Raw genomic sequence first — 67,812 nt, 5'->3', positions numbered from 1 at the left:
TGTCTGTTGTTTAAGCCAACCTAATTGTGGTTGAGTTATGGCAATAACTTGTTATGGCAGCCCTAGAAAAATAATACACTTGTCTTAAAGAAATCAGCAGCCACCAATTCTACAGTCATAGGGAAATAAATTCTTTCACCAATCCGGAGAGAACTTGAAAATAGATTCTTCCCTAGTTGAGCCTTCAGATAAGAACACAGCCCAGACCACACCTGGATTCCCTCCTTGGGAGATCCTGAGAAGAGAATGCAGCTAAGCTACACTCAGACTTCTGACCCACAGAGAATGTGTTATACTAAATGTTGTGGTGAGCCACTAAGTTTGTGGTCATTTGTCATGCCACAGAAAGACCTAATTCATCTGTAATAACCCAGCTTAGGAAGTCACGGCACCATTTCTGTTGCATCTTATTTGGTTACACATGAGCCACAAGCCCACCCAGATTTAAGCACTGGAATGGGAGGTGTTGCTGGGGCCAAATTTGGAAAATATAGCCTGTGACACCTGCATAATTGAATTTTAATTTGTAGCTCATATTTGAAACTGCAGCTGGCTTTCTGCATCTACATCAGCTTAATCAACTTGGCATATTTTCTCCAACTGGTCTTCACGTGGGCTTCAGATCCTCTCTGAAGGATGTCTGCCTCTGCCTGTCACTTTGAGGAGCCCCAAAAGTGCACAATACCAGCACAGAGTATAAAACAGGCTTTTTCTAACATTCCCTCTGTGTTTGGTGACTATTCATTCAGGCATTTTTACATGACGCTTTAATAGATAGAAACATTTGTTTATTTGTATAGGTTTTTCTTCCCCCAACCTTTGCACCTAATGGCTGGTTCCAGGTTCCAACCCAGGAAAGCATAAGCATGACTAGCCAACTGGAAGTGTGTATCTCAGCACCTTGTGGTGTGGCCCCTGAAACAGGGGCATTCAGGCTCTTCTCAAGGCTGTACCTGCACTTAGAAGCCCCTAGACTGGATCTTCACTATTCCTGGGGGTAATAGAAAAACCAGAGTTCGGAGTCGTGTCCCAGGCTGGAAAGCCAGAAGCACCTTCGGTGCTCCGTAAGTCATGACACCGGCTCATGTGCCCTCAGCTAGGAAGAACCTTGGAGGACATTTAGGCCAAACAGACATCTGCTACTCAGTTCCCTTCTACAACAGCCCCACCTAGTGGATCTGCCAGAGTGCTTCTCCAGTGGGGATGATGATTCCCAGTTGCCCCAGGGAAGGAAAGGGCAGGTTCTATCCAGAAGAAAGAGGTCATTAATCAGCTGGAGTTGCCAGGCTGCCTTCCTTGACCTCTTTAACAAGACTTGATAGCTGGGCGCTACATTAGAGCTTAGTGGCCTAGATCATAGAGTTTTACTGTAAGACAGAACAGGAAGAAGCCATGATATGACAAGGAAATGAGAAGTCTATTTCTTCCAGTCTGAGAATTTGTTAGAGGAAGAGGAGCCAGTCAGAGGAAGGAGAGAAAGAATGGCCAAGGCTCTGGATGTGGAGAGAAAGGAAGGAGAGAAAGAATGACCAAGGCTCATGTCTCCAGAAACTCTGTAGCGCGGAGACATGCTTCCCTGTGAGTTCCAAATGGACATGCAGAATGTCCAGGAGAAGCCCACCAAGCGGCCTCTTCCAACATGACACAATGTAGGGCCGACAACTATGGCAGATGCAGCATTTGTGGCCCCAATGGGATCTCATTTTCATGCCCTTCTAAGGAGACCTGGAGGGGCTGAGAGGGCTGGAAGGGGGTCCTGCAGGGAACAGAGAGTCCACTGCTGGTCACTTCCTAAGACGGGAGCAAATGGCCAAGATCCAGTGATGGGTCCTGGCCAAAAGCAATGATATTGACCTGTATTGAATGCTTATTAAATGTGAGGATTGTCTAAGTGTTCTCTGTTTATTATCTCATATTTAATCCTTGAGTTAGCCTTGGGAGGTAGGCACTATTATGATCCCTATTTTTCCAGATAAGAAGTTACTGCCCAAGGTTACTCAGCAAGATTAGATAGGATCAACCAGACTCAGTGGTCCTGAGGTCAGAGACCAAACCAGAATAGGGCATGTGACAGAGCGTGTCCAGAAGATTCTATACGCACGTGAAGACCCTTCCCCACTCCACTCCATCCCCACTGCCACCAGGACCCTAAAAGTTATCTTGCACGGGAAGTTGAAGTGGGTGGAAATCTGAAAAACTGAGCATTTAACTCCTAACAGTCTGAATGGTCTAATAGGACTACTGAAATTGTTAGATTAGATTAACATTAGTGGGTTGGTCTATGCATGGTTTACTTACTATCCAGTGCTAGGGGGTCCAGTAAAAAATTAGGTCAATTAGACAAAAAAATACAGCAGCTTAATTTTTTGCATGTTTGAGTGGAGTGTGACTAAATGTATGGCTTGACTTCATTTCTTAGCCTGGTGTATTTAAGACACTATTTGCTCTGAATAGGAAAGTCCAACAGTTCTGGGTTTGAAGCCAGCTGAGCTACTCGCTATTTGACTCTTACTTCCTTAACCTTTGAGGGCTTCATTCTCTTCGCATGAAAAATGAAAATAAGTTTTATATTGTTTAGAAGAGAGGCCAGCAAATATTTTCTGTGAAAAGCTAGAGAATAAATATTTTAGGACTTGGAGTCATAGAATCTCTATTGCTCCTGCTCAACTCTGCCACTGAAGCACAAAAGCAGCCACAGACAATACATAAGTGGATGTGTGAGGCCGAATTCCAATAAAACTTTATTTATAAAGGCATACAGAGAAACAGATTTGGCCTTTATGTGCCATCCTTTGGGTTGAATATAGACTACATAATAACAAAGAGACCCAGAATATATTGCCTTAAATAAGACAGAAGTATATTTCTCTCTCCTGTTAACGGTCTAGAGGTGACCGTCCAGGCTGGTGGGGCAGCTCTGCTCCATGTGGTCATTCAGGATCCAGGTTCTTTTCCTCTTTCATCTTTTGTTCTTCTATGCCTAAGGAACATTCAAGGAATAGCAAGGACAAGGCTGGAGTGGCTACAGCCAAGCAAGCAAAGGAAATAGTTTAGGAGATGAGGTCAGAGAGGGTGTGTGTGTGTGTGTGTGTGTGTGTGTGTGTGTGTGTGTCAGAGAAACAAAGACAGAAAGAGTAGTTTAGGTTTTTGTACACTATTACAGAAATTTGGCTCTGGCTCTGTGAGTGATGGAAAGACCTGACTTTTCCTGAGCCACCTGATCTGCCTTACACTTTAAAAGGATCCCTCCAACCAGTAAGTGGAAAGCAGACGAGGAGGAGTCGGGGAGGCAGCAGGGGGCCCGGTGTGGAAGCCTTGACGGTAATCAAGGTGGGAAACCATGGTGACACGGGCCAGAGTGGACGTGGTCAGAATCTAGACATATTTATAAATGCAAATACACTTTTAATTCTTTCTGCTAAGACAGTTCATGACTTTGTTTGGCTTATAAAAAGTTGGTCCTCCAAAACCTTACAAGTCACTGTGTAGGCCAGTCACATTTAGATATGACCAAAGGCTTTAAGGAACCACTTAATGTCTGAGTGTCATGGTAGGTAGCGTCCCATGAGCAGGAACTGTGTCTTCTTTTAAAACACTGACTACCCACTGCTTGGCACCATGTGTAACATATAGCCAGATGTTAACAAATATCTGTGGAAGGCAGGAAAGGAGGGGAGGAAGAGATTTCTCCAACAAAATACAAAAATGCAAGAAAGCGCATGTAGAGCAATTAACACAGAGTCTGCCATAAACGCAACCTTTGTGTCACCTTCCTAAGGTGCACAGCTCTCACGTTAGTGTTTCTACTGTGTAGAGAACAGGAGCCCCAAGGGAAGATGGAGGTGTTGAAACAGGCTGGCCCATCCCCATTCAAGAAGCCGCAGCCTCACAGGTCTCCTAGTTGTGCTTCTGTAAATCACAAGGTCATGGGCTTTTACAATTTTGATTACTTGAAACTCAGATGGTTCAAGCTGCAGATTCCAAGGTGGTACCATGTCCATCATCTTCCACTGTGAAGACAAAGCACAAGCAGGAAAGTGCTAGCTCTGCCTCCCTTAGGCAAGACATGTCATCTTTGGGCCTCCGCCTCCTACCTAGAACACGAGGGGGTTGGAGTGAGAGGCTCCAAAGGATTTCAGGCTCCTGAACTATTCCCAGACTCAGATCTGATCTCACCCCTCCATGTCTTAAGCTCCAGATAGAGTGGCTGGCAGGTGCCACAGGAGAGGGCTCCATCCACATCAGTGACTACTGGCTGCTCATGGATAAGCGGGTGGTCAGCAGAAAAGGCTGGGCTTAGGGAGCCCTTCATGAAGAATGGCCTATCCAGCTTCTCATATGACTGACCCATGCAGCAAAAAAGACCCCCTCCCCCTTCTTGTGGTCCCTCATCCCTCACCCCACTGCCACATGCTCATGCTCTCCTTGGAGTGGGATTACAGAACAAAACGTGGACTCTGGAGTCAAACACATTTGGATCAGCACTTGGCACTTACAAAGCTGAGGGTTTTTGCATATTTATGGATTAAAAAGGGAGGGGAGCCCGGTGGTTAAGGGTATACCCTCTGGTGGCAGATTTTCCTGGTTTAAACCCAAGCTCCTCTTCCTGCTGGCTGTGTGACTCCAGACAAGTTCCTTAACTTCTCTGTGCTTCTGTTGATTCATTTATAAAATGGGGATAATGATCGGATCTGTCTCACAGAATCTGTGAGGACCAACTGAGATAATAGCTATAAAGCCTTTAGAACAGCACCTGGCTCTGGGCTAGGGCTGCAGAAGGGTTAGCTATGATTATTGTTTTCTCTGTTTCGGTCTTATTGGCTGTGCAAACTTGAGGGAGTTGCCTAACCATCCTGGGCCCTGTTTTCCTGGCTTCGCCACTCTTAGGCTGTGTGACCCGGGGAAGCTCTCAACTTCTTTATGCCTCCATTACCACCTCTGTCAAATGGGGATATGAAAGTGCTACTTTGTGAAGAGTCCTGAGAGTAAATGAGATAAGGTGTGTAACACTTTCCTGGTGCCAGGCACTCTGCAAATGCCAACCAATCATTCAATCAGTATCCTTTTAGCAAATATTAATTGAGGTACACTTTGGGGCTAGACATTCTGGGGAGAGTGGTGACCCCACAGATAGAGCCTCTGAAATGAGAGCTTCCTCTGCCTTGCCTCCCACCCCAACCCATGACTTCAGTTGTCAAAGAAAATTTCATTTTAATTTCACATCTTTGGTTTCCTAAGAGCTCAGCGAGCATTTGTTTGAACTCACTGACTTTTCCTTTACAAATGTCCAGTTTTTTTCCTTCCTCTGGGCCAGCATGACTATAAATCGTCGCCTATGATTCCATGCTTAGAAAGAGCCAGGCTAGAACCTACCATTGGAGGGTTTTACTGGGTTATTTATTGCTACAGAAAATGCAAATGCATTGGCAGTAAACATAAGGAGGAAAAAGCTACTTCAGCAGTATGTGCAGAACGTAAATGCAGATGGAAACAGGGGGTGGAGTGTCATTTTTAGTAAGTAGAGCAGATACTCTACTTTGCTGAAAATATGAAACACCAGAAAATTCTCCTGACTTTCTATGTTAATGAAAGAAATGTAAAGTTGACCTGCTTCTTTTTTCAGGGCCCCAGAATGACATTATATTTCACTATAGTCAGTGCTATTCAATGTGAAAAGCTGATAAAATACCAAATAAAAAACCTAAAAGGGAGTGTATGGAGAACAGAGCTTTGCTGAACGACACCAAGTCCTTTCTCATCACCTGCACTGCAGAACAATCCTCTCTCGGTGCTGCCAAATTTCCTTTTTCTGGTCTGTTTCATACCAGAAAGATCTTTTCCAAGTGGTTAAAAATATATTCTCTTGGTCTCTATGCATAACTTGCAAACAGAGTTAGGGACCGAGGAGCCTGAGCTCCCCAGATCCTCTCAAGAATAAGAAGCATTGCCTTGTCCTGAGTAGCTGATGTTGGAGAAAAGGCTTGAGTCCTACTCCTGATGTCTCCTTCCCTGTGGAGGGAAGCCAGGAGCACAGTACTCCTGGCGCTAGTCTGCAGGCCTCGCTCTCCAGCCTCAATGAGATGCACTATCCTAAGAAGATTGGTGAATTAGGACCAGAAACTGCATACGCTAAAACCAATCTCACCCTCTCCCTCTGGTTGCCTTCCAAGCACAAACATTCATCTGCTCCTCCACACTGCAAATATGTGACCAGATATGTCAAAACGTGTGTTTCAGGGGTCAGTGTTAGGAAACCCATCTGCACGCAGATAACAAGTTGCAGTTTCCAGTGTAAACTTATCCATCATAAAGGGTGCTATTCTGGTATGTTTCCTACTTCTCAAGGGCTGCAGTATTCAGGCAGAGAATCAGGGCTTGTGACAGGGCTATCCCAAACCCAAGCAGGTGACAAAGATGTCTCTGAGGTATCATGGATAGTCTTCGGAGCATTGTCATCTTCCTCCTGGTCAGCCATAACCCACCAAACACTGCCTAGGAGACCTTGTTGTCACTAATAAGTGTTTTTGGCTGTAATTAAGGAAGTTAAGGTTACAACATTCTTCTTCAACATTCAATCCCCATTCAAGACTCTGCTGAAATCCCTTCAAGAAATCTCCCTTGATTTTTCAGCTAAATTGATTGTTTCTTCTTTTTAATTTCAATACAATTGTTTACTCACCTGGGTGCATAAATTATTTGTGGAAATGACTTCTCTCCCTTAAACATTGTGTGTGTGTGTGTGAGTGTGTGTGTGTGTGTGTGTGTGTGTGTGTGTGTGAGATGCCATGTCATAGTGTGGTATGTGGATGTGTTAGTTCTTTATCAAATTAATAGACCCATTTGGCAGCAACCTCATTCCTACAAGCCAGGAAAAGTGGTGGTGTGTCACTCATTACTACAAAACAAATTACTCCATGACTCAGCAGGCTCAAACAATAAATGCTTATTGTCTCACATACTTTCTATGGATCAAGAATCCAGGAGTGGCGTAAGTTTCTCAGGAAGTTGTACTCAAGACATTGGCCAGATATGCAATCATCCGAAGGCTTGACCAGGGCCGACAGATCACCTCCAAGTTGGTTCACTCCCATGGTGCAGACTGTTGGCAGAAGAGCTCAGTGCCTCCCACGTGGGCCTCTCAATAGGCTGCTTGAGTATGTTCACAGCATTGTGGCTGGCCTCCCTCCAAGTGAGCAGTCCAAGACCTATTCTGGGACGTCATACGCCAACACTTCTGCCACATTCTACTCCTTAGAAGCAAGTCACTAAGCAAAGCTCACACTCCAGGAGAGGGAAACCGGGCTCCACCTCTTGAAGGGAGGGGCACCAAATAATTTGCAAGTATATTTCAAAACTACGGCAGGTCACATGGTGCAGAAAGAGAGAAGCAGAGCCGAAGAATATTAAAACCTATTGAATTTATAATAGCAAGAATGAAATATATGAATGTTGGAACACATGGAGTTCCTTTCTCTCTATGATCTGCCCAGGAAAACTGATGTGAAGAAATGTGGAAGACAGCCAGCCAGTGGATGGGAGGGTGACGTAAAGGTGAGCTTGTGGAAGAGTGGAGAAAGAGATTGGCGCTGAAGTGGGCAGTGGGAGAGCAAGTGGTTTGGTGGAGACTGGATTTCAGAGGCAGCGTTTGGATGGATGTGAACAGGCTTTCCTCTTCTTTCAAGGGCATGGTAAAAATCAGAATTAAATGTATGACTATTTGTTGGAGTGTGTTTTGTTAAGTGTTATGCTGTGGAGAGACTGGATCACATGGGTCATACTATTCAGGTTACCTTCACACTCTTTGTGAATTTCCATCTTATGCAAACTGGCAAGAAAGCACTATATTAAAAGATTCTTGAACACTTTTGTATCTTAAGACCTTTGCTTTCTCAGTACTAGTACAGCACTGTTCACATAATAGGTAGTCAAAATTAGCGGGAAAGACTCAAGCACAAAGTCTTTATTTGGATTTCCTTGTGATTTATAAGCCAAGATGCTGTAATCCAAAGAGGCAGGAAAATGATGTAAACTAGAAATAAAACTATTTTTAAGTGACAATGTGTCCAGAACTCTTGGACAGTGTAAGAGAAACAAAAGCAGGAGACAAGAAGAGAGTCACACCGGGGTGAGCAGAGTTGAGCCCATGCCCAAACAAATATCAAGAGTGTCACTTCCTCTGAGGTCCCATCCCTACTTCCACAGGCTCTGCAGCCTACACTACTTTTGAAAGAAAACAGAGAGATGGCAGAACGGATGGGCTGGCAGCACCACCTCGAATCTCTTAGCTCCAAAACAGGAGGTGCTCGTCAGAGCCCTGCATCATTTCTTTGGGTGATGAATGGTGTGAGATAAGGCGCAGAGATCCAGACTTGTTTCTCCTTCCCTAACAATTGTTTCTTGGAAGTGAAAGATAACTTAGCTGGATTTTCTCTCTTCGTTTGTGTGGATTTCTGGGGTAGAAACCTGGAGGTGTGTGCAGAAGCATGCTCTTTGGGGCCCACACACAGATTCCAGCAGGTGCCAGAGACTCTGGGGTAGCCTTTCCATGACTACTGGCCTCCTTTCCCCTGTATTCCTTTGGTGTGCTGTCTGGTTAACGGCAGGAGTGGGAGAAACTCATGTTCTGCAAGAGGCTGCCTGGAGCAGAGGCCAAGAGCGTAAGGTTTGTCCCAGGCCTTCCGTTCCAGCTTTGCTACCAATTTGTCAGAAAAAAATCATTTGTGCCAATTAGACTCTGGTTAGGAAAGTGTTATTTTGTCTGGGAGGCAGGTACAGAAGTCAAGGACAAGAGATCAATGAAAGTGACACATTACTTATGCCTCCAATTCTTCTCAGCCCTCAATTTACTCTCCAAGACACAGAGAAAATAAGCGTACTTGCCTCACTAGTGGGTACATGGTCAGCTCTGCGCAATTTGCACAGAGCACTTTAGTTCCAAGATGAAATGCACTGAGATATTAGGATGAATCTCTGCTTTGATGAGTTTCTGACTTGCAGGTCTGAAAATCTTTAGTTCTTTTCTGTACTTCTCCACAAACACAAAACAATGATTCAATGGTAAAACAACAATGGAAAGAAACCAGGCCGTTCTCTTCCAAATGGTTAGAAGGGTACTTCTCCTGACCTAACATAACCTTTCCTCACATGAATTTATTGCCTGTATTCGCACTCAGATTCCACTGGAATGCCTTGGGTCCAGGTGGATGGTGCTTACGGTTGGTATCTATTCTGAGCAGGGAGGCATTCGCACTGTTTGGTTGTGCCTGTGGTGGACACACCTTCCGGTGACTTCTTGCACCCCTGAATCACATTCTTGTATAATCTCCTCTCTTTGAAGACACAAACTCTGACCTGCTTCAAACCAGTAGAATAGAGAAAAGGTGGTGAGCTCTTTGGTTATTACAGCTAACTGTTCCATTCATTGCATAATTAGTCACACACTGTTTTGTGATTTTTGTGATGGAGATTTTTCTTTTTTACAGATCAGGGTCTTATTCTGTCATCCAGGTTGGAGTGCAGTGACATGATCAGAGCTCACTACAGCCTCAAACTCCTGAGCTCAAGGGGTCCTCCTGCCTCAGCTTCCTGAGTAGCTGGGACTAGAGATGCATGCCACCACATCCAGCTATTTTCTATTTTTTTTTTTTGTAGCGATGGAGTCTCTTTGTGGCCCAAGCTAGTCTCCAACTCCTGAGCTCAAGTGATCCTCCCACCTTGGCCTCTCAAACTGCTGGGGTAACAGGTGTGAGTCACTGTGCCTGGACTGTGATACAGGATATCACCTAAACCTTGTATTGCTGACTATAGCATCATGATTTATTATTTTCCCTCTTTACTAGATTGTAAGTCGCTTGATGGCAAGAACTTTGTTCTTGAAGATTTTCAAAAGCCCCATGGCATATGGAAGTACTTGACACACAGTGAGTACACAGTCATATGTGATTTGGGTTTCCGAGGCTTCATTTGTCCAACTAAACGAGATGGGTCTTAGATGAAGATATATGTGGCAAACACTGCATGCCTACTGTGTGCCGGGGTAGACATGCAGAAGACAAGACAAAAGCTCTGTCCTCAGGTGTTTATGACGGTTCAACCCAACCAATGAAGTCTTACAATCTCACTTCCTCCTCACCTGGCAGAATTGGAAGATATCCAAAGGTTCCTAGAATTCTTTGTCAACCTATTAGGATTATAATTCCACAGATCAGGCAGTGTGTAACCTGAAGCTCTTCAGTGAATCTGTAGTGACTTTTGAGTGGTTTTTAAGTTTCCAAGCAGAAGAAGCAAAAGACCCTTGTAGTGGTAACCTCCCATCTAAACAGAGAGTGAGCTGCAGAGATACTGCTGTCCCTCAGTGGCCTAGGGGTGTCCCTGCCAATCTGCGACTCAAGTGGACATATTCATATCAAGCAGCCCAGAGAAGAAAACCATATTAGGCATGAACCACTTTTTATTCATAGACGTACCGAATATATTGCATTAAGAGGCATATCGTTTGCACACTCTATTTACCAAAAAGAGCTAAATATATATACAGCCTAAAATACATCCATTGCAGCCTGCATACTGTAAACTTGCTTCTTTACACGTAGAAACTATACTTATTTTATCTAGGTTATACATTTAAAATACATAAAAATGGTACCAAATAGCACATTGGCCTATTTTATCACAATTCTTAGACCCTCCTGATAGTCAAAGGGATTGATAGGGAATGTTTCCTACTAGAAAATAATAGGTTTTGCTACAGGCGATGGAATACGGTAAGGACAATAATGACTTGCTTTAGATCTCAGTAGCTTTACAATATACTTCTTATTTGAATGAGCATTACAGTTCTTCTCTTCATTAATAACTGAAATGCTGTTAATTTTCCCGGTCATTCTACCCTCTGCTTGCCCAGCTGAGGCAAAGGAAATCGTTATCCTTTTTCCCCTTTCTTCTAGTTTGTTTTTACTTTCCCAAGTTTCCTCCAGAGCCATCTGCCCCACTTTGCCATTCCCTTTCCATTGCCACCCAAATCTGGACCACTGTCTCACTGCGTCATTGCATACAACTAGATTATTCTTTCCACTCCAGGAAGCTGTTGAACAGAATCTTTGGCCACTGCCTAATTAAAGAGCTTCCTTCTGCAGCTGTGAAGGAGAGGCTGATACCTCCGTGGAAGAATCGGAAAGCCAGCTAAGAATTTTCTTTAGGTGGCATGCAAACGTCCCCTCCTGCAGAACTTCATCTTCCCTTCATTATACCCCAAGCTGGAGAAATTTCCATCACGAGTGCTCCTGGCCGCCAAACCTCCGGCATCCCACGCTGATTTCTTTCCTAAAAATACACAGCCTCTCACTCCATGGGGAAGAAAAATGCAACTCTGCCATTTTCAGTGTGCTCCCCGAAGGGTGATGATGGCTGAGAGCAATCCATCACTGCTCATGCGTTCAGGGTTTGAATTTTTCCTACACAGATCTCTTCTTGTTTATCTGGTGGGCACTGTGACAAGAACCAGATGTGCTTCAACCTCAACATCTCATGGCTATGCAGGGAGAGAAACAACCAGACCAGCTAGAAATCCTCCTTAGAACAACAGAAAACTATCCAAAATTTCTGGAAGACTTTCAAGAGTGGGGCCTTGCCTGTAACAGCATGTTTGTTCATTGTTAAATGGATGGGTTGATTGAATGGTGTCTATTCAGCATGATTTTCCTTCTGGATATGCATATTTTACTTCACTTTTTACTTTATCTCAAGGTGCTGCCAAATTCAAAATCGTGGTAGAAACGAAGGTCTTTCTTTGGGAGAGTATAGCAGGGTGTCTTAGAAACAAAATTCAACGTCTGCTGATCAGAGGAAAAGTTCTAGCTTTGCCAGTCCCGATTGGATAACCATGGGCAGGCAATTTATATAGTTTTCATGTCTATTTCCTTCTCTCTGAAATTAGAATAACATCTGCCCTGCAATAAACTGCAGAACTATTTATGAACAAATGAGGTGAATATCAACGTGCATGGGAAAAATATAAAGCTTTGCTAAGATGTAAGGCGGCCTCATTATTCACTGTCCAAGAACACAGTGCTCTTCACATCTAAGGTTAATTCCTAGAGTCTTGGTAACAGACTCATTCCTGACTCTGTGGAGTATGGGGACAAGTCCCCCCTTTGAGGAAAGGCCTGAAAGCCACATAGCTCCATAGAGCGATCAGTCCAGGAGCCTAGCCACAGAGCTCATGAAGAAGCAAGCTGAGCAGACGACCACCCAATGGATGATGGGAGGGAAGGCAGAAGAAAGATCTGCCCCCTCCTTCAAGCTTCGTTCCCCACGAGCTTCCCTATTGCCTGTATCAGATCTTCAAGCTGATCTCCACTGGGGACAGTCCACATGTTTCTCTGCTTTGCACTTTTGCTGTTGCTTGGTTGGGTTTTTTATTTTACGTTATTACTGGAAGAATGCTTCTTGCAGAAATTGTTGAAAACTTCAGAGATTCTTGGGACAGAGCAGTAAGATTAACGAAGCAAAGTTTTCGCCACCCTGTGCCAAGAGTATCTATGCTCCTTTAGTAAGTTGGCCAGAACAAATATCTCCTCCCACAGAAATAGATGCTCTGTAGATTGGTGGCTTTAGTTTTGCATAAAATAAAATTATAAAAAAGGAAAACCTGACTGCAGTTGAGTGGGTCCCCCTCTTCTCAGTCCTCGCCCATCACCTGTTTAGATTATTCTTTCACCCCCTCATTCCCCATCTGGACTCAACAACTCTCCCCATCCTAAGCCCGGTGCCCTGTGTTTCCTGGTTTCCCAGAATCTGGCAACATGTTCAGAATAGTGAGGGCAGGAAGTCAGTGGCCAATTTCCCCTCAGAGGTACAGGTGGGAATGTGATACCTCTCTGCAGTGGCAACACTGTGAAAAGATGCCACCTTGCCATCCCTACAGGTGGCTGGATTTGGGAACATCGCTTTGATCTGAGACAGTTGCTACGACTGTCTAAATATCTCCTACAGTTTGCCAAGTACCCATTTTTCCACCCAGGTTTGTCTGAGGGGTTCCATGCAACAGAAGGAAGAGCTTGCCATCTTTAGGGCTGGAGAAATGGCAGGGCTTTTCCCCTTTCAGCCTCCAAGGTGGAGACCTGGGCATTTGTAGCCTGTTCAAATAATCCAAGAAGGCAGAAAAAAAAACTTTTTAAGGCAGAAGAAAGTAATTTGCACTTAAATATGAAAACAAACCACTTTTCTCCTGTTTGCTTGGTATTTTGCAGACGTTTCAAGTAACAACACTACTATGTGTGGGTGAGTTTGTTCATTAAAATCCGTGGTTTCTGAGGCTGGAAGCCTCAGCCTACAGTAGTCCCAGAACGTACCCAAGAGTGCTGAAGTAACATCAATGCCTCATTCTCTGAGTGCTATTTATTGCCTCCGTCTGCATTGCTTGAAGTCAGGAAACAACAAACACATTCATATTTGTGGCAAAACATCTACCTACTCACGACATGGCAAATAATCATTTTTAAATAACGATACAGTACAATATGATCGTGCTACTTTCATGGCTAGGAGAGAAGTTGTTGGGTTTCTCTTCCAGAGCTACCCCAAAGGCATTCACTTTAGATTCTCTGAAGAGAACCAGCTAACCAGGCAGAACATCCACTAAGAACCTTCCACACAATTGTTCCCCACGAGCTTCCCTATTGCCTGTATCAGAGAGGCCCATTTGGAAATACACCATCTGGTTTCTTGAGCACAGACTCAGAGTATGGGATTCAGCTTGGCTGGCTCCAAAGCTGGTCCCTATGATGAGCCTGAGACCCACCCAGCTTGCACAGGCTGATTCCACAGCCAACACATGGCCCCCTGTGGCATTTCCTTTGGTAAAGTACTGGGAGAGGGAGGAGCATTCCTATCTGAGTGTCTTGGGTTGTGGTTTGGTGTGGGCTGCGCCGGCAGCAGCAATAGCAGCAACTCAGCACAACGGGACTGTCACACAAGTGTGGAGGAAGGCAGGTGGGCTGGCAGGGAAGTTGCTATTCGATGACTTGAAATATTAAGTCGCCCAGAGGGCAAGGACACGCACAAATCAAAGGGCCACCTCTAGGTTTCAAAGCATGTCGAGATCTGTGTAAAGTCCCCTTTGACTTCATAAAATCTCACTTCAAAAATGCTACCAAATGCTCATCAGATGGAAATAACTGTTTCATCCCTCTAAAGGACAAAATGAAAAGCACCATTCAGTCTTTGGCCTGTCTGCTGGTTACCCACAGACTCAAAGGGCGGGTTCAGAGAAGCAGATGAGCCATGAAGAGCATCACACAAACCTTACTGCTCCGGCCACCACTAGGGTCAGCTTTGAATGGTAGGAAAGAGGGAAAAACTCCTTTGTCTCGCTCCTGGGCCTACAGCCTGGGCTGGGTCTAGACATGTGTCACCAGAATATTTTCTTTGTGGCAGAGGAAGCAATGTCAAACATTAAATTGTTAACATACCCATGATAAGCATCCATATGAGCCTACAAAGTCACCAACGTTCTGCTATTAAGGAGGACTCAGGAAGAACGGGCAATACTTTCAAGAAACTGCGATGACCCAAAATAGCACTGCTGAGTGTTACAAGATTTTTACACTAATAATCAGCAAATCTTTCCAGCTGACTTTTGGCTTTAAGAGTTCTTACCAAAAACATTATTAAAGTGGAATGAGAGGGGCTCAAAGTTTGTTTTTTTATTTCATTATAAGAGCTGTCCCATCTTACCAATTTTCTCCTTCCTCATTAAAAAGGGAAAGAAAAGCATATTACATTTCTAGATGGTAAGAGTAAATGCTGTACTCTTTTCTCAGAAATTACAGGCTTTAAGATGTTTTGTTTAAATGGTAGAATGGGCATGTCATGCAGTTAGCCAGTAAATGCAATCCCTGATTAAAATGTGAGTTCTAAAAGTTTGAAAACATCTATTTCAGTGCTTTTTAATTTCAGAGCTCAGGGCCTGGCTTTGACTGGCTTGTTGATTTCTCTTGGTCCTCTCTTGAGAGAGCTAATGCTACATGTCTTTTAATTTCACCCACAACACCTTCACAAACTTAAGTCAACAATGATATGTTCAAAAATCTTTGTTTTCCCTTTGAAACTGGACGCAAAAAAGAAATCTCTCCTGTCGGTGGAGACAGCTGTGAAAGATCGAGGCGCCTGCACATAAATCTCCTTAAACTTTTTGAACAACTGCTTCTCTTTATCCCACTGGTATATCTGAGAGAACGTATAGTCACTCCCCAGGGCCAGGTAGTGATTATCTTTAAAAGAAAAGGGCTGCAGGGTCATGGCTCCCCGGGATGGAAGAGCTTGGATCTCCACGAACTGCTTACTGTTCCACCTCATGACCCGGGAGTCCCCGATGAAGCGGGTGAGGGAAAGGTAGAGAGTGTTGTGCATGCGGAAGCTCTTCACGGCCAGTACATCCTCCATGTTGGGGATGTCACCATGGGGGACAAACTTCTTAGAGCTTTTATTCCACTGGAGGATGATGGGGACTTGGGACCGGCTGGACAGGATGAGATGAGATTTTCCATCGATGTCAACAAACTCCGCATCCGTGTCCCTGAACCACTCGTGCAGAGACTGGTAAGAGTAGAATCCTTTGCTGTTCCATTTATAAACTGTGGACAGACCAGCCTTTGAGCTGTCTGCGATGACAAAGAACGTCTCGTCGTCAATCTGAAACAGCTCGATGTCATTGGGCTTGGAAATGCGAGAGACCTCGATGTCTTGGAATTTGACAAATTTGGTCCAGCTCTCGTCGTATTTGTAAATGTGAGAGCCGCCGAAGAGCTGGGCTACCACCACAAAGACCTGATCATCGATGAGAATGGCCTTGCAGCCCACGATGGACTGACCTGTGCTCCAAAATAAAGGACATGAGATTAGTGCAACACCAGCTAAAAAGGCACCTCCGCTGGTCCTCCTGTACACTGCTGCTGGGAGTGTGAAATGGCACAGCCACTATGGAAAACAGTACGGTGCTTCCTTGAAAAATTAAACATGGGATTACCCTATAAGCCAGCAATTCCACTTCTTGGTATATACCCAAAATAATTGACAGCAGTGACTCCAAGAAATTATCTGTACACCTAATGCTATAGACCAAATGTCTGTGCTCTCTCCAAAAACATGATGAAAACTCATCTCCAATGTGACGGTATTTGGAGGTGGGGCCTTTGGGAAGTTGTTAGGTCATGGGAGCAGAATCCTCAGGAGAGGGATTTGTGCCCTTCCAACTCCCCCTGCCCTTCTACCACATAAAGACGCAGGAAAAGATGGCCAGCTACACAGTGGGTTCTTGCCACACACGAAATCTACCAGCGTCTTGATCTTGGACTTCTCAGCCCCAGAACTATAAGAAATAAATTTCTGTGGCTTATAAGCCCTCAGTCTATGGTATTCTGTTGCAGCAGCCCAAACAGACTAAGACACCCATAACGTCATCCTTCACAATAGCCAAAAGGCAGAAGCAACCCAGGTTGCTTCAGTGGATGAATGGATAGACAAAATGTGGCATATACATAAAACGGAATATTATTCAGCCCTAAAAAGGAAGACTGTTCTGACATATAGCTACAACATGGATGGACTTTGAGAACATTAGGCTAAATAAAATAGCCAGTCACAAAAAGACAAATCCTATATGATTCCACTTATATGAGGTACCTAGAGTAGTCAGATGCATAGAGACAGAAAGTAAAGGAGTGGATTTCAGGGGCTGTGGGATGGGGGAGATGAGGAGTTGTGATTTAATGGCACAGAGTTTCAGTTTTTGAAGGTGAAAAGCATCTGGAGTTGGTTGTACAGCAATGTGAATGGACCTAACACACTGAATAGTATAATTAGCCATTTAAGATAATTAGCCATTTTTTGCTAAGTGTATTTTGCCACAATTAAAAAAAAATTTCAATTGTTCAAAAATGTGCTTTCATAAAAATGGCTAAGTGAGGTCATCAGGGCCTCTGGAGTCTTTAGAGGCAGACATACAATTCAGGAAACTCACTAATGCACCAAAGGAATTATCGTCATACTTTTGAATAAAGCTGCATTAATTAGCTTGATTAGGCATTCCACCATGTAGACATATTTCAAAGCCACATGTTATACACAAACAAATATATACAATTTTTATTTGTCAGTTAAAAAAATGTGTATCCTTGAAAAATAAAAGTATTTCCTGACTCCATATGGCAGGAGGCAGTTAAACATGCTGCTTCTCCTGGGGGTTGGGGGGTAAGGGAGGGTAAAAAGGTAGGGGTGAGGTCTCAGAGGCAGGAGAAAAAAAGATTTCTGAGTGTTCATGAAGATATTTGGACTCTTGATTTCCAGAGCTAAAGGAAGCCAAGTGGAGGCAGAAAGAGTGGGGTTACACCTTATGATACAGATCAGGTGGTCTAGGGTTCAAAACCCAGCCCTGCCCCTTGTAAGCTTTCTGACCCTGTGCCAGTTAGCCCAACGCTCTGTGCTTCAGTTCCTCATTCATAAAATGAGATTAAAGATGCTACCAGCTCTGATCTTACACGTGACTATAATGATGACATGAGGCCATTCATGGCAAGTGTATTTAGCACAGCGCACCAGCACACAGGAGGTGGTGGGTCATTCGTGGCTATCATTATTGAACAAATGAAGCAAATGTCATGATAATCACAAGACCTTGCCCTTAGTGCTTGCCCATAGGGCACTGCGTAAATATCTAGAGAAGGAGCAATCATCTGAATGACCTAGCTCAGGTGTCATAAAACTAAGACTGCAGAGACGGGACCATTTTCTGTGGTGACTCTCCTCTCTGGCTCACCTCCCACCATGTGCCCAGATGCCCCCCAGACCTCCCCATTCCAGAAGACCAACCACTAAGCAAGGGACAACCTACAAGACCACTGATCCTCCATCTAGATCATTCCATTAAAGGTCATTTCTTTCCTTTAATTTTCTAGGTAATTTGGACCAAAGTGAATTTGACCAGAATCCTAAATTCTATAGATAATTTTATTCCTAAGGATTGGCTTTAAAGGCAGACACTGGGTGGTTTTCAGATCCTCTTTCATCATTCAGGTCTTCCTGCAAGGACCTAATCCCTTTTCCTTGTTTAAAACTATTGCACTGTTTTTTTTCCCTGAGGGTACGTGTGTTAAATGTTGACCAAAGCAAATATTGAAAATAACAAGAGGTAAAACTTAAAATGTGTGTAGGTATGACCAGGCACTGCTCTAAGCACTTTACATGCATTTACGTAGTTAATCCTTAGAACTACTATATGAGGCATGTACTATTCTTATCATCATCATCATCATCATCATCCCCATTTTACAAATGGTAAAACTGAGGCACAGAGGAGTTAGGTAATTTATAAAAAGTCACACAGCTAATACACGGTAGAGCCTGAGATTTCAATCCAGATAGTTTGGCCTCAGTCTATACTCTACCACCCAGGAATCAAAAGCACAGAGAAGAACATACAAACCAGTTGTACTACAAAGGTGAAATCACACTTAATAGCTTGATACACAGTTTAATTTTTAATCTATGCACATATCCAAATATTCTTTTTTAAAAAATTGGGACTTACGCTATCCATATATTATTTATTTATTATTTTATTTTTTTGAGAATTTCACACTGTTTCGAGGGTGGAGTACAATGACAAGATCTCAGCTCACTACAACCTCAGCCTCCCAGGTTCAAGCGATTCTCCTGCCTCAGCCTCCTGAGTAGCTGGGACTAAAAGCATGCGCCACCACGCCCAGCTAATTTTTGTATTTTTAGTAGAGACGGGGTTTCACCATGTTGGCCAGAATGGTCTCAATCTCTTGACCTTGTGATCCATCTGCCTCAGCCTCCCAAAGTGCTGGGATTACAGGCGTGGGTCACCACGCCCAGCCCATGGATTTTTTTTTTTTTTTTTTTTGAGACGGAGTTTCGCTCTTGTTACCCAGGCTGGAGTGCAATGGCGCAATCTCGGCTCACCGCAACCTCCGCCTCCTGGGTTCAGGGAATTCTCCTGCCCCAGCCTCCCGAGTAGCTGGGATTACAGGCACGCGCCACCATGCCCAGCTAAATTTTTGTATTTTTAGTAGAGACGGGGTTTCACCATGTTGACCAGGATGGTCTCGATCTCTTGACCTCGTGATCCACCCGCCTCGGCCTCCCAAAGTGCTGGGATTATAGACTTGAGCCACCGCACCCGGCCCCCATGGATAGTTTGTAATCTACGTTTTTCACTTGACGCCCATGTTGTGAACATTGCCTCATGTTGTTGATTCTTTGACAACTTGGCATGTTTGTCACTACACAGTATTCCATTGCATGGATGCACCGTAGTTTGTTTAATTAATGCCCTACTGTTGGACATTGCAGTTCTTTCTAGCTTTTCCTTATTGTAAAATAACATTTCCTTTAAAATATTGTTAAATAACATGTTTTGATACCATCTGGCAGTGTTCTCCAGTGTAAGAATTGCTGGGGCAAATGTTGTGCATATTTTTAAGCTTTTGGGTTTTAATTGCCAAACTGCTCTTCAAAGCGGCGTTAATTTCCATCCTACCAACACTAATTGAGAGTGCAGGCTCCTCGTCCCCTTCCTGTGCACCCGGCTATGGAGGGCACCGCTCTCCAGAAGCATCCTAGAGGTCTGCCTGTCACAGCCAAAGGACCACGTGAAACGGAAGGAATACCTTTCCTGGAGGTGCTCTGTGACACACTTTGTCCAGGTAGACACTTTTAGACTATGGACTTGTCAGTAGCAGACAGAGCATTGTGTGTGTGTGTGTGTGTGTGTGTGTGTGTGTGTGTAGAGAGATTACAGGTTGGAACATACTTAGCCTGCAGAAATCAAAAGGTGAACAAATAAACCAAAATTGAGAAAGCTGAGATGAGGTGTAGAGAGAACAAGGGGAATGAGCCTCAGGGTGAAAGTGACCACGGGTTTCTCTCTCTCCCTTGGGGGCACATGGGCAGCTGGAGCCGTCCCTTTTGCAACATGGTCACCAGGGCTGCAAAGGAGGAAGTACATGGATTGAGAAAATCCTGCCCTGCCCTTGCCAACTCTAGGGCCACCTATGGCCAAACAAGATGTCAAATGAGGTATCCATGGCCCAGGGAGAGAGAGTGGTCCATATTTACCTCGTTCTTCTTCAAGGCTGGTGGCGCCCAGGGCAGTGTCCTGGCCTACCTGTGTGTGCTATAGGGCTTTCCCTCATGCCAAGCTCAATGCCAGCTACCGAAAGACAGCTCCTCTCCTTCCTCCATGGAGCAATCCCCCTTCCTTCTGTAGCATAGCCTTCTACCTCCCTCGGGGCAGTCTGCTGGTCTCTGGATTCCCCCGCTCATGCAAGTTGTGGAACAGTTTTAATGGAGATCAAAAAGGTAGCGCCTGTGGGGGTGGAAAAGAGGGTTGTTCCCATTTTACCCACATTAGATCATTATAGTATTGGCCAGACATGTTGGCTAGCACCTGTAATCTCAACACTTTGGGAGGCCAAGGAGGGTGGATCACCTGAGGTCAGGAGTTCGAGACCAGCCTGGCCAACATGGTGAAACCCCACCTCTACTAAAACTACAAAAATTATCCAGGCATGGTGATTCATACCTGTAACACCAGCTACTCGGGAGGCTGAGGCAGGAAAATCACTTGAATCTGGGAGGTGGAGGTTGCAGTGAGCTGAGATGGCAACACTGCGCTTCAACCTGGGCAACAAGAGTGAGACTCTGTCTCAAAAAAAAAAGAAATCCTTATAGTATTTCCCCAAGTTCAATACTATGCTGATCTCATTTTACAGATGAAATGGAAATTCCCCAAATCCTCACTTTACAGATGAAAGGGGCTCATGCCCATTAAATCATTTGACCACCGCCACCAGCTAGTAAGAGCTGGAGCTGGATGATCAAAAGCCAGTCTGATGTTGGAACTCATTTCTTGGGCTTGATGGTAAAAACAGGAGCTGGGTGGGCTTCATGTCATGGCCACCGAGCTGCGGGATGATTCAGACTTGGAGACTGAGAGGCTGAGGAATCCTTGGAAATTAACGAGGTCCAGCAGGGCTCTGGCCCCAACCACACCCACTCGGATCACACTGACTTCCTTCCCACCAGCTCTGTGGCCTCCGTTGGGTCCGGGCCATGTTCGCTTGCCTGGGTTCCAGACTCTTGCCATAACCTCTTAGCCAGTCACTGTGCTTCCACCTTTGTGTCCTCACTCCAGAAGGCTATGTTTGACCCGGTAGCTAGACACAATCCAGCCTCTGAGCCAGGTGCCTGCATCTTCCTGCCTCTGCACACAAACACTCAGAGGAAAAGCCAATTCCTTCCTAGAACCTATAAGACTCTGTGTTCCGCCCTCCTGACTTCCGACTCATCAACTGCAACTCCCCCCGGCTCATTTGCTCATGCCAAACCGTCCTCCTGATGTTCTTCAAACAGGAAAGATGCTCTCCTGCCTCTCGACCTGTGCACCTGCTTTTCCCTCTGCCTGGAATGTTCTTCCCCCTGCTCTCCATGGTGGGGACCAATCCCCCCGATCCCACAGGTCTTATTCAAGTAGCACCTTCTTGATGAGGCCTCTCCTGGACACTCTACCCAAGCCTTCGAATCCTCCCACACACAGTACTCCACATCTTCCTTCTTCACTTCGTTTTCCCTCCTTACCACGTTTCTGTCTGATGTGCTTTTTAAATACTACAATTATTTTTGCAATAATTATTACAATACCAATATCCTTTCTTATTGTCTCTTTCTCCCATTAGAATGGAAACTCCTGAGGGCAGAGTTTTATCTGGTTTATCACTGTTGTGGCCTCAGCACCAGGAATATGCCTGGCTCAGAGTAAGTGTTCAAGAAATCTTCGTGAATGAATGAATGAATTTAAGAACATCACCAGCTTCAGTATGTCAGAAGGGTAGGTGAAAGACAGGGCTGTCTGACCAAGGTCAACCTGGGAGAGAAAACCAGTGAGAAACCCCGTGCTCTGCCCTGAATAAACAGTGGGTGACTGGACACACCTGAGTCTTGACCTCATCACTTGTAAGGTTGTGAAAAGGATGGCGGCTTTGAGAAGCGCCTGCTCTGGGCACTCAGCAAATCCCCACAACATCCATATGAGGCTCTTCTACTCCCCATTTCCCAGATAACAAAACCAAGCCTCCAAAGCGCACGTACTTGCTAGTCCACGGCAGAGTTGGGAATACAATCTGTGTTCATCGGTTTTCAAAACCTGAGCTCTTTCTAGTCTGTACGCCTCCTCTCTCTGGAGAAGAGAGCTTTTGTCCTCTAACATAGGGGCAGGTATAACTTCAAGGGCTGTTGTGAGCTTCTTCCAATGCGATAAACTAGGGCCTGGTACCTCACAGGCTCACAGCCAACATCGGCATTGGAACTCCTTGTCCAAGAGCAAAACCCAGCCGGGCACAGTGGCTCATGCCTGTTATCCCAACACTTTGGGAAGCTGAGGCAAGAGAATCCCTTGAGCTCAAGAGTTTGAGGCCAGTCTGGGCATCATAGTGAGACCCTGTCTCTACAAAAAATAAAAAATCAGCTGAGTGCATTGGTGTGTGCCTGTAGTCCTAGCTACTTGGGAGGCTGGGGCAGGAGGATCCCTTGAGCCCAGGAGTTCCAGGATGTGATGAGCTAAGATTGCATCACTGCATTCTGGCCTGGGTAATAGAGTAAGAGGCTATCTCAAAAACAAAACAAAAAAACCACAAACCTTCACTCTGCTCTCATCTCCGACCCTAGAAAGGGGGAGAAAAGGCAGAGAGGCCGACCATCCTTCCCTGCCCTACCTTCCATGTCAGGACGAAGAGAGAGGCACAAAAACATGTGGACATGGGCTCACTGCCTCATCTCCCTTGTTCTTGGCTTCCACGGCAGGTTCGCCTGTGCCACACTGTGCTGAGTCTGCACTTCCAAGAGGGCTACTCTCCGGAAGGTGAGCTCAGCACTGGGAGGCCAGATGGCCCGACGGTGGCCAGCTCATCTGAAATGGCATCCTCGGAGCATCCGATGTACATCCCACACTGAGATACATGGTGAGATAAGGCTCATTAGCAGCTCTCCCTGCCTCCTCACATCCCTGTACCTGCTGTGAAGCCACTTGGTGCCTAAGAGACTCTTAGGAGCCTCCCAACCCAGAAATTCTACATGAATATGCTTCTTGCTGCAACTGCCCTAAGGCCGCATCAGGAACCACGAAAGGAAACCCTCTTTGGGGTGATAATTATTGTCAGATTGCACTTTGATAAATGTTAGAAGTCTTTCAAAAATTATTTCAAAAGCAAGTAGACAGTCCGTATTTAGTAGGGCTAAGGCACTGGCATTCCATGATGGCACTGAAAGAAGCATTAACCAATTCATATCCCACATGCCTCATTTAGGGATCCATTTATTCTTATTTTGTATGTACTTTTTTTTTTTTGAGACGGAGTCTTGCTCTGTCACCAGGTTGGAGTGCAGTGGCGCGATCTCAGCTCACTGCAACTTCCACCTCCTGGGTTCAAGTGATTTTCCTGCCTCAGCCTCCTGAGTAGCTGGAACTTCAAGCACACACCACCACGCCCAGCTAATGTTTGTATTTTTAGGAGAGATGGGGTTTCACTATATGTTGGCCAGGATGATCTCGATCTCTTGACTTCGTGATCTGCCCTCCTCGGCCTTTCAAAGTGCTGGGATTACAGACTTGAGCCACTGCACCCCGCCTTGTATGTACTTATTAAAAGAAAGCAGTGATCACCAGGACTTAGCAAAGGGCACTAGGAACAAGCTACAGTGTGTGTGTGTGTGTGTGTGTGTGTGTGTGTGTGTGTGTGTGTTAGCATATTAGTTAACAATCAGCTTAATGGAAGTCAAAGCAACATTTAGCTGCTACAAAGCTGGTGCAGTCTTGGTCTGCCATACAGCTCAGGACAAGGGATTCTCAGTCTGACTTCTCATCACTACTAGGAAACGCCTCCCACCACAGGCCACCCGTCACTCTCTCCGTTTCCAAAATGATCGTCAGTAATAAGCAGCATCACGACCTGAGGTTTCCACTCTCCCAGTAACTGACCACGCCAAGAAAAAAACTGGAGAGACCAAGAGGGTAGGCTGCGACGTGCTCCCCAGCTCAACCAAGCTACAGAGCCAGCTCGCCCTCGATACACAGGGTATTCCTTCTCTCACTGGCTTGCGGCAATGCTGAAATCAGGTCAACACGTCCAATCAAAGCCACAACACACCTGTAATGTTGTCATAGCTCCGGAAATTCATTTCGATGTGGTCCCACTCCAGCACCATGCAGTTCTCCATGCTGGGCTGCGCGATGGCCACGTACACATCGTTCTTGGAGTTGAACGTATCCACTGAAACCGACTGGTAGGGCAAAGTCTGATGAACGACAAAATCTGGGAACGGGTGTTTAAAAAGAAAACGGTTCATAAAATCTCTTACAGGAATGACCAAGTACCATCACCTTTCCATCATGACACTAGTTCTGGAAAGGACGGGGGAGAAGAAGGAGGCGGCAGGAGGGAAGCCGCACAAACATCACAGCGTATTTGACTCTGGAACATTCCAGAAAAAGTTCTGGCTTGCACAGTACTATCAGATGGAATGCACAGCTTCTAGTACAGCTTCCTGTGGAGAAAGAGCTTCCCAAGTTTGGTTAAAGGATCTCAAAGTTGGAAACATATTTGATGAGGCCTGGCGTTCAAAGTGAGAAGATGGACCGATGCCACACAGCAATGTGCTCAAAACCGCCGTGCAAATCGCTCTGTGACAAAGGGGTGCTATGGTCCAGTGAGTTTGGAAAACGCTGTACTTCCAGCCCTCTCAGAACAGCCCCTGTAGGGAAGACGTCTGTTTCGTTTTGTTTGATGTGGTGCTTTTCAAACTTACCTGAACCTTTATCTCCAGTTCTTATAACCCCTAGCTTGAGATTACCCATTGCAAGAAAATGCCACTGCATGTTCAGAATAAATGGTACACTCCCCAAATGGCACACTGAACACTGGAAACCAAACTAGACCCTCTGCTCTGGTTTCAGGGGTTTACAAAGTCCACTGCGGAAGGTAGTTAACCTAGGTCTGCTTACTGGTTACTGGAAAGTTGCCAGTAAATGCAGTGGTAACAGCCATGCAGCACTCTGCAGCTCCGCAAGCGATTACAACAGACCTATGGCATCTGAAGCAATACCAATCCCCTCCTATTTTAGCACACATGCCACGCTTGCATTTAGTGATAAGTCAGAGCTCTTCATCCACATTGCTCTCCTAAGCTACAACTGACTCACTATTACATCTTGGTAGGGAATGGAGAATTTCCAAGAAACAGAGTGAGCATGGCCTCTGGAAGCATGTCGGGTAACTAGAGAAATCCAGCAAAAAAAAAAAAAAGCCTCTACAAAAAGTGCACACACACGTAAATAAAGTTTAAGGTTTTTTTGAGACAGAGTCTCTCTCCGTCTCCCAGGCTGGAGTGCAATGGCGCAATCTCAGCTCACCGCAACCTCCGCGTCCTGGGTTCAAGTGATTCTCCCGCCTCAGCCTCCCGAGTAGCTGGGATCACAGGCACGCACCACCACACCAGCTAATTTTGTATTTTTAGTAGAGACGGAGTTTCTCCTTGTTGGTCAGGCTGGTCTCGAACTCCCAACCCTGGTGATCCGCCCACCTCAGCCTCCCAAAGTGCTGGGATTACAGGTATGAGTCACTGCGCCAGGCCTGGTTCAAGTTATTTCTTTGGCCAGAGGTGCTTCAATGTGCACTGCTTCTTGGTAGGCTAAACACACCCATGGTAAAACATGGCGTCATGGTAGACGCCTGGATAAGGAAAGTCACTTTTATGAGAAAATCCTGGTTCTGCCCATCTCCACTCCTAGTCCTTATCCTATTCCACTCAAGTCTCTGAAAAGCCTCCCCTGACAAGTCCAATCCACAGGACACTTTCCTAACTCCCTGGACTCATAGGTAGGCACTATTGCTTAAATCTTATTATTGATGATGAAGCCAGATAATAACATCAGAATTCGATTGGGAGATACTAGAGGGATCTGAGATCCTAGAGCCATTTTTCAGAGCCTAGAGAGGGTGAGCATCTGGCTATGGCCAGGCAGCCAGCGTGACGTGTCTCCCAGACCAAGGGCTCCCTGAGGCAGGGCCTGGATCCCACACTCTCCAAGCCTCCCACAGCTCAAGCTCATGGCAGCCTCTCAGGAGGCAACCACTGATTTGGAAGCCTCATCAAAGATGTCAAATGAGAATGTCAATGAAGGGCCCTTCAGTAGTGAGTACAGGGGATAATGCAAGAGGAACAGAGGAAGGAGAGGAGGAAGAGGGGCTGAGACCGTGTCAAAAAGGGAAGTGTGGAAGAGAAATGGGAGGAGCAGGTGACAGTCAGGTGGCAGGACAACAGGGTGGTCTTGAGGGCAGGAGGGCAGCAGGGGGCCCAGGATGAGCCCTGTGCCTGGAGGCCAACAGCTGAGGCCACTTCCCCACACTTGAGACCCCGGGATGGTCACCTCTCCTCACAAGGGCTCAGTTTATGTATTCACTCTATGAAGGCAGTGACACTTACTTCCCCAAGCTTGACGGCAAGGACAGATCAGATAATGGTGGAAATACCAAACGCCCACCTCAGGGCTCAACACATTATAAAGATGGAACTGAGGCTGAGTGCAGTGGCTCATGCCTGTAATCCCAGCACTTTCGGAGGTTGAGGTGAGTGGATGACTTGAGATCAGGAGTTCAAGACCAGCCTGGCCAACATGGCTGTTGGCCACCTCTACTAAAAATACAAAAATTAGCCGAGTGTGGTGGCAGGCACCTGTAATCCCAGCTACTCAGGAGGCTGAGGCAGGAGACTCACTTGAACCCAGAAGATGGAGGTTGCAGTGAGCTGAGGTCACGCCTTTGCATTACAGTCTCGGTGACAGAGTTAAGATTCTATCTTCAAAAAAGATGGAACAAGGTCCGAGAAAGGACAGTTCACCTCCTCTGTCCTAGCTACCACTGGGCCTGTCTTTCAGGAAGTGACTATTTTAATGGCATCTAAGATAAGATGCAGGAGCTGAGCCACCACCTTCCTGGGCAAATGACTTAACCTCTCTCTGCCTTAGTTTCTGCATTGTTTATTATGGTTCCTACTCACTTAGCTTAGCACAAAGTGAGTGCTCAACACAAGTTACCTTTTAGAGGTGCCCCTCCCTTCACTCTGGGGCAGATGTGGAAAAATGGAGGAGAAAGGAACAGGCTGCCCCTGCCGCCCAGCAGGCAGGAGGTGACGGAGGAGAGTGTGGACAAGTGACTCTCGTGGACGGGGAAACTTCTCATCCCCAAGTCAAGAGCAGAACATCCTGGGGAAGGGCTGGGGCTGGGAGATAAGACACACTGGGCTTCCAATTCTTGCCCTGCCACTTTTAGCTATGTGACCTTTGGCAAGACAATTGAGCCTCAGCTTCTTCCTTCATCTGCAAAATGAGGGTGATGTCTATTTCCTAAGCTTGCCGTAAGGACTAAATGCAAGAGTACATGTAAGTACATACTGCAGTGCCAGGGTGATCACTCCATTGTTCATGTATGCAACAATGATAGTATTCAGTTGCCTGCTTGAAGACTTATCGGAGAGTCACAGCTCCCCCCGATGCCCCCCACCACCGAAATAACAGTTGCTTGGTCAAAGATAAATAATTAAACAGAAAAAAGTGAACCTGTATTCACTTTTCTGGCACTGGCAGAACCAGTGTAGAAGCCAGAAAGCACGTGTTCACTGCACAAGACTTTGCTGGTTTCTGTGTTTCCATGTAGACAGAGGAAGGGGAAATGGCAGCAGTCATCACGTGCTCCCTTTTCTGGGGATATAAAGGACTTGGAGAGCACAACTGCGTTCTTTTAATTACAACCAAGACGGCTATAAACTCCTCTCCTACATCTCCAGTTGCGTTCGACTAATCTGAGTCTGTCAAAGGTTCTAAGCACTCCCGCGACGCCCATAACTCACTCATCTCCTCCTTCCCATTCGCCTCCCTACTGCCCTCTGCATTCTCGGAAACACGAGCATTCACTTAAAAAGGCAGACTGTTTAAAGCGTAGACTAGAAAGTTTCTGTTTTTATTGAAGAATCCCAGGATGAAAAAGAGCTGTCACAGTAGAGAGCATTTTACAAATCTAGCCTTTCGTGGCCCTATTTTAATCTATTTTTCCCAGATAGTGGTTTCATAATATATTCTATATACTGACTATCTAACATAATACAGATTGTTAAATCATTTGAATTACAAATCTAACTCTTAATAGAAGAACCCACTCCCCACTCCCCACTCCCCCCAAAAAAGGAGGAGGAGGAAGAAGAGGAAGAGAAGGAAGAAAGAAGAATGGGGCCAGGCAAGATGGCCAAGATAGCTTGTGCCTGTAATCCTGGCAGCATGGGAGGCTGAGGTAGGAGGACTGCTTGAGGCCAGGAATTTGAGACCAGCCTAGCTAACATACCAAGACCTTCTCTTTACTAAAAATTTTAAAAATTAATGGGGCGCAGTGGTGCATGTCTGTAGTCATAGCCACTCTGGAGGCCAAAGTGGAAGGATCGATTGTGCCCAGGAGGCTGAGGTTGCAGTGAGCTATGACTGTGCCACTGCACTCTTGCCTGAATGACAGAGGAAGACCTTGTCTCAAAACACACAAAAAAAGAGAGAAAGAATGAAAAGAAAATGATTAATGCATATATGTTTGTGGGTATCAGAGAAGAGGATCAGAGGAATTTAAATATCTTCTCCTACCCCCACCTAAATTTACTTCTCACAAAGAGCAAAAACACATTCTTGTGGAAAGATCTCAGAAATATACATATTGATATGACATCAACTTACTAGTATTAAAATATTAATGGCACTCCGCAAAAAGAGCTGCCACTTCCATTCACACTGGATTAAGTTCATGATGTCAGTGGAACTCTCACAATTTAGGCCTTTCTCCCAGTGGAATCAACAGATTTTTACATAGCTATTTATAGCACTTGCAGAAAATAAATTATACATGATGCCGATTCTGCTGGGAGAGAAACTGCACATTAATGCATTATTTCTCTTTGCATTTTCATCAGCCCTGAAAAGGGGAAGCTAACAGGACAGTTAGGATGCAAAATTCACTTCCTCTAAGGAATTTAGCGAATTACTCACCAAACACAGGGAATCATCGGTAGGTAACAGGGACTTTTGAGGTGGTTAAAAATAGACTTGAAGGGGAGGGTTACAAAAGAGACTATTAATCTAAAGACCTGAAGCAGCCCAATGGTGGCTCTGCGGTACAAATTAAACCCCTTGGCCAAGGAATGGAATGGTAACAGGGCCTTCCTCTCTCTGGGAAAAAACCGAGTGAGACACAAGAAAACTTATCCCTTTTCTGAAAATCTGAGTTGAGAGGAAAACAACCGTACTCAGAAAATGTGCTTTTTTCCAAACCTGTAGAAAGAATACGGTAACTGTACCATAAACTCTCGAATTTGGCCTTCCGTTTTCCATCTAGCTTCATTCATTCCCCCCGCCACAAGCCCCTACTCCCCATTTAGCTTTTAATGAAGACACAGAGGCTGGGGTTTGATCTGAACAGAAGATATGAACCCCGAACACACAACTTGTTGACCTAGTTCTTACAAGGCAGGGGCTATATTTAGGGGTGGGTCACAACTTTGTTGTACCATTTTTTTCCCGATGGAAGAAACTGTCAGCAAGAGTCTCATCTGTTCATGAGTCTTAAAGGGATAAAACCATAGCAAAGACAGAATTATCATGTCCCTCTCACTAGAAAGCCTTGTGCTGACTTTGTAAAGTTTAGTAGAAGGCTTGTTCGTGAAGACAAATACTGCATAAGACAGAGAAGACCCTCAAACGTGTTAAGGCCTCTCTTGTGGCTCCGTGGATTCTGGGATGAGAACAGGTTGCCTTAGACCCAAGCTACCTCCATTCCAATAACAATTCTCAGAGCCTAGATCATTTTTATAATCATCCCCAGGGCCCTAAATTCAGAAAATATATTTTCTTGTAGAAATTATATTCCATTCCCATGGTCCTCTAGCCCATTACTTCTATCAGAGATTGGCAAAGTTTCCACACACTATGGCCAGGTGTGAAGAGAACAATGGAAAATCGGCAAATTTCACCGTGGCATTTCTAGAACTCTCCAGAAAAAAAAAAAAAAAAAAGAAAAGGTAGAGAGAAGTCTCAGTGAGCTCTGGTTTAGCTGTGGTTTAATTAAATTTAATTCCACTTAGCATTTAACACCAGAGTCTTGAATGCCACCTTTTGGTGCAAATATTATTGACTACCACCTCTGATTTATTGCTCTGGCTCTAAAATACAATAAATTAACCTCCTAGTGGCCTCAGCTGACTATGAGGCACCTGCCAATTATACAGCTGAATAAGCCCCTATTGGATGATGAAAGAAAAAGTCATTTCCGTGAGATTTCAGGTTGTTTATCAGAAAAGAACAGAACTTGTAGGTTCCCTTATTTACAAACAAAGATACCTAGAAATGATTTTTACTTTGTGGGCTTTTGCTTATTTGTTGGAAGGTGGTAGCAGGACTGGCCTAAATGGGATATTTTGTTCTTGGAGTTTTGGTGTCTTTTGAGTTCCTGTAACTATTTTCTGTTTCTCATTCCTGCTGCTTCTCCTGGCTTGAGGCTTTGTAGATATCAGCTCTCAGCCTGAATGTGTATTTTTATAAATCAGGTAAGCAGGTTTCATACAGTGGCCTGATCCTCTCTCTGGCTCTAGAAGCCTTAAAAACCCCACCTAAGCCTTTCCAGTGGAGAGACTCACTAATACCATGGGCCTCATGTTGTGACAGTGGAGGCAGTTAGTGTTTTTATTTTATCTTATAACCTGAAAAATGTATAAACTGAAAGCTTGTGTCAGGTCCTGGAAAACAAAATAAAACTTCTTTACGTTTTTCCATCAACGTGAGTTGTTTTCTTTTGATAACTAGTTTTTAATTTTTATTTTCTATTTTGCCATTGGTTATAATTTACCTAGTTATCTCTTCTTACATGGGACTCTGAAAGTCATTCATAGGTTTAAAAGTCTGGTGTTTGCTGGGCACGGTGGCTTACACCTGTAATTCCAGCCCTTTGGGAGGCCGAGGCAGGCAGATTGCCTGAGGTCAGGAGTTTAAGACCAGCCTGGCCAACATGGTGAAACCCCATTTCTACTAAAAATACAAAAATTTTCTGGGCATAGTGGCGGGTGCCTGTAACCCCAGCTACTTGGGAGGCTGAGGCAAGAGAATTGCTTGAACCCAAAAGGCGGAAGCTGCAGTGAGCCGAGATCATGCCATTGCACTCGAGCCTGGGCAACAAGAGTGAAATTCCATCTCAAAAAAAAAAAGAGTGTAAAAGTCTGATGTTTGTTAGTTAAATGTCCCGTGAACTTCATCTTACTAAAGCAAGAAAACAGTCTCAACCGAGTAACTGAGGCATCCCTGTGCTGGCCTTCTATGAAACCTAGATTGATTTGACAATGTTCTCATGCCAAACCCACAAGTTTATACTTTGACTTAAGAAAATGAAACCCTTAGAGAAATTTGAATTTTGTAAAGAAGGAAAATTGAAGCCAGGGCAGTTAACAAAAAATTCTTCCTAACTTTTGAGGTATTTTCCCTACCGTGTTGAGTAATTTCTTTAGAATGCTTAAAATTTTTCTAAAACAATTTTGGTAAACAATTCTATATTCACTTTTCCCCACTCTCTGTTGACAGCCTAAAAGAAAGACAAAGAGGTTATTTGAAATATCCATGTCTGATGAGGTTCTGAATACCTGTAGTTGTGCATTCATAGTCAAAGCTGGTCACATCATTGAGCTTCTTTTCCTGATATTCTGGTGGACCAATACACAGCACATCGGAAACGGTGGAATTTGTCATCTTCAACCACAGGTACAGCCACTTGGCTTTGCAGTCACATTCAAATTTATTACCCCTTAAATCTCTAAAAATCAAAACAAAACACAAACATATACACAGAGAAATAGACGTGTCTGACATGTAACACGTAACTCCAGAATTATTAACATTTTGATATATTTGAGACCCCCTAAAAATGGAGTTTAAAAAATTTTGTATTTAATGCCTCCTGTTTCTCATATCTATCATTGACTTTATTGAATGTTCCTTAGTACTGAGAATTTAACTCTATAATGTCCGGAGAGCTCTCAGCGAGGACATATCATCATCTCTCCAAATGCTCTTGAAGCTGTCTCCTCACCATGCTGGAAATGGGAGACAGATGACAGAAGAACATCCCCCAACAAAGGTTCTCATAAACATAAAGAAGAGGTTGTAAAAAGACGGGTTTCACAAACACAATTGAAACTTCAAGCTCTTGTTAAAACTATGTCCTGTAGGCCAGGCATGGCGGCTCACGCCTGTAACCCCAGCACTTTGGGAGGCCAAGGCAGGCAAATCACCTGAGGTTAAGAGTTCAAGACCAGCCTGGCAAACATGGCGAAACCCCATCACTACTAAAAATACAAAAATCAGCTGGGCATAATGGCAGGCGCTTGTAATCCTAGCTACTCAGGAGGATGAGGCAGGAGAATCGCTTGAACCTGGGAGGCAGAGGTTGCAGTTAGCCAAGATCAGGCCACTGCACTCCACCTGGGCTACACAGCGAGACTCGGTCTGAAAAAACAAACAAACAAACAAAAAACACTACGTCCAGTAAGAAGCAACAAACGCTAGAAGATAAAGCAGGTGAATGCACTATCTCAGGGAGGGGACCTCCCCCCCAGGAAGTGTAATTTACCACTGGCCTCATGAGCGTTAAGCATAAAATGGCAAAATCCAACACAACTCAAACTGTATGCTGTTTCCCAGGATGCACTACTTTATTATAGGTTTTTGGCCACAGCATAAAATAAACACATAAAAGAAAGGCGAGAGGGGATTGAAAGACATGATTAACTGGGGCACAATGACCGGCACGCATAAACTTAATTTCATTACTTACAGTTCAATCAGAGAGTCTAAATCACTGAAGACATCCCTTGGTAGTGCTTTTATGTGGTTATTGGCCAAAGAGCTAGAACAAGAAAGTCACATTGCAATGTGGTTATTACCTCACACCCTGTCACTCTCAATTCCCTTCCAGTAAAGAAACTGACTTCAAGTGCAGCTTTGCTCATCAATACTGAGATAGAGAAATGAACTTAGTTATGCAAAGATAACATCAGAGATGCTGGATTCTACTTTTTTTTTTAATACAAGCACTTTTTAAGCTCTTTATGTATATTTGCTCAACCTCAGATGGCTTCCCATGTTTCTTGGAATCAAAGCCAAAATTCCTTAAGGGGCGAAAGACTTTTATTGCCTGATAACCTCCACTCTTGCTCACCTAGGAGACCACATGTTTTCGGTCTCCAACTCCTCAGTGGGTCTCTGATCCAGCCACACTGGCCTCCTTGCTATTCCTCCAACAGGTGAGGCGTGCTCCTACCTCCAGGCCTCTGAACTTGGTCATCCACCTGGAATGCTCTTCCCCCAGATATCCATTTAGCATTCCATTGCCTCTTTTGGGTCTGCCCTCAAGTATCATCACCTTCTCAGGCCTCTCCACATCTCCCTTCCCTGCACCGCCATCAGTTGGCACGCTACATATTTTAATTATCTGTTTGTTTACTGGCTGTGTATCCTCCCTCTACATAAGCCACATGAGGACAGAGTTCACTGTCTGTCCACTGCTGTATCTCCAGTTCCTAGAACAGTGCCTGGCACACAGCAGGCACTCAGTATATGGCTACTGAATTAATGTATTAAGCACCAAAGTGAGAGTAATAAAAGAAGATTTACAGTCTTGTCCCAAGAAGTTCCCTAATGGTCCATCTAAGTGAATTCTATTACTTGTGACTCTAAGAAAGGACTCAGTAACAACCCCTTTATGCAAAGACACTCAGCTCAACCTTTAAGAATAACATAATAAAACCTCAGTGAATCAGAATGTGTAGGGAATGATTGACTATGATCAATTTCATTTTCACATTAATGAAGGTTGACCTGAAACCATTTTGCATTTTTGTTCTTAGTGTTGAAGATTATTCTAAGATGTCCTAGTCCATTTCCCCACCTCCAGGAAATAGACTAGAATGCACAGCATCAACTCTTTCTCCGATGATTCAGGATTTTGCAGTGCCCTGTCATCAGCCTGTGAAGATGAATGTCCATGGTGCAGGGCTGTTGATGTAGAAAGACGCGGAGTGTTGAAATGATGTACCTCGAGTCTGTGATTTCCCCAGGCGCTGCACTCTAATGTGAGTCAGCCAAGAAGCCGATGCCTACTTTTGTTTCCTTTTACACATATGAATGCCAGCAGCAAAACATATAAATGATAAACATGTAAGCAATTCAGCACCAATCTATTTAAGATATATATGAAATGTATCTTTTGTATCATCCTAACCACCCAGCCCAGAAAGGTGAATTAAAGAAATGGGTGTTCCCGCCTAGAGCCGGATAGCTGGGCAGAGTAGAAAGCTTGGATCCCCAATACTCTTCCTTTAAGACGTCAGCTGGATGTGGGAAGACCCATAGTTTCTCAGTTGTGCCCCTTTCTATCTAGGTAAACACACATGAATTTAAATAAAATTTCGTGTACTCTTTTACCTCCCTTTTCTAAATGATGTATTTGTTTATTTTTAACTGTGTTGGAAAATAGGCTGAATATGTAATTGGACTGAAGCGACACTGAAAGTGCTTTTGGAAATTTAGAGAAGGGGGTGTTTGTTTAGATATTTTTTTCCTGGTTAATGGTTACTTTTTCTGGAAAGTAAAGTACAAAAATGTTTTAGCTAATTAACATTGTTAGCAAAAAACTTCAGCTAATTGAAAGTTATTGTATTGAAATGCTAAGTATACATGGAATGATCAAAGCCAAAAAAACAAAAAACAAAAAACAGCAGAGTGTTTAGCAACGTTCCAAGTGTTCAATTTAGATTTCAGAAAGCAGAATTATTTAGATGGGTTACTCACCGCACTCACACTAAGTGCTTAACACCTGCCTTTCCACTTCATTTTGCCGCAAATCATGGCACTTAACTTTATTTCTAAAACTATTTAATAGCTCCACGTCCCTTGGGCTTCATGGAACGGCTGGAAACAAATGTTCTAGATTTTAGTTACAGATTGGCAGAGCTCCTTCAATGCTTTGAAACCTGATCTGCGTCTCTTTTCCTATGCATGTGAGTCTGTAAGCATAAAAGATAAAATTCAGCTGCTTAACTTAAGCAAATTCCAAGCAGGAAATTTTATAAGCAAAGGAGTGAACTTTAGAGACTTGGTATCTTCTCTTCGCTTAGGGTTTTTAAAAAGGGAGGGAGCTGAATTGGTTCATTCTTTAAACAATATATTTAATGCTTGAATTACTAAATACATCTCCAACCTAGAATAGTCAACTTTAAAAGTTGCCTGACAGCTGAATGCAGTGGCTCATGCCTGTAATCCCAGCACTTTGGGAGGCCAAGATGGGTGAATCATGAGGTCAGGAGATTGAGCTCATCCTGGCTAACACAGTGAAACCCCATCTCTACTAAAAATACAAAAAAAAGTAGCCAGGCATGGTGGCACACACCTGTAGTCTCAGCTACTCGGGAGGCTGAGGCAGGAGAATCGCTTGAACCCAGGAGGCAGAGATTGCAGTAAGCTGAGATCACACCACTGCACTCCAGCCTGGGTGACAAAGCAAGACTCCATCTCAAAAAAAAAAAAAAAATCTTGCCTGACTTGCCCAGAAGTAGAGCACATATGGATAATCCAACCCCATTAAGAAGCCATCCATCAATTAGCAAATCAGAAAGTACATCCTGCTGGCTTAGCCTCGCGCTAGACACTGAGGGAAGAACAGAGCTAAGGGAAGATCACTAAAAGTCCTGTCTTCCTAGAGCTTCCAACATGCTGGAAGATAAAACTAACAGCCAGGCTGCAGCACCAACCAGTATGGCCATTGTAGACTGTAAAGTGCTGGCTGCGTGAAGCCAATGGCAGGAGTGAAGAAGGAGATGGAAATGGCTTAACGAGGGAGACTGAACTTAATCTGGACTTTGAAAGAAAAGAGATTCCAAGAGAACATGGGCAGGAGAAACAGCATCCTGGGCAAAGGAAAATGTGAGGAAAAGCAGTGGGATGAGGTGGGTGAGCATGGGGAAGCACCGAGAGCTTGATGTTCTGAGGACACTCAAGAGAGATGAGGATAGAGAGCTGAGAAGAGGCTTCACTTGTGGGCTTGACTGCAGGGTCGTCCTACTCACTGAGATGAGCTGGTTCTTCTCTAACGCGTTTGTGCTCTGCGGGCCCAAGGGCAGGACTCCCTCACTCCCTCTGTGTTTGTGTTCTCTGTGCATACCACAGAAAAGGAGGTGCCTCTTGCACATGCATACACATGAGAACACATGAAACAAATGCATAAGCATGCACACATGGACACGGCTATGTACACTCATGTATATAAGGCCATGCATCCAAGGACACTTTGTACACCTGCACAAAGACATGCAAATGTCCGTACATGATACCTGCTTGCTCACACTCTGCTGCTGACGAGAACTGCAGCATCTGGGCAAATGAAAGTTGTCAGCTGGGCTAACTCAGCCCGTCACACGGGATTTGCTTTAGGTTTATAATCTGCCCAGAGCTTTTGCTCAAATGCAAAGCCCCTAATTCCTGACTTCTGGGAACCAGACTCATCTGGCCACAGCTGTTCCCCTTCAGACACTCACAGCTGTCTTCTTAGCAGACCCTGTCTGGCCACCCAAACTGCTACTGCCAAAGACATTTGACAGAATATGAAGGAAATGGGGACTTCTTAATGCGTGGAGGAAAGGAAGGATGTTGACGATGATGATGATGATGATGATGCCAGCTATGCCTTGAGCGTTTACCATGAATAATGGGCTAATGCTTTGCAAGCAAGCATTAACCCTTTATGTACAGCAATCCCATGGAATCGGTATAGTTATTCCTATTTTAAGTTGAAGGAAACCGAGTCTCAGCAAAGTTAAGCAATATTAAAAAATCATGGCCTTGAGATTTGAACCCGAGCCTATACAACACCAAGCCCACGACTGTAGCCTCTATAGGAATCTGGGGATCTGACACTTAGCTTGAATCTGAAAAACAATCAAGTCCTTTTTAGGAAGAAATTAAGACCTCGGACATTCTCCAGTACCCACTATGCTGACACGGATGTTTGGGCCTCCCACGTCTGTTCCCTCCTTTACCCCATAAGCTTTAACTCAGGCAGAGTGTCTGCTTGTGGGCATTCCAGAATAAAGCTCTTGCTAGGCCTATTGACAGAACCCTTTGCAAATATCAGGGCTTGATGTGAATGGCTACCTCATTAGATGACTATGTCCACACGGTACCAGTCATAGTTACACACGCTGAAGGTACTACCATCCCTGCCTGACACTTCCCTTCGAAATCCTCCAAGTCTCCCCACTATCCTCAGGGCAGGCAGGCTGATTACAGAGATGAGACATGTTACGTTACTCAAACGCAGGATGTTCATCACACAAAGGAGACCTGGTTCCTGGCTAACGAATTACTCCTATCAAGACAATGAGTATTTTTACATTTTCATAAACACAGCCACTATTTTTTCTAGTTTTGTAAATTTTATAAATTTTCTAAGTGTGTCTATTTGCTTCATTCTGATAAGCCAATTTCAAATCGATTTGTTTAATTTTATCTCCAGAAAGCCCTTAAAGAACCAGAGAGCTTAGCTGAAACCACAGATTACCCCAACATAAAAGAAAAGGTGATTTGCATTCAAATGAGAAGAGCCATGAAAATGTGTCTATTGCACTTTGTCCTAAGTCTGATCCAATATTCCACTTAGTCATCTAAGCCTTGATTCCAAAATCTGTAAAATGGGAACTCACAGATGATTACGAAAGCTGAAGAAGAGAAGGCTCACTAAGCACCCAGCCCTGTGCCTGGTGCCCAGCAGGTGTAAGACCCACATTAATTTCCTTCCTGGCCGGGTGCAGTGGCTCATGCCTGTAATCCCAGCACTTTGGGAGGCCGAGGCAGGTGGATCACTTGAGATCAGGAGTTTGAGACCAGCCTGACCAACACAGTGAGACCCCCATCTCTAATAAAAATACAAAAATTAGCCGGGCGTGGTAGCAGACATCTGTAATCCCAGCTACTTGGGAGGCTGAGGCATAAAAATGTCTTGAACCCGGGAAGTGGAGGCTGCAGTGAGCTGAGATCGTGCCATTGCACTTTAGCCTAGGCTAAAAAAAAAAAGTAATGGCCTTCCCATCTCCTCCATCAAGTGATGCAAGCCCCTCACACCCCAGGATCCTTAATTCACACACAGTCACGTGGTCTGTCACTGCGATTCAGGTTGCTGGGGATGACACTAAAGACAAGTATGTGAGTCACAACGAGCCAGTGTCTGATTGACAACATAGAAACCGCTTGGGTCATCCAGAAATTCATTTCCTGCAAGGACTATTAGAATATGGAAATAACAGTCGAGAAACAGGGAGGCCCCAGGAAATGAATCTTACTGCACACGTTAAGGGACTTAACAATACTTTTCATAAGACTTACAGGTGAGTCAGGTCACGGAGGCCACGAAAGGCATTTCTTGAAATGGTTTCTATTTTGTTCCCTTCAATGAACCTAAGATGAAAAGTCGTATAATTAGAATGATTTTTTTCTCCCTAGTATCTCTTAAAAAACTATATTAATAAGCTTTCAGAATAAAATCTGAAAGTATTCCTGAATTATAAGAATTTATCTCTGAAGACTAGGTCAGCTACACCAAATTCCACGTGGTAGCAGGATGTGTGCAAACAGGCATGCACGTGAGTGTGTGGTGTGCACTCCTTCCAGAAGCGGCATGGAAGTCTTCAAATTCTGAGCTGGCAAGATGAGTAAAAACATTTTGGGGGTGCCGGGTGCGGTGGCTCACACCTGTAATCCTAACACTTTGGGAGGCCAAGGCAGGCATACTGCCTGAGCTCAAGAGTTTGAGACCAGCCTGGGCAACATGGTGAAACCCCATGTCTACTTAAAATGCAAAAATTAGTCAGGCGTGGTGGCATGCGCCTATAGGCCCAGCTACTCTGGAGGCTGAGGCAGAAGAGTCACTTGAACCCGGGAGATGGAAGTTGCAGTGAGCCAAGATCTCGCCAGTGCCCTCGAGCCTGGGCAACAGAGCAAGTCACCGTCTCAAAAAAAAAAAAAAATCTTGGAGGGAAATAAAGAAGAAAACAGCATACCAAGGCAAGAAATTCTCATATCTCTGCAAGACTGGAGTGCTTCCAGACATTTTCCCCCCGCATTGCACAGTGTCTGGCTATTCATACTTCTGTTAGTAGCTGTGTCCCTTGAGAGGGTTCCTTGTTTTCCATCTCCTTATTAAAGTTTTTGGCAGAGGGAGAGTTCCATCAAGCTTGGTTTTCAGCAACTTTGAGTTTATATTGTGTCCTCCATCATCTAATCACCAAACAAATGGGTGACAAGGCAGGGAAAAGCTCAAGCTCTTAGCCACGAGGAAGTAGGAAGGGTAATGAAGTTGAGTAGGGACGAAACTTCTTTCTCTGTACTAAAGCTCCATAGGGCTTGCACGTGGGATCTTGCAATAATAGCATTGGCCATGCTTTAAGGTCTTTGTGGGAAAGAATCGATGTGAATTCACTATGACTATTCTCTAGGCCCAGGGAGAACTAAATTTTAATTGATAGCATCACATGAAGTCAAACGTAAGAGGGTCTTGGATGAGATGCTCCATGGGTGGGGCTTTATAACACAACACCATCAGTGAATTAGTTCTTGATTCCTGCAAAGAGAACTCGCTGATGGTTTTTAAAAGTGAGGTGTCTCTTCAGCAATAGACTTCCACCTAAACTGATGAGCTAACTTCCTCTCCAGTAACCGTGACCATAAGAGGAACTACCTGTGAGAGAAAACTCGTAGCTTTACAACCACGACCTCCATTGGCTATGTATGGGCTTTCAGAGACCCTAGCCAGATTTAGCATTGCAGTCGTGCTCCACTTTCCACACTATGTATACGATCATATCAGAGCATTATGAGAATACACATGTTATGTATACACCAGAGAAAAAATTCCTCAGGGACATCTTTCCTCAAGACACAAAGTCAGCAGAGACCTTTCTTATACCTGAGATGTGTCTAGAATTCCAATACTACCTGTTGAACTCAGACAGGAAAATGAGACGAGGCTTTAAAAATCTCTCTGAATGCTAAGTGAGGAAATCCCATCTGATAGCAGGATTAACATTATTACAAAGTTACCGAAGGCAAGGATGAAAGAACTTCAAGGGGAAAAAAAGACATGAAAGGAAGAAAAGGCAGAAATCAGAACACAGGCAAAGCTCACCGTGAGGGGAAAGACCTGCACATCACAAAATGGAAAAATAACCTTTTTTTTTTAAGGAAAACAATAAAATAAAATTAACCCTCAGTAGCAAGTCATAGGAGGTATCACAAAAGAGATGTAGGCCAGTGAATGAACAACATGAAGTTGTACCCCCCAAATAGGGAGGCTTTATTGAAAATCAGTAACCCTCAAAACCCCACAGCTCTATTTCTGGCTGGTCAGCAAATCCGTGCTTAGTCATGAGAGGTAAAAATATCCAATGCAATTTCCAATTGTGCTTACTACATGACAAATTAAATGTGAGCAGAGAATGAATGAATCTCTCTCCTTCTTTGTTTCGTCTCTCCCTCTTTGTCTCCAGCCTCCTCCTGCCCCAGCGTGTTCGTAAGCAAGTCAACTATAAAAGGTCAGTGCTGAAAACAGAATGGGGTGTTCTCCACTTTCTCCACCCCTAGACCCTTGCAGATGCTGTTCCAGCATAGAAACCAATCCAGAAATTCTACCAAGATACCAGATGTTCAGCAAACAGACAAAGCACAAAACTTACAGATACTCAAGATGAAAAAGTCCAGCGAAAGCGTCGTCCCGGATGACCGTGAATGAGTTTGAATTCAGCAATCTGAAAGTAAGAGACAGATTCCAATGCAGAGATGTAAAACTTGAGTCACATGCAGGGCCATTTCTATTTCTTTTGCTACGTTTTGATCTGTGGCTAAACATGAACTCTTGTTAGCCTAAGAAGAATCCATTTGGTTATCAGAAACCTGACTCTCACAGCATGATCTTATAGACAGTGGCAAGTGGATTCCCTTTGACCAGATTTTCTTGTCATCTCCAGAACTCTGCTCCTTTCTTCCCTGTGTGTTTCAGTAAATATGACCTGATGCCTGTTGTTTTAAAATGTTATAATACTCAGCACAACTAAAGGGCCAGTGAATGCCCTGCAGTATACAAGCAATCAGAAAACTAGAGATCTAAAAAGATCTCATCCAAATCTGTTTTGAGGAAAATGTAAGCCCAGAGAAGTTAAGTGACTTGACCAAAGTCACACAGCTGGGACCAAGAAAAAACCAAAAAACAGAAAAACCTTTTCTACTACATTATACACTCGCATAAGAAATAGTTAAAAAAAAAAAAAAAAAGAAACTTTCAGAAGACTGTCACTATATAGTTTTCTATTTGAGTCATCACCAACTCAATTGGCAAAAGAATACCTAAATTATATTTCTATTATATGGAGAGTGTATTTTAATAGCACTGCAATTCCTAAGAGACCTCAGATTTTAAAATGTTAAGCATAATGTTAAAAGTAGACATGTAATATTTCAAGGACAAAAGTATCAAGACTATGTTTATTTAGGATGAATAGTGATCTCCTATATTCCATTTATCCAAGTTTTTTTTTTTTTTGAGACAGAGTCTCTTTCTGTCTCCCAGGCTGGAGTGCAGTGGCGCGATCTTGGCTCACTGCAGCCTCCGCCTCCCGGTTTCAAGCGATTCTCCTGCCTCAGCCTCCCGAGTAGCTGGGACTACAGGCGCATGCCACCACACCCAGCTAATTTTTGTATTTTAACTAGAAATGGGGTTTCACCATGTTGGCTAGGATAGTCTCAATCTCCTGACCTCATGATCAGCCTGCCTTGGCCTCCCAAAATGCTGGGGTTAGAGGCATGAGCCACTGCGCCTGGCCCATTTCTCAAAATTTTCTATAGCTTGTTTTAATTTCAATCTCATCTCAAATTTAAGAAACCAACATAGATAAAGAGAATGAGGTGTGTACTCATACTTTGCCTGTCACTGATTTGCTTTTGAAAACTGCTTTTTGGATATTTCTTTTCACCAGTAAACATTACCCAGCCTGGGTTACAGGGCATGCCATGGGCATCACCACAGTGCCTTGGGCATTGCTCACAGAGAGTAGCTGGGATGAGGAATAGGTATGAGTGAGAGCTTTTGGTCCTGGACTAGAATCATGGCTCTGATTTGGGGCAAGTGACTTAACTTCCCTGAGCCTCGGTTTCCTTATCTATCAAAAGGGATTATCAACATGCCTTCATCGTGGGAATGGCGTGATAAAATTATGCACGTAAGTTCATAGTATGCTGCCTGACTGGTTTCAGTTCTCAGTAAACTAGAAACACTCCTATTTCCAGAATAACATTAAGATTTTTAAATGAAGTTTTCTTTTAAACTGAGGTGTTTGGGAAACAGTGCATTTAGGTGATGTTCAGGTCATGAGTCAAAGCAATCACCTCCCCATTTACTAGATCTACATGCTGGGGTCTATAATAAAGTCTTTGAAGAAAACTAATATCAAACTAAGGAAAGAAAACTGAGCAGGGAGCCTCAGTGCTTTGCTGGGGGCACCATAGGGTAAATTAACACCAAGAGGCAGCCACGGTCTACTCACAGAGCTGGGGTACTTTGGGAAGGGCTCATACCAAAGAGACAGAGACCACCCTTCAAGGATGGCACCTCAGGGCCCCCCACTGTGCAGAGGGATCTTCCCATACTCACAGCAGCTGCAGGGAAGGAAGATGGGAAAACATTCGGTCCTTGATTTCTGAAAACGTCCCATTTACCAGGCTCCTATACGCAAAAGATGGGTAAAAGTAGGCATAGGTTTCTATCAGGAAGTCAGGCAGGGTGGGCAATCAACCTCTGTCTGCTCCTGTATTTCAAACTCTGACTCACAGTTGGCCAGGATCTTTCCCAGGGTAGGAAGGAGAAGAGACAAACCACTTCCCAATGAATCAGATCAATATGAAAACTAGCCTGAATAACAGCAACCTTTACCATCAGCTCCTCCCACAGACATTATCTCAGTCGTTTTCAATCAATCCCCTCACTTCCTTTTCTTAACTACAGGAGGGCCCTGCCTGAAAATGGATAATTGCTTCATCTCCGCCCCTGATTCTGTTTGTGTAGACATAGCATTACTGTTGGTCTACGAAACCTGGAGTAGGATTAAGCATTCCTCTCCAGAGCCCATCTCTGAAAGACAGTCGGAGCACTTCTGATTAAATGCACCATGAAGGCCCTGGGGAAAAACTCACAAACACCTGAACTCCCCTATGTGGGAAGAGGCAGTGCCATCTGCCAGATAAAATGGTCAACTAGCTAGCAAGACTGCTTGGCTTTCTTTCTGCCCCAGGCCCCTATCCTTTCTGGCCACAGCAGGATCTGAATACATTCTTTCAGAAATCCTTTCAGTTCACATGCAGATCTCTTAAGCAGCTGCTGGTCTGAAAGATTTAATAAGGGGAACTCTAATTTCTGGAATCCTCCATGTCACCCAACTTGGCAATATTAAGACTCCAAAAGGTCCTCTGTTCCCACCAGCCAAACTCTTCTGACTTCCTATCAATGCAAACGGGAACCCCCTCACTCCTAGGTCCAGGCCCCTACAATTTGCCTTGGGTGGATGGTGGGGGAGCACTGGACACAGGAAACTATCTTGAGTGCAAGCAACGTCACCCCGGGAATTCCCTGCCTCCACCGCTGAATGGGCAACCAGGCACCTTGGCCTGGAACAGTAGAGTGGTTTTAGCAGGAAATGTCCTAGCAGTAAAGATCCAGCCCACCAGCCCCTTCCACCGCCCTTATGAGAGCTGGTCATTTGGCGTGAGTGGCCAGGTGAGGGCAGGGTGAAAGCACCTCTCGGAGGTGGATAAATCATGTAAAGCCCTTTCCTGTGGGTTCCTCCTGCTGAAAACGCCGCCAACACAACTGTGTGATAGGGAAAGGGGGCAAGCAGCCCTCCTGACCTCAGGGCAAGAAGTCAGGCTGGCTTCAAAGCACTTGGCCACTGGGCTAGGAGCCCAACATGCCGTAAACCTCTGCCAAGCCTTCTGCGACCCCCTCTTCCAGGCCACGTGGGTCGGGCCCTCAGCTCCCAGAGCCTGCCTGCCTTGACCTCGGCTTTGTGCAACCTGTGATGTGGAGAAGTTAGGAGGAGGCCACCGGTGAACGTTCTCCCCAGACCTGACGTGGGGCGGTGAGGCCTCACTCTTCCCAGTTTGCACTCAATCAGGTCGTATTCAGTTGCTCCTACACAATCACACAATCCAACCCGCAAACACACATACACACACACACACCCTCTCAAACTTTAATGCACCCCTGAGTCGCCCGGGGACGTCAGATGCACTCTCCAGGGCTGCGCTCCAAAGACAGCTTCAGAGCAGCCGGATTCTGCATTGGCACAAGCTTCCCCAGGTGAGTCTGATGCAGGTGGCCCGCGGGCCACATTGTGAGAAATACTGTCCAGGGACCTGTCTGGGTTCCCAGATTGTGGGGCTCAGGTTCTCACCATCCTCCCTGGTGCCAACACTCCACCCACGTCCCCCACCCAACGCAAAGAACGGCCCTGGGGAGTGGGTCAGGGTCGCGCTGCCTCAGCGCTAGAGGCAACTCCCTCGCGGCGGCCGGCGCAGGGTGGGGCGGGGCAGGGTGGGGGCTGGAGGGGTCCCACTCACAGGGAGCTGATGTCGCCCGGCACGATCCTGGGCACCCAGGAAGAGCCCACGCAGATGATGGACTCCTTGGTACAGCTGCAAGTGGCGGGGCAGCGCGCCAGCCGCCTCACCTGCGCGCTCCGCGGGATCAGGCACGCGGCGCCCAGCATCAGTAGCAGCAGCCCGAGCGCCCCGCCGCCGCCTCTCCGCAGCGCCATGCCGGGTCCCCGCTCCCCGCCCGGGCCCCGACCCCCGCCTCAGCGCCGCGCGCTCGGACCCGGCGCCGCTGCAGACGCGGGCGCCGCTCGCTGCTCCGTCGCCGCCGCTGCTGGCGAGGACGAGGGCGCCGCGGGTGTGGGAGGCCGAGCCGCAGCCGAGCAGCATGCTGGCCGCCACCCCCACTCGGCGCCCCCCCACCCGAGCCCGGGCTGCTGGGCGGCCGCCGCCGCTGCGCCCGCCGCACTCGCGCCTGCCTGACATCAGCACTCGCGCCCGCAGCCCGGCTCTGGCCAATGAATAATGCATGGCGGGGCCCGCCCCGAGGGGGAGGGGGCCAGCGCCGCCCCTAGGGCGCCCCACCCGGTCCCCATCCCGCCACCCCCTCCCTCCCCGGCCCGGGCTCGGGGACTGAGGGAAAAGTTGGGTGACCTTGGGGGAGGGGTTGAGCCTGGCGGAGACCCCCTGGGGGCCTGGCGAGCGGTGGAGGATCCGATGCCTGCAGTCCCTCCAGGGGTATAACCCCCGGGGAGGGCACTGGGCTCCTTTCTGGCTGATAATAAATAAAGTCGCAGGGTTGGGGGTGTGGAGAACAGGGTTGATTACGCCGGGGAAGGCAGCCCTGAGTGCTTTGAAGAGGAGAGACTTTTGAGCAGCCTTTGTTAATGTTGAAGTGCATGCAGCAGGGTTGGGGGGTGCCTTTGCTCGTCTTCTGCGGTGGGGCAGTGAGGTCTGGCTCCCGTTCCCACAGCACCAGGGGTTACTGAAGCCAGCCAGCCTTCCCAATGGGAGGAACGTGGGGAAGCAAAGCCGCTGCAGCCTGCACGCCCGGTGCTCTGGGCCCTGCCTGCTGCCTGCTAAAGAGCTGGAAAGCCCGGGAAAGTTTCCCCTCGCTCAGCTGCTCATGGGCCACCCCACTGCCCCAGTCAGACGAGGGTTAGTAGAGACTGAGGGTGTGATACCTTCTAGCCACTGTGCTCTTCATGTTTTTACCCTTTGAAGCAGGTCCCATCCATACCCTTAATTTACTGATGAGGCCGCTGAAGCCCAGAAAGCATCCTGACTGGCCGGCGGTCCAGCAGCTCCTGGCTGGGTAGGATGGGGATCCGACCCTTGAAGGCTAGCTAACCAGGCCCTCCTGAGCCGCTATTCAACTCCTTAAGTTTGAAGCAATGAGCTGGAATCTTAACACAGGTAGTGTGAGGCTGGGGAAATCAAAGAAAATGACCAGAGCAGAAGCAAAGTAACGGCTAATAGCTGAACTTCTCAAAGAAGGGAATCACAGCACCACTGCTCCGCTGCAAACCGAGGAAAAGCATTGCAGATGCTAAAACCTACCCTGAAAAGGCAGTATCCAATGCAAAAATAGGAATCACACTATTGCGTCTTCAGCAATTACTGTTGGTGATCCATTGACAGGATCCATGAGAACACTATCAGGCTGGCCGCTGTGGGAGGGAACAAAGGAACAGCCCCCCCCCCCCCCCCCCGTCCTCAGGTAGCTTATAGTCTAACTGGACAGACAACCCTAAAAGAGTAACTCCACTGGATACATGGGGGTCACAGACTGACCAAAAGAGGTTCAGGAATGAAAGGGAGCTTTGTGTGGGCAACTTCATGTAGGGAGTTCAACACTCCCTGCTGGGGACCACGTGTCCAGCACCTGCCTGGCATCAGTGCAAATCAGTCTGTATTTATCATGATTTAATTCTCCCATCTGTCCTGAGAAATGAGTCCTTCCATTTTATGGATGGAAATATTGGGCTCAGAGTTTTTGTCTTGCCCAAGGTCACAGAGGACACGGCCAGGGGGCTCATACTCCACAACTGGCTGCTGTGTCTAACACTCACTGCTGTATGGAAAATGCATTTTACAAATGCTGTACTTCGCAAGGCCCAGTGTTAGGAGCTCAGGATGCAGACCACAGCCTGGGGAGGGCGACAGACATGCAGACCCACAATCATGGATGTGCGTGCTGTGCACCTGAAAAACGTTTGACTTAAGAGGGATGCACTACTGCTCTATAGAGCAGAGGAGCGAGGCTTCTGAAACACAGCACTCCCTGCTGACCCAGAAAAAGAAAATCTATTTCTCACCTGTGAGAGTGGGAAGGGCGATGGGGGGCAGCGTGGCGTAGCTAAATGCTGGCCCAAGGACTAGACAGGTTGGGGTTTGCATCCCAGCCTGCCACTCACTGCTGTCATTGTATAGTCCCAGCTTGCCACTCACTGCTGTGCAAGTTGTGATCTTTCTAAACCTCGGTTTCCTCACCTGTAAACAAGAAGTTGTTGTAACCATTTTGGGGGGTTAAATGAGATCAAGAAAGTAAAGTGCTTAACACCACAAAGGAGGCACTGAGTGTTGGAGCAGAGTTCTATGTGGCTAGATTGTAGGGAAGTGGGGGGAGAGGACTATGAAGGGAGATGGGTTTTCCCGACTTCTGTGCCTCCATTTTAATCAAAGTCGCGGCCACCGTCTTGTACTGTGATTCTCATTTGTGGGTAATTCAGGGGACACTTGGCCATGCCTGGAGACATTTGGAATGGGTCCCCCTGGCGTCTAATGTGTAGAGGCTGAGGACGCTACTAAACATCTTGCAATACTCAGCAAGAATGATCCAGGCCAAAATGGTGCTAGAGCCGAGGTTGGGAGAGCCTGGCTTAGTGTTCCAGAAGGACCCTTGGCATGAGGAATTCCAGAGATGCAGACTGTCGGCCAGGTTCATCAGTCACAAAACCTTCTTGGTCATGTGATTCCCATCTCCAGCATCTATTTTTTCATCTATAAAATATGAATAAAGAGCCCTTCTTCACCCTTTCCTAAATAAATGCGACATATCATCATTGTTACTAACCTTAACTTCCCCAAGCTAGGGCTAGCTCCAGCCCACCCTCTCCAATCTGAAACACTCAAAGGTTCCCCATAGGAATGGTGCGGAGAGCAGGCTGGAGTAGCAGAGCTGGCAGAGTTAGTATTTGTTTCGGCTCTGCTAGAGACACTAAGTAAGTGAGTGCTTGTAAATTATAAGGCGCAGTTTATAAATTAAAATATAAAAATGGAAATGCAGATTACTTTGGTGTGGTTCCAAGTTCCTCAGCAGTTTAAAAAAAAAAACTTAATAGACAATCAGAGAGACACAATCTGTTTGAGGAAATAGCAAGCGTTTTTGAAAATGTAAAAATCCTTGTTTGGACATACACTTACTCAAGCTATGTCTTTGTGACACGAATAACACACGTTCCTACAGTGGCTGAAATGGTGCAGGCTGGAGTGGGCTTCTTTAAAGTCTCAAACTTGTTTTATTTTATATGATTACATGTGTTGGAAGCTCAAAATGGCATTCATTTATGCATTCATGCACCCTCACGTTCAGCTACTTGTCAGTTCATTCTGTCAGTATTAACGGAGCACCTACTATGTGCTGAGCATCAATAATAAAATAATAACTAAGACAGACATGGTTCCCACCTTCATTGTAGACAGCTTTAAACTAAAAGAATGCACAAATCAGTATGCAATTGCAAATATTTATAGAACATATGAAGGAAGAGAAGAGGGGAGACCTAATTGAGGTGTGTATTAGTCTGTTTTCATGCTGCTAATAAAGACACACTGGAGACTGGGTAATTTATAAAGAAAGAGAGGTTTAATGGACTCACAGTCCACATGGCTGGGGAGGCAGGTATCACATGGTGGCAGACAAAAGAGAATGAAAGGACCAAGCGAAAACGGTTTCCCCTAATAAAATCATCAGATCTTATGAGACTTATTCACTACCACCAGAACACTGTGGGGGAAACGGTCACACTGTTGATTCAATTATCTCCAACCTGATCCCTCCTACAACATGTGGGAATTATGCGAGCTACTAAAGATGAGATTTGGGTGGAGACACAACCAAATCCTATCAGATGGTGGAAGCCTTTCTGAGAACTTAGCTGAGTGCTTTGAGATGACAAAGTACAGAGAAGTACAGGAGGGCTATGGGCAGTAAGCAGAGGCTAAAAGGGAGGGACGGGCAGGCAGAAGGCATGGAGTGTGTGAACTCACCAAGACCAGCAAATGCTGAGTGCATGTGAGAATCTGAATGCAGGACTGTGTGGCCAAAGCATGGAGAGCGAGGGGAGGACGAGATGAAACGAGGTCGGAAAGGCAGAAAGAAGCTCAATTGTGCAGGACTTTGTAGGCCAAGGCAAAGAGCCTGCATGTTGCTCTAAATGCCAGAAGGAGCCATTGAAAGATGTCAGTCAGAGAAGCAGCATGCCAGCCTTTATACATCAGTTATTTCTGACTGCTGAATGGAGAATGGAAACTGGTTCCATTGAACTAGTCCCAGGGAGAGATGATGGCAGCTGGGACTTGACAGATGGCATGAAGAGCGGATGTGGACTCAAGTGTATCTTGAAGGAGGGATCGGCAAGACTTGCTGCTGGTTGAATTTAGGAGAGAAGTGGAAAGAAATGGCAAGAACACCTCCCAGGTTTTGGCTGGAGCCAGTGCGTGGATGGAGGTGCCGTTTCTTAAGATGAGAACTCCTAGAAGAGGAGAGGATTTGGCTAGAAGAGAAGTATCAAGAGATTAGTTTGGGGGATGTTGAGTTTTAAATGTCCATGAGGGCTCCATGTGCAGATGTTGAGCTGGCAGCTAGAAGCCCAGTCCAGATAGGAAGAGGGAGACGGGCGGTAGTGGATGGGAAATCTTCAGACCATATGGCTATCCATGATTCCATCTTGGTAAGCCCTCCATGTAGGATAGGTTGATTGAATGAGTGAATGACATTTCAGAAATACAGACATTAGAGAGACAGTATCTCTCAGGTACAATCAGTAAGAAGCAGTAGAAATCTTGCAGAAGAATGTGACTAAGAATATCAGTTTGGGAATTCCATTTTAGGACCAAAAATAGGCTTTAAATGCTACATCAAACTGTGAATCTTGTAAGAACCTCAGATACCTCATCATGCTGGTTATGCTCCCTCTCTTCTGCTACCCCCCATTTTCCAGTCTAACTTCATCCCCGCCCCCCACCTGGTCTTGTCACCACAGCTAGAAGCTTTGGAAAGCCTCCACTGACATCTAAAACTTCCAACTCTGATGCTTGCTGTAACAACTAAAACAAAATTATTCATCCAAACATCAAGAGCACCTGGCTTGAATGGCTACAAACTAGATTCCTTGGGGTGAAAAAGAAAACAAAATTTGTCCTTTTTTTTTTTTTTTTTTGAGATGGAGTCTTGCTGTTGTCACCTAGGCTGGACTACAGTGGTGCGATCTCAGCTAACTACAACCTCTGCCTCCTGGGTTCAAGCAATTCTCCTGCCTCAGCCTCCCAAGTAGCTGGGATTACAGGCATGCGCCACCACTCCAGGCTAATTTTTTTGTATTTTTATTAGAGACAGGTTTTACCATGTTAGCCATCATGGTCTCGATCTCCTGACCTCATGATCTACCCACCTCAGCCTCCCAAAGTGCTGGGATTACAGGCATAAGCCATTGTGTCTGGCCATCCTTTTTGTTTTGTTTTGTTTAAATCATAGAGTATGTCAATCCCTTCTTGACCACATCACCCCAATGTGCTATTCTTGCGGTTGGCTGCTGACCAAATGTAGATCCTGTTTCTGGCTTCCCACCATTTGTTTTCTTCATAAACTCAGTTGGTGTCACAAGCTTGGAACTCATTCTGAATCTATCCCTGATTGGCCTCTTAGATTGCATCATGTTCTTGAAGAGCTGCCTGTGGATATCTTACTCAGATTCCTAAATCAGCCCAAGGGCCCTCAGGACCCAGGCACTGGTTTCTGGTGACCTTTGTTACCTCCTCCTCATCACCGGTGTAATGCGTCTGTGGGATCTGTGTTACCCTGCACCAGCTGCTCCTTCTCATGACAACAGGGCATGACTTTTCTTTGGAGAGAATCATTCCTCCTTGGCGTTCAGTCTGTGTGGCTCACTTGATGAATACCTTCATCTCCCAGAAGTACACATGTCATCTAAACTAGAACATTCCAGAATATTCCATTCTCCCAGCCACACTGAGTGGTTTAGAGATAAACACACCACCCAACTGGAACAACCAGGGCTAACCAAACCCCTTGGCACGGCTCCTTACCTCTCTCCCCAATTTTGTAACGTTCTTGCCATCCTCTTTGTGAAGGGGGTTTTGAAATGCTGCTCCTCTCCCCTTTATGTCATCTGTTCTTTTCTTGATCAAGACTGCCAGCGTTTTGTCGATTTGATTAGTTTTCTCCAGGAAGCAAGTTATGCCTTTGTTGCTTTTTTGTATTCTATCTTGGTTTTCTATTTCATTATTACATGCTTTTACTTTCATCGTTGTTTTCTTTTACTTATTCTGAAGCTCTGCACTGTGCAAAAAAAGTTTATCAGAGTCACTTTATTATGCAAGTCACTTTCTTCCACATTCATTTATGTTTACAGGATAGAATGTCTTTAGCTGTGCTCCTAGTTCTAGGAGAACCTGCCCAGTCTTTTAGTTGGGTTGAGTGGATGAGAAGTTCATCTCTACAGTCACAGAGAGAGAGTCTGTGAGTCAAGTCAACCCCTAAGACAAGCAAGGTTCTGTTTTTGTTTGGTTGGTTGGTTGGTCTTTTTTTTTTTTTTTGAGACAGAGTCTTGCTCTGTCACCCAGGCTGGAGTGCAGTGGCATGAACTTGGCTCACTGCAACCTCCGCCTCCCAGGTTCAAGTGATTCTCCTGCCTCAGCCTCCTGAGTAGCTGGGGTTACAGGCATGTGCCACCATGCCTGGCTATTTTTTGTATTTTTAGTAGAGACAGGGTTCACGATATTTGCCAGGATGGTCTTGATCTCCTGATCTCGTGATCTGCCCGCCTCCCAAAGTGCTGGCATTACAGGCGTGAGCCACCACGCCTGGCCGACAAGCACAGTTTTCTATATAACAAACTTTCAGTCTCAAGTTTACAAGTAACATAATAACTTTATGGGAAATCTCTTTGCTCTTCTTGGCAAACAGACTTAGCAGAAATTCTACTTTAGGTGAACGAGTTGTGGAATAAGCAGAGATTTAACTTAAATTTATAATAAGGGGTCTGTAAATATCTTCTAAGCTCTTCTCTTAGCCACAAACCCTGGTTAATCCAACGCTTTGCATTCTGAAAGGTCTTATATCCTCTCAAGATTTTTGCTATTCAAGACTGTGGCCTCTGGTCTCAACTTAATTTTAATTAAGGCTAAATTAAATAGATTTGGGATTTATTATTTTTCTGTTCTTTAGCATCTAAGTTATTCTGTGACCTGACACTTTCTGTTCAACCCATCCTAGCTCACATCAAAATGTCTTCGGGGAAAAGTGTCCAAAATGCATCCACATTTAATCCCATGACTGCTTGCTTATTGGGTTAGACTTCCCAGGGATGTTTGTGTTTGAACATAGCTCTCAGACTTAAACTAATCACCACAGAGGTAGTTTCAGAGTTCCCAAAATCGGAACACGGACAAAGGATTCCACTGCTACCTGCTGGCCTGGCTGTGGGTCTCTCCTCTTCACCTCACCTACATCTTACAGGAAGAGTTGCTCAGAAGACAAGCAGGCACAGCTCATCTTCAGAATTCACCCCCACGCCTCCCTTTCCAAAGGTCACCAAGTGAGAAAGGGGGCAGTGAAGGAGCATGGCATGATTTGAATCTGAGTTTCACCAGTTCTAAGGCCTTGATTTCCTCTTCTGCGAATAGGAGAGGACAATGCACCTCAGCTTGGATTGCTTGAAGGATGAAGTCACTTGAAGAATGAACATTCTTATAAGCAGTACAAGTTAGTTAACTAAGTGGCTAGCTAGTTGGTCTCTACCTGTTTATTGACAGCCACAAATCACTATAGAAATAGATATAAATATGAATAAGATATGGATATGGGCGTAAAGAGATGGATGTATGATGGACAGACAGATAGACGAGGCTGGGCATGGTGGCTCGCACCTGTAATCTCAGCACTTTGTGAGGCCGAGGCAGGAGAATCATTTGAGGTCAGGGGTTCCAGACCAGCCTTGCCAACATGGTGAAACCCCATCTCTACTAAAAATTCAAAACACTTAGCCAGATGTGGTGGTAGGCGCCTGTAATCCCAGCTACTGGGAGGCTGAGGCAGGAGAATGGCTTGAACCTAGGAGGCGGGGATTGCAGTGAGCCAAGATCACACCACTGCATTCCAGCCTAGGCAACTGAGCGAGACTCTGTTTCCAAAAAAAAAAATAGATGATAGATAAGCAGTAGACAGATAGATAGATACAGGTAAATATATATAGAGAGAAGATAGAGATATTCTCCTCAAGAAGCTTAAAATGTACCAAGAAAATAAAACTCTTCTATGTCAAAACAGCCTCCTGGTATCACACAAGTGTTCTCATTTTTCCCCAACACTTTCCACAGTCCCAAGAGACAATATCTGTGCATTTCTCTGAAAGCTGGGGAGCTTAGTTTAATCATTCAACAAGCATTTCCTGAGCAGCTCCCATGGCCAGGCGCCGTGCTAGACTGTGGGCGTCCACTGGTGAACAAGGTGGCGCTTGCTGCCTTCAGCCTGCCCGACTCCAGGGGTGCCTCTTGCACTCTGGGGTTAGCAGCCCCCAGGCCACCAGGCAGTGTCTTAGGAGCCCAGCCCAAGGACAAGATGAGGGAAACTCCAGCATACTCAATTGCCACTGCCCTTCCACGAGGACAAGGCCAGATCCGCCACTGTGCTGAGATAAATCTCCAGTCCTTAAACAAACCTCATGATTCTTCGTTCTCGATTGTTACAATGACACCAGAGCCTAGAATTTATGTGGCTCCTGCAGACTGCTAATTTGGTGGGAGAGTGGGTGATACATCATTTCAGGAAGGGCTAAGGGGTGTGTCTGTTGGCCCAAATGGCGACACACAGGAGCGGTCATTTCAAGGAGAGGACGGTTGGAAATCTCAAGTCTGTCCTCAGCAGGCTGTCTTAGCTCATGTCACACAAAGGCTTGCCTGCTATACACAAACTTCTGGGAGAGTTCCTATTTCCAGCATCCGTATGTTGGGATACTTACCCTCCCTGGAAGGAGAAGTAAAGGAGCTCTTAAGGTTACGATAATACTATCTGATGTTCATAAAGAGGTTTTGTAGGCTACAGTGTCTTTTCATCTCCATTATCTCCACTGCAGCTCACATAACCCTAGACAGAAGTTTTCAGAGGAAGAAACTGAGGCTTGGCTAGGTTATGTGATCAGGCAGCCAATGTCAACATGTCAACAGCAGAATTGGATGGAGTTGTCCTGTTCTATCAACAAAGCTGCTGGAGAATATTGAAGAGGGAAAAAGAGTATCAATGCTTTCCACAAGTTCTAGAAGGCAGAACCCCAAATTATTTGAAGATACCTCTTTGATGTTGGAACATCATTCACAAGCATATTAAATACGACCACTCTTCAGGTCCTCTGAGGGTGGGTCTTGATGACTTTCAGACACACATAAACTTCCCAATGAAGCTGTCCAAATATCCCTTTGGGCACGAGCTGAGTGTAAAAGGGGGAGTAGAGAATGGAAGCCCTCTGCAAATTCCTCCTTGATCCAAATGAGACCTGGCAAGAGACAAGCCTTCCCAAGATCCAAGAGAGAATCCCTGAATGTTGACAGGGGCGGAAAGTGGAAAAGACATGGTCACCCTTGGACATCAGGGAGAACCCTGGAGCCTCCAGATCAGCAAAGGGGCAGCTGGAAAAACTCCCCAGCCTCTTCGCACATTCCTGCACATTGAAGTATGAGCCGCGGCAGCTCCCTGGGGACTACAATCCAAGACAGCCCTATTTATTTTTATCTTTTATCCTCTGAGAAAAATAATAGGATTCATCAATAACGTCTTACATTTAGGCTCATTTGGGAAATCAGGAAGTTTACCATGAGAACACCGTTCCCTTTGATCGATTTTACTACAGTATCATATTTTGGACAATGTAATTAGAGCTGGATTCCCCCAGCAAAACCACAGGACTTTTGGTGTTCTTCTGCTATATGGGCAGGCCAGGCCACTGGACAGGCTTTTGATGGCCACACGACTGGTGCTGTCAGATCAGCTCAGTATTGCGTGTTTCTTCACCTGCTGGAAATGAGCACTGCTCCTGGAAAATGAGGTCAGTCTTCCTCCAGGCTCTCTCCAAGCTCCCTGGAGACACTGGTCTGTAGTGTTGTGCTCTATGGGATCTTTGGGAAGTACAGGCTGAGCTGGTATTGAGAATGCAAAAGCCTTATTTAGGAAGTCAAACCAACAAAAGAAAAAGAGGAGAAGCACCTCAGACCGGATTAAGTCCCTATGAGCCCAGCAGGGAGCTCCGAAGTGGAGACTGCATGTGGGAGGAATCCCATTTCCAGGGGAAGAGGCTGGGCCCTTGGACCACAGCCTTGCTTAGTTACATACAGGGCCAGGGTTCCCTTGCTCCCTGGAAGCTAAGGAGAATCCGGAGGGGCTAACAGCTCGAGGCAGGGAGCTAAGCACACTCCCAGGCACTGGCAGCCAGTTCTGAGCTGCGATTCTCCAGGTCTGCTACAAATGGTGAGAAGGACATTTGGGCTTGGTCAGGGGACATGAGCTCAGAGGATCTGAGTCAAAGCTGCTACAGATCTCCAGGCTTTCTGGACCCAAAATAATATTTACAGTGATTTCTCCCTAGAAATTCACTGTTTAGCAGGAGTTCATAACTGCCTCTTATTGAATTTTGTTCTTTCCTACTTCACTAGCTAATTCAATAAACATTTATTGAGCATTTTCAATCTATATCTATTGAGCTCCTTGGAAATGGCAAACCCTGGGTAAAGGATTGAAGCTACGAAGATTCCTGAGGCTTCTGAGGTCCTCTGAGGGTTTGCACTTCTGCAACAGATAAATACAGTGTGCAAATAGCTGAAGAAATGCAAGAAAGCTTGGGACAATTGATACTGAAAAGAAAGACTTGGGCTTGATCAATTGACAAAAACTGAGAGAAATTCAGTAAAATTTGCCAAAGAAAATCTTCAGGTCTTTCTGGCCGAACCCAAGAGACTAGTAGCAGTAATTCATTTTCTTTCTTTCTTTCTTTCTTTCTTGTTTTCTTTCTTTCTTTCTTTCTTTCTTTCTTTCTTTCTTTCTTTCTTTCTTTCTTTCTTTCTTTCTCTTCCTTCCTTCTTTCCTTTTCTTTTCTTTTCTCTCTTCCTTTTTTTGTCAGATTCTCTCCCTTTCTATCTTCCTTTTTTCTTTCTTCATCTTTCTTTCTTCCTTTCCTTCTCTCTCTCTTTCTTCTTCTTTTTTTTTTTTTTTTTTTGTGAGATAGGGTCTTGCTCTGTTGCCCAGGCTGGAGTGTAGCAGCACAATCATAGCTCACTGCAGCCTCAACCCCCTGGCCTCAGCAGTCTTCCTGCCTCAACCTCCCAAAGTGCTGGGATTACAGGAGTAAGCCACTGTGTCCACCCATTTTCCTTATAAGTTTGCTGCCTCACAGGGGTTGATAACAGGGAGGACTATAAATGTGCAGAAGAGGTAGTGATTGCCTCTAATTTGCAAGGTCAAACTGACTTTCTGGGACTGTTAGCACTGGAACTGGGCCATGAAGGATGGGTAGGACCTCAGCAGGCAGACACCAGGAGAGGGACATTTCGCATGGAATGGAATGAGTAAAGCCACTGATTAATGGCAGCAGGAATAATAACTAACACTTTTCTAATTCCCATCATGTGCCACACACTTTATGTAAGTTTATCCTACCTGAGACTTGAAACAGTTCTGCCCAGGAGGTATTTGTATTAGTCCATTTTCATGATGCTGATAAAGACATACCTGAGACTGGGCAATTTACAAAAGAAAGAGGTTTAATGGACTCACAGTTTGACATGGCTGCGGAGGCCTCACAATCATAGCAGAAGGTGAAAGGCACATCTCACGTGGTGGCAGACAAGAGAAGAGAATGAGAGCCAAGTGAAAGGGGTTTCCCCTTATAACACCATCAGATCTCATGAGACTTATTCACTACCTCAAGAATAGTATGGGGGAAACAGCCTCCATGATTCAATTGTCTCCCACTGGGTCCCTCCCACAAAATGAGGGAATTATGGGAGCTACACTTAGAGATGAGATTTGGGTGGGGACACAGTCAAACCATATATCGATATTATTATTCCCAATATATAGTAAAGGGTCTGAGACCCAGAGAAATGAAGTAATTTGCCTAAGAATGCACAGGCAGTGGCAGATTCAGTTTTCAAAGTGAGACGATCTGACTTAAAAGCCAATTCCCAGCCCTACAGGGCCAGCTGACATGGGTAAATGTGAGGCTAACAACACGGCTGGCCAGGGAGAGCACACGGCAGGATGAGGATGAAGAGCGGGAGACATTCTGGAGTGGAGAAGAAGAGGGGTGGGTCACCCCGGGGTGGACTGTCGAACATTTCCGTGGACATACTCAGAAGCCAGTTGGAAATTTGAGTTTCAAATGCAGACAAGAGGCTGGGGTTAGAACGGAGTGTTGGAGACAGAAGGGGAGAGATCATTGCTAGTCTTAAAGATGGAGACCTGTTTATTCACTCAGGGAGAGCAATGGGTCTGTTTGGAAAAACACCACGAGCATGAGATGTCTAGGCTGTCTTGTAGCAGAAGAGGAGACTGTTTTGCTGGGTGCAAATGGGCTGGAGAAATAGGAAGAGAGAGGGCAGAGCAGAGGTGGAGAGAGACGAGGCAGGCTCTTCTCACTGTAAATTCTTTCTCATGACTCCCCAACCTTCGGAAAATCTACCAAAAGCACACGATCTGAATGAATGGTGTGTGTGTGTGTGTGTGTATGTGTGTGTGTGTGTAAGAGAGAGAGAGAGAAAGAAAGAGAAAGAAAAAGAAGGAAGGAAGAAAGACAGAAAGAAAGAAAGAAAGAAAGAAAGAAGAAAGAAAGAAAGAAAGAAAGAAAGAAAGAAAGAAAGAAAGAAAGAAAGAAAGAAAGAAAGAAAGAGAAAATCAACAAAGCAGCCTTCACGTTAGGGCCCACACTGGGTGAAGCAGACTGTGTACCTGGAACAGGGGCCCAGGCAGAGGGACCCTGAAAACCCAAGCGTGCAGAATTTGCAGAAACTATGGGAAGGGCTCTGGCCTTTCACAGCCTGGTGATTTAAATAGAATCTGTTGAGTTTTCATGGAGCACAGGCGCCCTGGCTGAGACAGAACAGGCCTAGATGGAACTTCCCTTATCTCCACTGCTTAAGAAGCTGCAGAGAAGGCCAAACCCTGTGAAAGAGAAAGCAAAGGGCAGAATGGAGAGAGGACAGAGGTGCCCCTGACCAGCAGGAAGAGCCTTGGGCCTGGCTCTGCCCTGAAACAAGTGCTGGGCTTTGGATAAATCAACTGAACGTCTCTGGGTCTCATGTCTCCATGTGGGAGCTCCAGACCTCACGAGCCCAGAGTTTTTCATGTCACAATGCTTGTGGGCTTTGGGGGAGGAGAAACCAGAAGGTAGAAGTTGAAAGAAGACGGACATTGTCCTGATGCAAAGAGGGGAGTGACACAGAAGCAGCCTCCGGTTCTGGCATGTGCTGGCTCTGAGAAGGTTGGGGACTTGGAGGGGCCTGCTGGGTTTGGTGAGGGCAGGTACCTCTGGGAGAGTAAGTAATAGAACCAGATCACCGCTCTCTGTGTAGGAAATTAGGTGTCCATTACTTCTTTTATAATGAGGCACTGAGCATAGGTGTGTTGAGTTGTCCACAAATGTTCCTGTACCAAAGTTGAGTGGACCAGCCCTGTGGCACATGCCTGGCAAGGCTGCCCACTTCAAGAGAGCAGCACATTCTGTCCTGGCAGCTGACCCATTTCCCAGTGCCAGATGACAGGAATCCCACTGCTCAAACTCATGGCTCCAAGGATAATTAGGTTCTGATCACGCAGTTCTGGAAAATGACACTCCTCTCTCCTCAACGGATGAAGAGCTCCCGGGAGGTAGGAGGGATGCAATCTCGTGTGGCGAGCCTCCTTCCTGTCACTCTGACTTTGACTATTCCACCTGGCTCTCTACAGTCCCCTGGCTGCACTGCCGTCAGCCGAAGAGGACACTGAGCAACTTCAGACACAACATTATTAGGCCAGGGGGAGCAGACAGGGGGATGCCGGAAAGACTCCCACTTGGGTGCTGCAGGAACCGAGACCCCGCAAGATTCTTCCATTGTCAATTTCGCCCTTGGGAGGAATAAGAGCCCGTTACTCATCTTCACTCAGCAACAGCTCACCCTAGCTTTATTCATATCTTTCCTTAAAGGTCCCATTTCTAGCAAAGCCTTCCCTGCCCACCTCATGTAAAATGGTAACTCCATCACCTGCCATCCACGCACACAGCTTTCTCTTTGTAAACAGTTCCCACTACTCAGCGTAGTATATATTGCTTGCCCACAAATTTGTTTAATGTTTGTTTGCCTTATTAGAATGTGACCTCTACAGAGGCAGAGTCCTTGCCTGTCTTGTTCTCTGCTCAGTCCCAAAGGTCTAGAAAAGCTACTACTGCAGAATATGATGAGTGGATGGCATTGAAATGGCATGTTCCTGAAGAAGCCCAAGGGCAGAGCTCATGATGCCTGGTTTACTGTCATGGTTTCCTGGCTCAGCCCAGTCCCTGATGGAGCATAATCTCTCAAATATTCAATAGATGAATATATGAAAGAATAAAGAAAGGACCCACGTTCATCCCAGCATCCCCATAGTGTGACTGAGGACATTTCCTAGACAGCATTGAGTTTGGAGCATCTGGGATAAGCATTAATGAAATGGACAAGCTGTACAAGGAGAAACCAGGGAAGACCAAAAGGTCTCTAGGCCCCTGGGGGTCATTCAGTTCTCTGGTTTACGCCAAGGTTATTTCTGTCATAGTTTGAAGGTTGGCTTCTTACATTCTGCTTCCTTAGCTGAGCATGGTGGAGCGTGCATGTAGTCCCAGCCAGCTGGGAGGCTGAGGCAAGAACATTGCTTGAGCCTAGGAATTCAAGACCAGACTGGCAGCATAGCAAGACCCTGTCTGTTACACACATACAAAAATTCAGCTTTCATTATAGGGAATGAGGCTTCAGCCAAAAAAGATAGGCAGCCACTAATTGCCTCAGTAACCATCACTAACCTCTCTGGGCTCTATAAATGGGTTAATAAGTAAATGAATGAATGAATGAATGAATGAATGAATGAATGAATGAAAACCTCATGCTATAGAGACTTCCAATGGTTCAAATTTTCAATGGAGCATAGGGCTAGAGAGGAATTAGATTACATTCAAAAATAGATTGCCTCAAAGATGTTCTTCTAGCGCTAACCAACTACATTTCCATTTTTCAAAGTGTAGAGGAAATTTCCTTCCCAGTTAAGAAACCAGATATATTTAAGGCAGCAGGGCTTAGCTTGGAAATGAATACAGGAATCTCCTTCTCTCTGCCCTTGCTTTCATTCTGCAGTCTTCTTGAGCACAGCCTCATCCACGCTCTCACCTGAGAGCGTTGGGTTCACACCCTGTGTTAGGGTGGAGAGGGGATTCCTCTTCTGGGCACAAAGATTAGAATCCTCTGGGTCCTCTGATAAATTGTTGCAGGGTTGCTGGAGTTGTTGCCTCTGATAACCCAGCAAAAAACTGGTCCTATTGCCTGGCATGAAAAGGACACGCTGAAAGTCACACCCAACACCGACGAAGGGGGGTAAACTGGAGATGCGTTATTTGAGTGATGACTAGGGAGTGCTTTAGTAACTTGAAATTGTTCATTTTGGTAATAGGCCCATCTTATCTTCCAAGTGTGCCTGAATTATTTAGATTATTTACTCTAAGCTTTCAATTATGCACGATGTTGCCCAGAAGCTGTTGTCTTTGAGTCTTCTGTACAACTGCGTGCCGCGGTTTTGTGCTACAGCGCCCCTCAGCGGTTAGGGGTAGGATTGCAGGGAGTAGTTAACCTAGCAGTTGAATGACAACTTTTGGCCAGCTGTTGCGGGCAAGGAGGGGTTCGGCCAAGGAGGGTTTCTGGCAAGGGCCGTACTTTTTCCTGCCTGAGTGTCGTACAAACCCTTTCCTCTGCCTGGAGCATTCTGCTCCTCCACATCTCACTCACCTTATTCCATCAGTTAAACCCTAATGAATCTCAAAGTCTCCATCTAAACCTCACGTCTTTGGGGTAGATTTTCCTGAATTCCCTAAGTAGCCCAGGTCTCCTTGTCTTAGGGGCTTCTACTATCTGTACTTTTCCCCTAGAAATGTGCCATTGTATAGTAATAAAGTGCACATATACGATTTTAAACCTATTAACCACATTTTTTGAAAGTTAAAAAAAAAGGTGAAGTTCACTTTAATAATACATTTTATTTATCCCAAGTGCATTAGTTTATGAGGGCTACCATAACAAAGTACCACCAACTAAGTGACTTAAACCAAAAAAAGTATTGTTCTGCAGTTCCGGAGGCTGGAAGTCCAAGATGAAGATGCAAGCGGTGGTGTTTCCTTCTGAGGGCTATGAGGGAGACTCTGTTCCGTGCCTCTCCCTAGCTTCTGGTGGCTTGCTGGCAGCCTTCAGCGTTCTTTGGCTTGTAAATGGTGTTCTCCTTATGTCTCCTCATGGTCTCTGTCCGTATGTGTCTCTTTCTCTTCGGCATTCTTTAAAAAGCACACCAGTCCTATTCTACTGAAAACCCATCCTACTGCAGTCTGAATTTATCTTAATGAATTACATCTGCAAATACTCTATTTTCAAATACAGTCACATTTTGATGCACTGGGGGTTAGGACTTCAACGTATATATTTTGGGAGGACACAATTCAACCCAAATACCAAGATACTTCAAATTTTATCATGTAATCCATATAAAAATCATTGAGACAATTCACTTGTCTTTGTACTAAGACTTTGAAGTACAATGGTGAATTTTATGCATATAGTATAATTATAGTGATTCATTTCTCACTTATAATAGTTTATACTTATAACACAAAATTTTCATCAAAAATACTTTATCTGTACTTGCAGGTCATAAAATTTTCATTTTCTCTGCAGCCTTGCCAGCATCTGTTGGTTTTTGACTTTTTTTTTTCTTGTTTTGCCACCCAGCCCAAGCCAGAGTGCAGTGGTGAAATCATAGCTCACTGCTGCCTTGACTTTTGGGCTCAAAGGATTCTTCCACCTTCGCCTCCCAAGTAGCTGAGACTGCAGTTGCATGCCCCTGCACACAGTTAATTTAAACATTATTTTGTTTAGAAATGAGGTCCTGCCATCTTGCCCGGGATGGTCTCAAACCTGGGCTCAAGTGATCCTCCCACCTCAGCTTAACAAAGTGCTGGGATTACAGGCATGAACCACCATACCCTGCCGATTTTTTAGTAATAAACATTCCGACTTAGGTGACATGGTATCTCATTATACTTCTCTAATGATTAGCGATATGAAGCATTTTTTATGTCTGTTAACTGCTTGTGTTTCTTCTTTTGAGGAGTGTCTGTTCATGTCTTTTGCCCATTTTTAATGGAGTGTGTGTGTGTGTGTGTGTGTGTGTGTAATCCAGAATTCCTTATAAATTCTGGATATCGGACCTTTGTCAGATACATACTTTGCAAATATTTTCTCCCATTCCATAGATTTCCTGTTTGCTGTATTGATAGTTTCTTTTGCTGCACAGAAGCTCTTTAGTTTAATTAGGTCCCACGTGTTAATTTTTGTTTTTGTCACAATTGTTTTTGAGGACTTAGTCATTCTTTCCCAAAGCCCATGTCTAGAATGATGTTTCCTACATGTTCTTCTAGTATTGTTAGAGTCTGGTATCTTGCATCTAAATCTTTAATCCATCTTGAATTACTTTTTTATTTCAATAGTTTTTAGTGTATAGGTGGGTTTTGGTTACATGAATAAGTTCTCTAGTGGGTGATTTCTGAGATTTTTGTGCACCCATAAAGTGAAGAGTATACACTGTTCCTAATATGTAGTCTTTTATCCCTGACCACGCTCCCACTCTTTCCCCCAATTCCCCAGAGTCCATTATATCGTTCTTATGCCTTTCCAGCTCATGTTGAGTTAATTTTTGTATATGGTGAAAGGTAGGGATCTCGTTTCATTCTTCTGCATATGGCTAGCCAGCTATCCCACACCATTTATTGAAGAGTCATTTTCCGTTGATTATTTTTGTCAACTTTTTAAAAGATCAGATGGCTGTAGGTGTATAGCTTTATCTCTGAGTTCTCTGTTTTGTTCCATTGCTCTACATGATCCATTGCTCTACGTGGTTTGTTTTGTACCAGTAAATGCTGTTTTGGTTACCGTACCTTTATAGATATCTTGAAGTCAGAGAGCATGATGCCTTCAGCTTCGTTCTTTTTGCTTACAATTGCTTTGGCTATTTGGACTCTCTTTTGGTTTCATATAAATTTTTGAATAGTTTTTTCTAGTTCTGTAAAAAATAACATTGATAGTTTGGTAGGAATAGCCTTGAATCTGTAGATTGCTTTGGGTAGTATGGCCATTTTAACAATATTGATTCTTCCAAATCCATGAGCATGAAATGTTTTTTCATTTGTTTTTGTCACCCCTGATTTCTTTTAGCAGTGTTTTGTAGTTTCCCTTGTAGAGTAGTTTACCTGTTGGTTAAATGTATTCCTAGGTAATATATGTTTTGTGGCCATTGTAAATAGAATTGCATTCTTGATTTAGTTCTCAGCTTAAATATTATTGGTGTATAGAAATGCTACTGGGTTTTGTACATTTATTTTTGTACCCCAAAACTTTACTAAAGTCATTTTTCAGTTCCAGAATCCTTTTGGCAGGATCTTTAGGGTTTTCTAGGTATAGAATTATACCATCCATGAAGAAAGATAGTTTGACTTCTTCTTTTCCTATTTGGATGGCTTTTATTTCTTTATCCTGCCCAGTTTCTCTGACTAGCACTTCCAATACTCTGTTGAATTGGAATGGTGAGAGTGGGCATCCTTGTCTTGTTCCAGTTCTCAAGGGGAATACTTGCAGTTTTTGCCTGTTTAGTGTGATGTTGACTCTGGCTCTTATTATTTTGATTATGTTCCTTCAATGCCTAGTTTCTTGAGGGTTTTTATCACAAGGGATGTTGGATTTTATTGAAAGCTTTCCCATGTCTGTTGAGATAATCATGTAGTTTTCAATCCTGTTTATGTAGTAAGTTACATTTGTTAATTTGCATATGTTGAACAAACCTTGCATCCTAGGAATGACACCTATTTGATTTTGGTGACTTTTTGATTTGCTGGTAGATTCGGTTTGCTAGTGTTTTGTTGAGGATTTTTTGTGACACTATTGGTGGGAATGTAAATTAGTACGGCAGCTGAGCTGTGGAAAGCAGTTTCGAGATTTATCAAACAACTTAAAACAGAACTACTGTCATTTGACCCAGTAATCACATTACTGTGGATGTATCTAAAAGAAAAAAAATCATTCTACCAAAAAGACACATGTATTTGCATGTTGATTGCAGCACTATTCACATTAGCAAAGACATGGAATCAGCCTATGTACCCATCAACAGTGGACTGTATAAAGAAAATATGGCACATACACACCATGGAATACTATGCAGCCATACAAAAGAATAAAATCAAGACATTTTTCACAACAGGAATGCAACTGGAGGCCCTCATCCTAAGTGAATTAATGCAAGAACAGAAAACCAAATACCACATGTTCTCACTTATAAGGGACAGCTAAACATGAGGTCCTCATGGACATAAAGATGGAAACAATAGACACTGGGACAACTAGATGGCAGGGGGAAGCAGAGGGGCAAGGGTTGAAAAACCACCTACTGGGTGTACTATGCTCAGTATCTGGGTGATGGGATCATTTAGATTCCAAACCTTAGCATCACACAATATACCCAGGTAACAAACCTGCACATGCACCCCTGAATCTAAAATAAAAGTTAAAAAAAATTCCAATTGAAAAAGAATCACATATGTAAATTTTTCAAACCACACTTTAAATTTTCCAGTAACTGAATTAAGTAACAAAAGAAGCATTTTTCCTTGATATTCAGAGTGTGGGTACATAGTGAGTCTTCCGGTCCAAAGGAATGTGTAATGAGTGGGGAAGCTTCACATGACCCAGGCCTGCCATGGCCCTCCTTTCTGTCCCACCTCATTTGTGAGGGGGCATCCTTTGCTGACATTATCAGTGGAGTTATTACTGGGAACTGAGGGGTCCTCTGTTTTTGTCCTCTTGGAGGAATGAATTCAGCCAAGAGACGCATGCAGTAAGAGTTATGCAGTAACAGAGTTTATTTAAAGGGATAGTACTCTCTGAGAGCTGGTAAGAGCAGTCTGCTCAAGAGAATGAGACAGCTCCAATGGGCATGGAGAAAGCTTTCTTTATGGGGGTCTTACATAGTTATTTATGAAAGGGGTGCAAAGGGGTGTTACTGGTAAGCATGTTTACAGTGGTCTTCCCGGTGTGCATGCTCTGCGGTGAACATGCTAGTACATACCCGATGTGTCTCAGGAGCATGTTAAATCTCCACCTGGGGCACGTTTTTTACTATTATAATGAGGAAAGTTTACTTTGGGGGCAAACCAAATGGAATTGCACATGCTTGCTACTAAAGAAAGTCCATACTAAACTATCTCCTGTTAGGGTCAGATAAGTCCTGGTTAGGGCCAGATAAAGCCTAACAGTAAGTCCAGATGTGGCTGTTGTGCTGGTGGCTGATCCTGGGGCAAGGTCTCCAGGGCTGCCTTTCCTGTTCATGTCTAGCTACCTGCCTACTCTAACACGTTCATTGCAGCACTATTCACACGTGACAGGCATCATATACCCCTGAATTATTGCTCTGTAAGCTAATACTATTTTTTTGTGTCAATTTGAGCTGAGCTCTCTGCTGTATTTCACCAAGAATGCTATTACAACAAACAAGATCTCATTTAGTTCTCACATCAGGAGTCACTGTTTCTCCTCCACAGATGACAAAACTGACGCTCAAAGAGTTTAAGTTTTCAAATCCACCCAGCCAGGAAGGGGCAACAGTAGGATCCACCTCCGTTTCCTTCTGACCCCACCAGGAGTGGCATTTCTATCCATCGGCATAAGGGACATAAGAACCAAGCAAAGGGAGAGGTGAGAAAACAGTAAATCCAGTTAGTGAATGACAACACCAAACACACTCAGTGTGAAGAACGGGGAGTTTTTTTATTTCCTGCATGTTAAAAAATGGCACTTAATTATGTTCAAGTATATGGGGTAGAAAGAACTAGGCTAAAAAGGGTAGCTGAGGAAAGGCTCTTAAGAGAAATGCTTTAATGAGTGGGGAAGGATAATTAGAAATTATGGTGCCAATTGTATGTAAACAGAGGCTCTTAAAGTATTTATGAGTGCTGGAAATAGTGTAATGTTTTGCATGATTTTATCATTCTCCCTGGATGTGTTCTTCATCCAACTAGTGGTTTTGTGCTCACCAGTGGTCCTTTGTGTTTACACTGTGGCTCAGTGGGTTTTGTCCCCTCACTCAGTGAGTCATTTGGGATATACCAAACATTGGAATAAAGTGGAAGAACTCTTGGGGAAAAGGAACCATTTATTTCAAAGTATGGCAAAACAGGCATGGAGATATTAGCATCTTCTCTAGCAGAGGCTGGAGGTCGGGGGGCATTCTTATAGACTAAATATTAACATATTCTCTAGCAGAAGCTGAGGGAGCATGCTTATAGACTAAATATTAACATATACTCTAGAAGAGGCTGAGGGGGACATTCTTACAGACCAGATATTAGCATTTTCACTAGCAGGGACTGGAGGGTGGTGGACATTCTTATAGACTGGTGATAATGGTTTGGCCGTGTCCCCACCCAAATCTCAACTTAAATTGTATCTCCCAGAATTCCCACGTGTTGTGGGAGGGACCCAGGGGAAGGTAATTGAATCATGGGAGCCATCTTTCCCATGCTATTCTCGTGATAGTGAATAAGTCTCATGAGATCTGCTGGGTTTATAAGGGGTTTCCACTTTTGCTTATTCCTCATTGTCTCTTGCTGTCGCAATGTAAGAAGTTCCCTTCACCTCCCACCATGATTCTGAGGCCTCCCCAGTCATGTGGGACTGTAAGCCCAGTTAAACCTCCTTTTCTTCCCAATCTCGGGTATGTCTTTATCAGCAGCATGAAAACAAACTAATGCAACTAGATATCAGCATCTTCTCTAGCAGAGGCTGGGGGCGGGGCAGTCTTATAGACTAGATATTAGCATCTTCTCTAGCAGAGGCTGGGGGCAGGGCATTGTTATAGACTAGATATTAGCATCTTCTCTAGCAGAGGCTGGCGGGGGCATTGTTATAGACTAGATATTAACATCTTCTCTAGCAGAAGCTGGGGGGCCATTCTTTTAGACTATCTCACTGGTCCTCATACCCTTCTCCCATATGAGGAAACTGAGGCTCAAAGAGGTCAAATAACTTGTCCAGGTCATGCAGTGGATGAGGGCAGAGCTGGGATTCATTATCCTTCATGGGCCCAGACACCTGTGTTAGGAAGCCTGATGGTTATATTCATTCATTTCTGCCTGTTTTCCTTTCAGTCTCCCCTTCGTGCTTTGTTGTGTCAGCCTAGTTCCTCCCAGCCTCATCACCTTGTGTCCTCACATGAGGACACTTGAACACTAATGATGTCAATCGGAGGTCTCAGATGTGTTTCCAGTGAGGGGCTGTGGGGCCCTTGGGATGCTGGAAGGGCCAACTGATAGGAAGTTGGAAGGAACTCAGCTCCCAGTTTTGCTTAACACTGTGTTAACAAGGTATTCCAGCAGCACCGA

At 44.9% G+C, this 67,812-nt stretch overlaps 1 protein-coding gene across 1 annotated transcript; it reads right to left on the bottom strand.

Moving 5' to 3' along the window:
- Positions 1-10,432: 10,432 nt before the first annotated feature.
- Positions 10,433-45,307, bottom strand: LGI2 (leucine rich repeat LGI family member 2). The gene is made up of 8 exons (XM_002745941.7): positions 44,858-45,307; positions 42,897-42,968; positions 40,927-40,998; positions 38,582-38,653; positions 32,982-33,053; positions 31,792-31,961; positions 24,225-24,389; positions 10,433-15,872 (listed from the first exon to the last, which is right to left on the bottom strand). The coding sequence occupies exons 1-8, from the start codon at positions 45,052-45,054 to the stop codon at positions 15,055-15,057; spliced, it is 1,638 nt and encodes a 545-aa protein (XP_002745987.2). The 5' UTR covers positions 45,055-45,307; the 3' UTR covers positions 10,433-15,054.
- Positions 45,308-67,812: the final 22,505 nt, after the last annotated feature.

Source organism: Callithrix jacchus, chromosome 3 (genome assembly GCF_049354715.1).
Source record: "Callithrix jacchus isolate 240 chromosome 3, calJac240_pri, whole genome shotgun sequence".
Taxonomy (NCBI): domain Eukaryota; kingdom Metazoa; phylum Chordata; class Mammalia; order Primates; family Cebidae; genus Callithrix; species Callithrix jacchus.
The sequence above is the reverse complement of the archived record's forward strand: the minus strand, read 5'-3'. Positions and strand labels throughout refer to the sequence as shown.

Coding starts and splice junctions, on each gene's coding strand:
- LGI2 (XM_002745941.7), bottom strand. CDS start 45,054: ATGGCGCTGCGGAGAGGCGGCGGCGGGGCGCTCGGGCTGCTGCTACTG. Junction 42,969..44,857: donor CCGGGCGACATCAGCTCCCT/GTGAGTGGGACC, acceptor TTTTGCGTATAG/GAGCCTGGTAAATGGGACGT. Junction 15,873..24,224: donor GAGCTATGACAACATTACAG/GTGTGTTGTGGC, acceptor TTTGGAGCACAG/GTCAGTCCATCGTGGGCTGC.